The sequence below is a fragment of the Platalea leucorodia genome, assembly GCF_965183815.1.
Source record: "Platalea leucorodia genome assembly, chromosome: W".
NCBI classification, from domain to species: domain Eukaryota; kingdom Metazoa; phylum Chordata; class Aves; order Pelecaniformes; family Threskiornithidae; genus Platalea; species Platalea leucorodia.
This window is the reverse complement of record NC_138859.1, coordinates 5,557,212-5,618,159: the sequence shown is the minus strand read 5'-3', so window position 1 is coordinate 5,618,159 and position 60,948 is coordinate 5,557,212. Positions and strand designations below refer to the sequence as shown.

The 60,948-nt window shown below is 40.6% G+C and overlaps 1 protein-coding gene across 1 annotated transcript; it reads left to right on the top strand.

Annotated features, from left to right (window-relative positions):
• Window positions 1-14,834: 14,834 nt before the first annotated feature.
• LOC309601651 (protein fem-1 homolog C-like) lies at window positions 14,835-28,405 on the top strand (the record flags this gene model as incomplete). The annotated part of the gene is made up of 2 exons (XM_082334809.1): window positions 14,835-15,378; window positions 27,015-28,405. The coding sequence occupies 2 exons, from the start codon at window positions 14,835-14,837 to the stop codon at window positions 28,322-28,324; spliced, it is 1,854 nt and encodes a 617-aa protein (XP_082190935.1). The 3' UTR covers window positions 28,325-28,405.
• Window positions 28,406-60,948: the final 32,543 nt, after the last annotated feature.

Sequence of the window (60,948 nt, the reverse complement as noted above, 5' to 3'; positions counted from 1 at the left end):
TGGAGTTACCACCTAGCACCCATCTCCGCGCAGACGTGAAATAAATCGATATCTCGACTCTGTGTGTTATTCGGCTTTTTTGCACACCGGGTAAAAGAACCCTGCTTTTTTGGGACAACACTGGTAACAACTTTGGTATCACTAACTACATGGGCTCTTCAACTATCTGAGTAATGTGACCTGAGAGTATCTGAGGTGACTTTAGCTTTGCTCATTGCAGCCACAAGAACAGTCACTTGAGCACCACAGTGGTGAGGGATGACACAGAAATACACGGAGAAAAAAAAATATATGGGTATACACAGAACAAAACCAAACCAAAACAACAAAACAAAAACTATTAACTTGGAAGATGCAATGTCAGCAATCAAAGCATTGATCATAGCCACTTTTCAGCAGTTCCCATTTTCCTGAAATCCTTAAAGCAAAATAAAGAAAAAGGACTGAACAGTAACATTATATTCCCATCCATGAGATCCCTGAGGAAACCACCTGTCTTATCAGGAGGCATCATCATCCACTGGATGTGGATCCCCAGAAAAAAGACTTCCCTATGCATATATTTCTCTCCAGGTGAACTCAGCGTGAGGTGTTTGTTGGTGCCTCACCTCTGGGTCCTCAACAAGAATCCCTTAAGGCAGTTGTAAAGCAGCAAGCAGAAAAGGCAGCCAGTGTTAGAGAAGCAAACTGGAAGTACTTTAAAAGAGAAAGAGTACATTAACAGACAGAAGGAATGAAAGTCTTTAGCCCTATAGGTTTAACTAATCACAAGTGAAAGCATACATAAAATTGCCTAGGTATCCCTGGACTATAAAGGCACCTGGTTGTTGCTAACAACATGGGCTTTCCTCGTATTTTTCTTTCTAAAAACAACATCTCCATTCCAGTCTAGTGTGATAGCATAGCCTCTTATACACAGATCAGAATATACCAACTTGGGACATCAACCATAATATGAAAAAAAATGTAAACAGGTAAAAAAATGCTATTACAGTTAAACTGATGATATGTACTTACTCTATCTGATAAAGCACTCCGGGAGGGGATAAGCAGAGTAGTGAGGGCACCTTATAAGTACAACAGCAGTAAGTGAAGTAGTACAGCTGTAACCGAGGATGGTATAGTTCAGCTTTCAGCTGAATTCAACACCCATCACTAGGAAAACACTGGGTCACTTTGCAGCACTCTTGAGGGAAAGGAATATGAGAAAAAGTGGATACTGTGCGAATGAAATTAATCATTATTGAGTCTTGGATATGATCCCCTGCATCTGGGCCCAGCCCAACAGGATGACCATGCGGTATCACTGAGACAGACATCAGGTTTTGCATGCTGCTGCAAGATACAGCAAACACTGTCTGCAAAAATGGAACACCGGAATAAAATGCCAACTTCAGAAGAACATGTGAGTGGGGACAATAAGGAAAAGATCCTAAGGGGATCCTAAAAAAGACCACGTGAACCAGAAGAACTGGCCAATGGGCCCATGAACTGCAAACTGGATTTTGAGGTAAGTGTCACGCAGAGCGGGCAGGTGGTGGTGGAGGAGCTCCCTTTCCCCGTGGTTGTGGGGGATCTTACAGCTACCTGTAAGACCATTATGGGGTGCAGGCTGGTGCTATATGTGTCTCCTTGTCCTTAGGTTGATGCTGCAAATAAGACTGAGCATGCAAACAAGACTGTCCTGTTAGACTGTCCTGATTACTGCAAAAGCAGCCAGACCCAGGCTTTGGGGGACAGACTGCAGCCCCATGCTCTTGGAGACCACAGCTACTGCAGAAATAGCAAGCAGATCAGTAAGAGCAATGGGAACAATGCAGAGCTGAAAGACCATGATTGTTATGTGGTACAGAGGAGTAGCCAGCAGGATGCTGGTGAGAAAAGGGCAGGCAGTGGTGCTATGACAGAGGCTGTCAGAATTCAGGGGGGTGGTCATACAAGTGCTAGCTGTGCTGATAAGGCTGTGGCTACTGTTCACAGGACATCGAAGCAAAATGCACAGTTCCAAACAAGGCCATTAATTAGTACAGCTAAGCCAGTTTTTGGCAGGGTGCAACAGTAAGCAAATGATTTTAGCACTCAAAGACCATGATGATTTTCGAGCACAGAGGAGTAGCAGGCAGGATGGTGGTAATAAAAGTGCTGGTGGGGCTGTTAGTTCTGAGGCCTTGACTTAGGTTTCTTTTTTTTTTTTTTCTTTTTTTTTCTGACATCACTTTCTAGACACTGAAATATATATACACATATTAAAAATATGCACACTAGTTTTCTGTCTGTTATCAGACATTTCAAAAAGACTTTTAACAACGTCAGCCATGCAAGGCTCAATTAGATGAGACAATAAGAGAGTCAATCTACTGGTACAAACTGACACAGTTCTGTTGAAATCAATGGAGCTATTTTAATTTACACTTGCTGAGTCTTTCTTTGAAAATTGACCCTCTCATTTAACACATCCAAAAACCCCGTTGGTGCATTCTGCAAATTAAAGCAGATCGGGTTTTTCTGGCCTGCCATGTGAGACTCTGGAAGCAGAGACACATAAAAGCGATTTCTCCAATTGGTAACTATTAACCACCAAATTCATATCTTTTTTGAATGACAGTATGTATCTGCCTGTTTGTCCAATGCCCTTGTGCACTGGGAACCCTAAAGTTGTTTGTCCTGAAGGGTACATGCAGCTTAATGACTTCATATTTGTATTTTTTGTAGCAGTAACAAACCTTACGCCAGGAGGGCCCATTCCCCTGATACAAAAATTCACGGATGCTTCTCCTCACAGTCCGAATCTCCCCAAGGGAGAAACGGAGTATTCAGAGAGTCCCTGAAATGAAGCTCAATAGCAACGAAGTTACTATTAAGCAGGTATCCTTTATTGCAGCGCTGGGCAGCACTGGGGATTCTCTGCCATGAGTGCTCCACCGATTTGGTAGACTTTCAGAGATTATATACTATAAAGTCATACATATTCACAGGATTTCTGAGAAATCATTTACATAAACATGAGATTTCCTGGAACTTATTAACATATGCAAATGTCCGATCCGCATGCGCAGTTGTCTCCCGTGGTGGTCTTCAGGTGGTCTTTGGGGGTCTTCAGATGAAGGCTCGTAGTCTCCTTCACTGTGTTCGCTGATTGACCTTTGCTTCTGCGCAAACTCAGTCCTAGGATCACGTAGACGGTGTCCTTCAAGGCTGTTGTTATCATTCTTTTGTGACCTCCTATCTTCCGTGCATTTGTTCTCCCAAGGCCCAGTTGTCTGAGATGGGATTATCCCGGAGCCCCCTTATCTTACAGCCATTCTAACTACTCCCTAAATCACAAAGGCCTTTCTTTTGTTTAGTTAAGTGACTAAGATATTTAAATATCCTCCTTGCCCCTAGGCTTTCAGGAGGCATTTTGATGCAGTGGCTTTGTCTATCTTGGCTTTAACCCTTTCGTTCCCCCCTTTTCTTTAAACTTTGTAAATTTCTTTACAAAGGTCTTAAGTTTTCAAGGCCCAAACTCTCATAGCCAATTTCTTCAGCTTATACCACAAAAGGCAATTGACAACTGTTAGTATAATAACGAACACCAATAATATCAGGAGTGGGTGGACTAGAACATTCAAAGTTTTCTCTGCAGAGGGTGAGTATCCCAAAAGATATCCCACCAATGATGGGCAGTATCATCTTTAATTTGACTAGACAGTCCAATAAGTTTGTCCTTAGTTATCATTGGTAGATAAGTTTGCACGACTTATATTTAAGCCAAAACATTGCCACTTGTTCTTCTGTATATGCGAACACATAAAGGGAGTGATTAGGTGATATTCTTCAACTACCGATCAGTTATTAGTCACTAAACACACGTCTGGCCTACAAACATTTCAAACACATCAGGAGACAGGATCATCCATTTGCAATTGTTAACAGAATGTTCTAATAAGCATGGTTCATACAACTGAGATTGTTGTCCACATAAGATACTGTCAGAGGTGGTTTCACAAAGATCTGAATCATATGTTTGTCTCAGGTAGTGGCAAAGATTTTTCAGGAATTATACTTGTTCCGCAGCTCTTCTTGCCTCATAATCAGCCAATTTATTTCCCACTTCCCTGTCAGTGTTACCTCTCTGATGCCCTTTGCAGTGCATAATCGCCACTGCTGACAGAAGTTGTACAGCATCTAAAAGTCGTAAAATTATATCAGCATGTTTTATACCTTTTCCTTGAGTGGTCAAGAGTCCTCGTTCCTTCCAAATTGCTCCATGGGCACGGACTACACCAAAGGCATATTTTGAATCTGTCCAAATATTTACTCACAGCCCAAATATTTACTCGCAGCCCTTCAGCCAGCTCCAGCGCTCTCACTAGAGCAATTATTTCAGCTCGTTGTGCAGATGTGCCCTTAGGGAGTGACTTTGCTTCCACCAGTGGGTCTGTGGTGGTTCCAGCATATCCTGCCATTTGAACTCCATTCTTTACGAAACTGCTCCCATCAGTATACCACCTTCGGTCGGCTTCCTCCAGCGGCTCCTCCTTCAAGTCTGGTCTGCTTGCATATACAGTTTCAATGGTTTCTATACAATCATGCACGACAGTCTCCATTTCCTGATTATCGCTTATGATTTCTATATCATCTAAAACGGAGGTTACAGTGTGGGAAGTGTGCACAATCATCTTTTGTCCCAAAGTAAATTTTCGAGCCTCTTGGATAATCAAAACAACGGCAGCCACTGCCCGAAGGCATCCCGGCCATCCTTTGCTTACTTCATCCAATTGTTTAGAGAAGTATGCTACAGCTCGTTTATGAGGACCCAGCTTCTGGGCCAGAATTCCCAGAGCCACTCCTTGCCTTTCATAAGAGAACAGCCAGAAAGGTTTTGTTACATCTGGTAGGCCCAAAGCTGGAGCCTTCATTAGCTCCAATTTCAGTTCCTTGAATGCCCTCTTAGCTTCATCAGTCCATATTAATTGTGTCTGGCTATTTTCAACAGTTCATATAGAGGGTTAACCAAAAGTCCATAATTATAGATCCATAATCGGCACCAACCTGTCATTTCCCAAAAGGTTCGAAGCTCTTTTACCGTGGTCGGTTCTGGAGTTCTGCAGATAGCTTCCTTTCGGTCATTCCCGAGCTGTCTTTGTCCCTTAGAAATCACGAATCCCAGGTATATTACTTCCTTCTTCAAGATTTGGGCTTTCTGTAATGAGACTCGGTAACCACTTAATCCCAGAAAATTCAACAAGCTCACAGTCCATTCCTTACACTCTTCATCCTTTTCTGTGGCTATTAAGATATCATCCACATATTGCAAAAGAATCCCATTTCCTGGGGGCCTCTCCCAGGTCTCTAATTCCTTAGCTAATTGATTTCCAAAAATGGTAGGACTATTCTTAAATCCTTGGGGTAACACTGTCCAGGTCAGTTGGGTTTTTCGTCCTGTATCGGGGTTTTCCCATTCAAAGGCAAATAAATTGCAGTTTTCTGGAGCCAAGGTAAGGCAAAAGAATGCATCCTTTAAATCTAACACAGTAAACCAGTCAGCAGAGTATATGGGTTTGCCACTACTGGATACAAATCTTCAACTATTTATTACCTGCAAATCTTGCACCAATTGATAAGTTTTGCCACCAGGCTTTTTGACGGGCAAAATGGGAGTGTTATATTCTGAAGAACATTCAATTAATAGTCTAAATTTTATAAACTCTTCTAAAATACTTTTTACCCCTCGCCTATCTTCCAATTTCAAGGGGTATTGCTTTATCTTAACAGGTCGTGCCCCTTCTTTGAGTTTAACAACAACTAATTCAGCATTTTTAGCCTTTCCAGGTATTCCTGAGGCCCACGCTCCTGGGTATACCTGGTCTTTTATTTCTTGTATAATTTCTTCTTCTCTAATTTGGGGTTCAGTAAGAACCAAGCTTAAAATTCCAATGTGATTTTTGTCTGGTATTTTAAATTCAATTTCCCCATTTCTAAATTTTATTTCGGGATTTAGTTGTTCTAATAGGTCCCTTCCCAGTAATGGTCTAGGAGCCTCAGGCAGGTAGAGAAATTTGTGAATCCCCACACTCTTCCCAATTCTAAATTTTAATGGTTTCAAGAAAAAGCTTTTTCAACCTGCCCAGTTGCTCCCACAACATTAACATTTTGTCTACTTATAGGTAACAAGGTTTGATTCAATACAGAGAATGTGGCTAACGCAGCCACTATCTCCTCTCCCAGTTTCCTTCTGTCCTCCCCCTCCCCATTCCGATATACTCTCCACGCTTCCTCCAGCAACTTTTCTAAATTCCTTATATCTGGTTCCCTAAGTTTCTGAAGTTTCTTTCTGATATCGTTAGCGGATTGTCCCAGAAACAGAGATACCAGCTGCTGTGCAGCAGCTTCTGACTCTGGTTCCATAGTAGTAAATCTTCTCACGGCAGCCCGTAAGTGATCTAAAAACTCCGTGGGCGTTTCAGTCTGCCCCTGCTTGATAGCATACAGAGCAGACCAGTTAACTGCCTTTGGGATCGCAAGTTCTATTCCAAATTTGATCCAGGTTCAGTATCGTTGCAACAAACGGTACTGAGCTGGATCATTAGGGTCCCAACCTGGGTCCCTGGAGGGCACAGGATCTTCGGCTGTGCCCTGTAAAACTCGTCCCTCAATCTGTGTTTCTACATGAGCTCGGGCTGCCTTTAATACAAGCTGCTTCTCAGTTTCAGTCATTGCGTCTAGCATAAGATCCACATCTTTCCAATCCGGGTCCAAATTCTTAGTAATCCACTCAAACCTTTTCACAACCCCACTTGGGTCCTCCCTGTACCCCTTAATTGCATCCTTCCACTTATCCACATCATCCATCTGGAAAGGCACTTTTCTTCCGCCTTTCTGGGTTTCTCTGTCACCTTCAAACACCTCTGTCCAACACTACATGCTGAACAACATCGCTTCAACTTCCCTAACTCTTTCTGATTTTCCTTTTCCAAAGCCAACACCATGGGATCTTGGGGATCAAAATTAAAACCACAATCTTTCTGCCACTCAGGGTGATTTCGGAGGGTGAAAAACATATCCGCATACATAGCTTCGTCCCATTTTCCCCTCCCTCCTTAAAAATAACAGGAGTTGCAGCAAGGCATTATACTTCAGAGTCCCATTCACAGGCCACTTCTCTTCATCATCTAATTTATACAATGGCCATCACTGATTACAATACTTAATTAGAGTTTTCTTGCTCACATTTCCTCCAGGAGGACCCCCTGTGTCCTTCCAGTGATATAAAATGCAACCTAATGGAGATTTCTTTGGTATCTCTTTACTTTGCTGTGACCCTCCCATTTTATTGGTCCCAGTTCTTTCCTGTATTCCCGCAGTATCTTAACTCTTAGTTCCACGGTTCACGCTTTACCACTTAGAGGGTTACAGAATTACTGTTTTACATCCTTACAACCTTTTTCTTTCGCTTCGTCCGTCTCCGGATGTTTCCCTCACGGGACAACGAAACCGCAGATCAGGACTCCGCACTCGCTTCGTACTAAGAGTACGTCTCATTCACACACGCACAGGACAGTATAGACACTTTTGACAACAAAAATGCTCACATACCAATACAATGAACAAAAATCCTAAAAGCAAACACAGAGCAACTACTTGTCCTTATAACATGCCAAACGCAATCCCAAAATCAAATAACCGAGTTCCAAAGCCAAGATCCAATATACCCAAATGCAAGCATTCCCAAATAACCACCAAATGAGCACCGAAGTGCCCCCAGCGTATACCTTTAAGGCGCTAGCAGCCCGGTATACTCTACCCAGCGTGAACCACTCACGGCTTACAGGGGTTTCCGACAGATGACTAGTCCCAAACCAAATTTAAGAAAGAATACCTTTTTCCGAAGACAGTCCTTGTCTGCTCCCGCAGCGATCCGATTGAGGCAAGGAATCCCTCCGGAAATTTTCCGGGGGTACCCTAGGGAATCCCGTTCTCAACGGGTCCTGCAGCCGAGCAGAGAGGGTCCCATCTGGATCGCCAAAACTGATACAAAAATTCACGGATGCTTCTCCTCACAGTCCGAATCTCCCCAAGGGAGAAACGGAGTATTCAGAGAGTCCCTGAAATGAAACTCAATAGCAATGAAGTTACTATTAAGCAGGTATCCTTTATTGCAGCGCTGGGCAGCACTGGGGATTCTCCACCATGAGTGCTCCACCGATTTGGTAGACTTTCAGAGATTATATACTATAAAATCCTACATATTCACAGGATTTCTGAGAAATCATTTACATAAACATGAGATTTCCTGGAACTTATTAACATATGCAAATGTCCGATCCGCATGCGCAGTTGTCTCCCGTGGTGGTCTTCAGGTGGTCTTTGGGGGTCTTCAGATGAAGGCTCGTAGTCTCCTTCACTGTGTTCGCTGATTGACCTTTGCTTCTGCGCAAACTCAGTCCTAGGATCACCTAAACGGTGTCCTTCAAGGTCGGTTTGTTCTGGTCTAATGGTCATCTTGCAACTTTCTTATCCTCGTGGCTCCGCATATCTGCTCTCCCAAGGCCTAGCTGTCTAAAGGGGAGTATTCAGGAGCTTCTTATCTTACAAGTGGCTTAACTATTCACAAAGATTTGCTTTTTGTTTGGTAAAGGGGAGTACTCAGGAGCTTCTATCTATATTCGCAGGTATCATAGGAATAGAGTTGTTTCCTTGTAAGGAAATTATATAATAGCTCGAATGACCAAAAGGGAGAGCTTCTCTCCACAGACAGGATCTGATCTGCACAGTGCACCATGGAAAAATCCATCTGGGCTCTGATGCTGCACGAACGTGGGGTGCCCAGCATCTGAAGGGATGTAAGATTTACTTGTATCTATATTCCTCTTCTTATTCTGTCTTATTAAAGCAGTTACCTTATTAAACCATTTGTTGTTGGGCCTTTCTTATTGAGATCCACAAAGAACCCTGCACCATCTCTCTCTCTCTCTCACCTGAAACGCTCCCCCACCCACCCATCCCACCAGTGCAGAACAATTGGGAAACTGAGAAGGAATTGTCTGAATGCCTCATGGCAGCTAAAGTATTATGTTGTCTTTGAAAACAGGGGCTAAGGAAAGGAAAAGTCAAGGAAAATTTGTGCTGTCTTAGATTGTTACTAATGGGCTTGAAACAGACATGGGGGTGTTTAGAGTTGATGCAAAAAGAACTGCAGGACCTGCAGATGCAGCTCCGCATGTCAGCCCCTGGGCAGCAAGTGGCAGTGCAGGCACCCATGGTGCAGGAGGTGCTCATGGAGCAGCCTGGGAAGGGCACTGCTGAGCTACAAGCTATTTGCCATAAGGGTGAATGGTGGGACAAAGACCCCTGATCCTCTGGTGAGGACGAGTGGACAAAGGGGTTGGAGCATGAGTGCAGCAACAGCATTTCCATTGGGCCATTAGTGACTCACAAAGCAAAGGGGCCCCCAGGGGCACCCCAGCACACAGTCTGGGTGCGCAATTTTACACAGCTTGAATTTCAAGATTTAGCAAAAACATACTGGCAAAAGCTAGGAGAAAGGCTGGCACACTGGCTGTTGCGAGTATGGGCCTTTGGAGGTGATTGATAGTGTACATTTATCCTAAAGAATTAAAGTGTTTAGGTGTCATCTCGCAAAACCCTATGATTACCCAGCGGCTGAGAGGACTACAGGGTAATGTATCGCACTCCCTGTGGGTATGGCTCTGGGAAGCTTTAAAAGTAGAGTATCCCTCACCTACAATAAAGCAGCATCCTGGAAAAGTATAGCTGGTCTGTATTTACAGGAACTGGCCACACGGCCATTCACATAACTTTTTAGGTCCTTATATGTAAACTTTTACATCTGACACAAAACCCCGCATATTAGAAGGTGCCCCACTTGCCTTGAAAGAACCAATAATTTCCTCGCTAGGAGCTGCCGTGGGAAAACCAGTGATGGAGGGATGTTATTCTATGACTAGGACAGCTTGGCGATTATCAGACTGAAAAAGAGGAGACGGAGCCTGAAGCATTTCAAATGCAACAGCCAAAGGGAAAGGTTACTTAGAAAGAGGTGTTTCTGGCACTAATACAGGCAGGAGTGCCTAGGGAGCAGAGAGAGGGCAAGCCAACTCCTTATTTGTGGAGTCTGTATAAGAAAGCAAAAGCAAAGGGGAAGGTGCGAAAGGAAGTGCAAAGCACCGGGGCATCAGTCCCACCCACATCATCATCTGTCAGCAGTGAAGTTGCATCTTCTTTAACTGCCCCTAAATACCCTGACCTTTCTCCCTGGAAACAAGAACAGGGAATGTGCAGTCCCCCTCCAATATGGCTGATAAAGGGAGCTAGCTGGGGGGACCGCTGTCCACGCATTCCACTTGTAATACCCTGGAGCCAGCATAATAAACAACAGGTGATGGCCCTGCTAGACACCAGAGCATAAATAACCCTAATTCATGGAAATCTGTCCCATTGCCCCAAGAATAAACTGATAATATTAATGCGTTCAGGAGAAGGAAAGAGCCAGATCAAGAAGTTCCTCTAATCTTGCAACTAGAAGGATACCCACTGTTTTCGGATCAAGTATGGATTACGAGAGTGCCTGAATATGTCATAGAGCACAATCTGTTAGCAGACAAGACTTTTTATACCACTGGGAGAAAATAATTCCTTTGGTATCCAATCAGCTCGGATATGGGAGGTTATGGTAGGGAGGACTGTGGCTCCTCCTCACCAAGCCTATAGCCTTAAAACAATACCGGCTGCCTGGGGAGGGGGGCATACAAACTATTGAGACCTACTCTCAACTACTCAAACTTGTTAGAAGCAGGGGTTATCCAACGGACACATTCTCCTTTTAATAGCTCTATTTGGCCTGTGAAGAAGCCAGATGGGTCCTGGCCTATGACTGTGGATTACCAGCTTTTGAACAAAGCTGCCCCTCCCATGGCTGCGGTCCTGCCAGACATTGTCACCCTGTTAGAGCAACTGGAAACCGAGGCAAGCGCCTGACACGTTGTAACTGACTTGGCAAATGCCTTCTTCAGTATTCCTGTTTTTGGAGTCTGCCTCTGGGCTCACCATAGCGTGGGACTATCCTTTAAATTTAAAATAGACATTATTGAGCCTAGTACAACAACATCCGCCCCGATTGTAAAGGATAAGAAAACCCTATCCCCACAAATTTCTGAAATTGGACCATATGTGATCAAAAATATAGGCCAACAACGAGTGTTATTTAACCCATCATGGTCTCTCAAACGAGTAGAACTGTCAACGCAGGTTAATATCTCTGCAATTGAACCTACCTGCTCACCATTCCTGGATACATCTTATACAGGATGGCTAGCACGGCTGCATGGACGAACGCTCACCTCTCCAAAACGATCAAGGAGAGATGTGACTGGTGTCTTAGGAACAGGATTAGGCATACCAAACAGCATAGACGCTGAAGTTTTAGCAAACAAAATAATCTCAGCAACAAGTAATTTATACAAATTAGACCAACCATTACAATCTTCTCTATTGGCACTGGGAACTAATCAGTGGCTCCTATCTGATATATTACCCCAATGGGAAAGAATCAGTGAGAAAGACCATCAATTAATTGTGAATGCACTAGGTCCAACCCAAATTAATGTCTCTCTCACTCTTAGCTGTATTCAAGCTCAACTGTGGATACAATCTACTGTGGCAGCAATTATAAGAGAAGGTGAAGAAGGCACCTTACCCACTGAAATTCGAAAAGTAATTTGGGATAATACAACTAAATTTGAAAGGGAATTCCAGTCCTGGTGGCAATTAGTTAATTTCACCTACAATCCCACTACCAGTAAAACTACAGCTTTTGTTTTGACAATATGCGATGCTTCGGTATATACCATATACCCAATCATTGCGCTGGGGTTAAATCACCATGGAACTGTTAGAACAGAGAGTATGGGCCCAGCAAAATAAGAACAAATGGCAAACTATTGATGTTGATGCATGTGTTGTGCGGGAACAACAGGGATTTATTTGTGAAGGTAATACCATTAAGGCCCAAGACATTTGTCTTGACACTGAACAAAATATTTGTCACTTTGAGATACATCCTAACAAAACACCTGAAACTATACTCATATATGTTGGAAATGGATGTGTTTGCATGAGAACACTCTGTGATTCTCTATCTATAGACAACACCACTATAGATATATATAATTACTCAAATACCTGTGTTTGTAATTTTACCAAAATCATAGGATGTGACTTTAACTATTCAGCTCCTGTCACAACTTACCAACTGTTACAATCTAACTATACATCATACCAGGGTCTATTGCCTACCCCTATCAGAATGAATCTTACACTGGTGAAGAAACTACTACAACACAACTGCAAGAACGCATCTGAAACAATGGACACAAAACTCTAATTACTGTCCATCATGATGCAGAGGAGATACACCATGTCTTGGAAAGAGTGAAGAAAGATGGAGAGCATCACTGGTGGGATACCTTATTCAGATGGTCCCCAACAGCGACCGGGATACTGAACAAGATGTTACACCCTATTGTGATTTTGTTAACTCTTGATATACTATGTTTGTTATTGAACATTTTCCTATACTTTAGGATGTGGGGAATAGCTAGACAAATAGCATTATTACAAAAACCTCCTTGTACATATAAAATTGCTTAGCTACACTTAACTAAATCCTAATAATCAAGAAAACCAACCAAAACTTCCCCTCAAAACTTACAATTGGAATATAATATTACTGTTTATAGGCACAGAGGCAAGAGGTGACCACACCACCACTCTGTGAGAGAGATGGATTGACTTTAGTCATGGGGTGGATTGTGGTGGTGCACACCCCACACCCCCCCGAACTGTTTTACAATCTCAGTAACTCCCATCAAAACTTGGCCTTTGTGTAACAAGTTTGGCGGTTAAGCATCCCTCGACCGTATCAGAAACTCTTACATGGCTAAGGTGGGAGCAGCACTGTCTGTATCAGGGAGCCAGTCATCCCCTGACAACCTTGGAACATATTTTACGTCTGTACCAGGAATAATCGGCCGCCTCCGACAGCCTTGGGGCCTATCTTATCTGGGTTGTAACTCAGGAGGATCTCTACCAGCGTCACTGGAATTTTTGAGAACTTTAGTAATTTCCAACCTGGATTGTGACAATAGGATGGAAATTTACTGATGCCTAAAGTCAATCATCTCATGACCCTATAAACAGTGGTGCCAAGTGACCTAACTACTCATCCGTGACACCCTCCCCCAGTACCGTGCGCCCCCGCTGTCCCCTCACCCCTGCGACATCCCTCCCCGTCGGTGCACGCTCCGCTGTAGCGCTGCTCCGCCCTTTGTTTTATTCTAGAGAAAGGAAAATAAGGCACGGGTTGGGGAAAAGGAAAACCCCTACCTGGTCCCCACACACCACAGCTAACCAAAACCTACCTCCCTGCTGCGTTCTGCCAGCCCACCCGCGCTATAGTGGAGGACGGTGCGGGGGGACTCGCCCACCCCCCTAGCGGACAGCTACCGCATCGGCACTGCCCGCCAGCACCGCCCCGCTCTCAGCGTAGCTTGAGCGGCGGCGTAGTCCCACCCCCCGCCCTGTTCCGAGTGGCTGGTGGCGTTCAGGCGTGTTTCTCATTGGGCCTGGCAGCGGCCGGGATATGCTTGGTAGGTTCCGCTGTGCCTGGGTGCAGGGTTGGTGGTGAAGGCTAGTTGTCGTGGGGACTGGTCTGTCATGGAGGAGTTGGACGGAGTGCGGGAGGCGGCGGGCGCTTCCGTGTGAGGGTGGCTTTGGCGGGAGAGAGCCCGTGGCATTCTGGGAAGGTAGCCCGCACCCTTGGGTCCTTCCTCACCGATATGTTCTCTGTGGGAGGTGGCAGTGGTGGTGCCTTTCCGGCTCCCGGTAGGCGGTGGAGGCCGCCGTGTCGCAGCGGTCGTGTGGGGAGCGGCTCTGAGAGAGCTGGGAAGGGATTTTGGGGACCCTGGGGTGGTATGAGGGGGTTGCCCAGAGGTGGGGGGCGGGTGGTTGTTGGACTAGGGATGGAAAAGAGGGGGGTGATCTGAAGGGAGGCATCGGGGGTAATACTGGGGAGGTAGACGGTTTTGGGGTGGGAGGCAAATATAGCGTGGTCTTGAAAGAGGAGATTTGTAGGTCCTGCCTTTGGGCAGGCTGAGGGTGGTTGTGGTGGAAGGGCAAGTTCAGGGCTTCGGCGGTGTCTGATACTAAATCAAACGACTGTGGCAAGGACGTTTTGTCTTTCCGGTCAGGCTCTGAATTTGCTCCCTTGCCAGTAGGGTGGCGGTAGCATGGGGGCGCATGTCTGTGAGCATGGGGCTCCGCAGAGGACCTGAGGGGATGAGGGGGGCGTAATGGTTCTTTGCTTGGGCTGCGCTTAAAAGCAGAAGTTGATACAAGTGTACGGTTTGTTATGTTGTGAGGGGAAAGTGTTTCCCTGCAAGTGGTATGGATAACGCACTGCTAGGATCAGGCTTCCTGCCCAACACCTTTCCTTAAGGGGCACTGTGCAGTCCAGGGAAGTCCCATGGAAGGCAGCTGGATGTTGGTGTACCACAACCAGTGGTTTGTTTGAGTATAGCTGTAGAAAAATGTAATTGTATATACTTATTTGAGAAGTAGAAGGTAAAAACATTCAGAATTCTTTTCTTTTGCAGAGTTATCGAGTGCAGCCTGTGCTTTGTCAGGACCTTGTTCAGAGTCTCTATGTTGTCCCATTTGCCTGATCTGAGAAAAAGTTGGGGATGCTCTGTTTGGGCTGTGTGTTTCTAATAAGCTTTTGTTTGTGACTGAAAAAGGCAGCTGTGTATCCTTCAAGAAATAGAGGTACAGACTAAATGGATCTAAAGACAGCAGTGTTCAATGCAGCTCGTGATGGCAAGCTGCGTCTCCTTTCCAAGTTACTGGCAAGCAAAACCAGAGAAGAGGTGGCCTTACTAATGTCAGAAAAAACCAATGGTGCCACACCACTTTTGATGGCAGCCCGTTATGGGCATGTTGACATGGTGGGATACTTGTTGGACTATTGCTCTGCTTCTATAGAAATTGGTGGTTCGGTTAATTTTGATGGTGAGACTATTGAGGGAGCTCCACCATTATGGGCAGCATCAGCTGCTGGCCACTTGAAGGTGGTTCAGTGTCTGTTAGATCATGGTGCATCTGTCAACAACACAACTCTAACAAATTCAACTCCGCTTAGAGCTGCCTGTTTTGATGGTCACCTGGAAATAGTAAAATATCTTGTGGAACACAAAGCAGACTTGGAAGTATCAAACCGTCATGGGCATACATGCTTGATGATCTCCTGTTACAAAGGCCACAAAGAAATTGCTCAGTATTTACTTGAAAAAGGAGCTGATGTTAACAGAAAAAGTGTTAAAGGTAAGTTCATTGTTTCATTTTTCCTTCTAGTAAAGTTACTCATGTTTAGTAAGTTACTCATGTTCTTTAGGAGATTGTCATCCAAAAATATTCCTCTAGTCTCATAATGTGAATGTTTTTTCCAGTAAGAGATGAAGTGTATTTAGCGATGTTTTTACAAGTTTTTTCAGCATACTCATTTAATACTGGCTATAAAATGTAATTCTAAATTGATACGTTTTAATCTAAAGACTGCATTTATGCATGTGCAAAAAGCTAATTGACTTTTGCTGAGAACTCCTATTTGTAGCAGGTTTGTGTAGTAATAAATATATGAGCGTATATTGTGTAAAATCTAGGATGTTTTTCATACTGTTTCTTAACAAACCAAATATGCTGTACCTAAAATTCGCCTGTGCCACTAAGGCTAGAATAGGGAAAGATGCATAAAGGAGAAGAATTCTTTTCTACACTGGAAATGGATAATCACTTGCTCTTTACTCCTCCTCTCCCTCAAATTCTTGAATCCTTTTGGACCTTTTTTTTCAATGTTAGTAAACAAAAATGTATTTTAGAATTAAGGAAATGAAGCTTCATGTGACTGTGATCACAACAGAAAGACTTCCAGTGGTGCACAGATCATGTAAAGAGAGGCAAACAGATGTTCTTCAATTATCCTGACACATTGTTCAAAGCAAAGACTTATGTCCTTTTTGCTGTGATCATAATTATGTGGACCTCTTATTCTAATTGCTGGCTTTTGTTACATCTCAGACTTGTATGTGAATATGATATTGGCCTAAAAAGTATATTGATTATTGCAGATTGTGGTTAACTTTTTAGCTCATTGAGCCAGGATTGTGTCAGCAGTATTATGTTTATTAATAATAAATCTGCTAATAAATCTTTCTGTATCATAATACTTCAGTTGCCCTTTTCTGGCTAATTTAAAATTTTAACAGTATAATATACTTCAGGTATATTTTGACAGAAAAACCTGTACTGCCTAATATTGTTAAATGCCAAATATGAGAGTAATCTATTTGAAAAAGCTGTTCAGTTAAATATGCCTTTTTTCTGCAAGTCATGGAGTTACATGGGTTTAATATAAAGAAAGCTAAACTAAAAATTTGTCATAGAGGTGGGCAGAGCAAAATAAATCTTTCTTTGTAAGGATTTAAGGTTGCCTATGACTCATGGACTTGTGATAGGATAAAAATGTCATGTTTCTAGACTGGGTTCTTGGAATAACAAGCTAAATATAAAATATACATTATTTTTAGTTTAAAAGTTATCCCTTTATATGGTAAGTATGAACAGAGCAGAGCTGCTAAATATCTGATATAACAGGAAGAAAATACATCTGTGGATCTCTTATTCCTCATTTTTGTGTCAGTGGAGTAGGCTTTAATGATTGGATATGCTTTAGCTCATAAAAATTCGTTTTATCTTTTGGACTACAGTGCGTACAAATGCATGTGTGTACATATATCTGTTGGTCAAGTATGGACTGCCTTTTTGTATTTGGAAACAAATGCTTCTCTCTGATATGACATGAGCATACTTTTTTGGCATCATGAAGAAGTCTGGTCTCTGAAGTTATTAAATAAGCAGTGACAAACTAAAGGAAGAGAGAAAGAGAGTGCTATAAACCCTGAAAGTCAGCTGTGGAAAGGCAGAACAACTGAGCAAAACTGGTAGCCTTAAATATTACAACAGTATGGGTGTTGCAATGGCTGAGGCTCAACAACTAACCTTCTGAACTTTGTTTTGCAAGAATGCTCACTAGCTATTAATTTCAAAATGAATGTTTCCAATAGGATTCATTCTACATTGTCATATCCCACCTCAAAGTCTCTATTACTTTCAGTTTCTACTCCTCCCTGTTGTCTAACAACTCTCTTGACAGAGAGTAGGGGTGCTTGTGGTAGGGAGATGAAGAGAACTTACTTCTGCTCAAGTAGTTAAAGTTGTTGCTATCCTTGTATCTAAACTAGACCCCTTTCTGGGCCATTCATGGAGAACTACTGCTTTGTGAAAGATGCAAAAGCTTTAGCTACTGTCAATTTTGCTGCATTTTAAAATATAAAGCTTCTTATAAGAACAAAACTAATGTAATTTAGTGTTTAGAAAAATGCTGTTATGGGAGATTACTAGAGGTTCTCTTCCAGGTATTCTTGAAACCAGGGAAAGAGTGAGAGGGTAAAATTACTTGAACTATCCCTTAGGCTTTTCCAATAGATTTTCTTATTGTAAGATAGAACTTTATTCACATTTTAAAAATGGGGAGTATTCTAGAGCTGGGAAAAATGTGACAATATGTTTTCAAGTGTTGATAGTTCCAGGGAAAAATCCAAATACTTGGAGATGACAAAATAGGTAAGTTCATAGAGATCGATCTAAAAGCCAGGATGACAATTGAGGCACAGGTATAAAAGTAGTTTAAAAATGTGCAATTAAGTCCTGCTTCTAAAATACAGACATAATCCAGCAACTGTGTTTTGGACTACTAAAATTCAGAATGCAGATGTTTTGGAAGGAGAATTGTGGAAGTGCAAAAGTACAGCTAGGATATGATTTCTGAGTCTGATTCAGGTAGGATACTACGCTGAGGTAAAGCATAGGTCTAGCACCATCTAACAGGAGAAGGAGGTAACAAGATGTTTGGGGTTAGACAAGTGCTATACTGCAAAAGATGATCAATAGTTTTTAATTTAAATTATGAGCATTTAGTTGTCTTTGTTCTTGCCACTGTTTTACGGATCTGACTTTTACAGTTTCACCAAACTTTTATGAAGAGCATGAGAGACACAGAAATGGAAAGAAAGGATTTTCTTAATACTTTGTCACATGAACAATGCAAGCGAGGAAAAAACAGGATAAGAAAACTCTTCTTTTTTTCTTTTAGAATTGTGGAAAATAGCAAAGATACCTGTAGAATTAAAGACTTTTTTAGAAAAGCAGAAAGTAGCTAAAGCAATGCTTCCAATGTGAGTTAATTTGGCATTGTCTTCCTAATTCAGAGGCTTTTCCAGTACATTACTCTTGGCTTGAGAAGCTGCAGGTTAAAACTAACAGGCCTTGATATATTTCATTGGTATGAAACAGAGGTCTCAAACAGCAAATTAGTTTGTTTTGTTTTGTTTTTTAAATTAAAAAAATTTTTAAATTAAAAAAAAAAGCTTTTTTATTTTGCTCTTAAAATAAGGAATAGTATGGATAATACTGTAGTAGCAGAAACCTGAGTTTTTTCATGGGAAGAACCCTAGAACTAAACTCTGAATGAGGTACAGACCACCTACTCATGTGCTTGGATCAGAAGGAACATTCTGCATTTTGGCTGCATGCAGTTTTCTATTCTGCTGCATTGTGAAGCCTGCCAATGATCTGTAGTTAAAGGATAGTGCTCCCTTACAGTGTTAATAGACTTCTGGAGTCTTGATCGGTGTTTTGCTGATGTGTTTCTGTGCAGTCTTCTTTTGGCTAGTCAGTGTTTGGGTGGGGGTGGGGGAGACGCTTGCTCTTGTAATTCAAGTGATAGAAGTCTTTGCTGGCCTCAAAATTATGGATTTGGGCTTTGTTGGTGATCTACCTGGGGCTGTTTGTTGGAATTGGATTTTCTATTTAAAATTCATTTAATATCCACAACAGAGATATTTTGCATGCAAACCATTTTAAAGGTGATTATACCTCTAGTCTGACTCCAGACAGAATACTTGGATCTTGCACTTTGAGAAATTGCAATGCATGTTTTGATACTTTGCATTATGCTTTATCCCTTCTCCATCAGACCTGCTCTAATAATAGAGGTTCATTACCTTACTTTCTGCAATTAAGAAGTTGAACTATAGATAAAGTACACAAGCTCTGATAGCCAGGGTGGTGTGTACATAATGGCACAGGGAATGAGGACTCTTTTTCCAAAAATAATTACTTGAAAGGCAGATTTTTTTCTGAATGTGGCTTGTAACTCTTTCCATTGCTGAGTTGCTTGAAACGTGGTCTGTTTCTCATCAGGATGATGATTCCTGGGTTTCATTGATGGTCTTTACTACCTCTGTCTCCCTTCAGTTGTTAACAGACACATCTGCTAGCCAAAAGACTAATTTTTTCCCCCTTGTAAGTATTAGAAATTTTAAGAACTGCTGGATTAGGCATTCATTTAGGTATCTCTTGAGATCTGCACAGGAACGTTTGGTTGGAAACCCTATTTTTTGTTGTCTATCATACTCCATACTACCTTAAAAGTTAGAGGGAATCATGTATTTTGAAAATGCAAAATAATGCTATGATTTGAAGTCTTGTTGTTCTTAAGTACCATTAGCTATGGTGCAGTATTTGATTATAATGGCTTTGTAAAATAATGTGAAGGATGAGGCTTGTTCAGTTTACTTGCTCATTTTGGAAAGTTTATAAGTATACAGACCTCGGTCTCTATGAGCTCCTTATCAAGGTTATACATATAGTAGTACTATATCAAGGATTATCACTATTTCAGTGTTATCATTTATGTGGGAGACTGAAAAGCATAATACTCAGACCTGCGGGGGGGGGTGGGGGGGGTGGGATTTTTTTTTTACAGACTTGGCAGACCCAGAAGTAGGGGGAGTATATGGATGCACACTCTTTGCTATATGACCAGTGTGGTTTAGTATACATGAAAAATAATTAATCTTCCCTGCAGTAAACATCAAGGAATCTGACAGATTTGTTATCTTCTGAGTTTTTTGTCTTGTCTGCTTGCCAAGATTCGTTTTGGAAAAAACAAGAAAAAAAAAAAATTAAAAATTCCATACACACTTTTTTCCCTTGTGAATAAAGGCCTTGTTCTAAAAGTGTCCTGTGTCTGTTTTGTTTGGTTTGGTTTTTTTTTTCCTTTTTTGGATGATATTACATAATGCTCTGCACTGCAATTTGTAGATATTTTGTGTGTGATGCTATGTGAAACTGAACTTCAGTACAAATGTCTATAAATAAAATAACGAAAGAAGGTACGGTTTAAAGGAATAATTTATTGAATTTCAGATGCAAAAAATAGTTCCTGTTGAAATTAAATGATTCACAACATTTTCTACATTATTGCCATTTGTATTATTAATCTTGATAATATGTGTTATCATTAAGTACTTTTGTGACCAAGGGAACAATTATTCCGTTACAGAACATAGAACAACTTGTTGAGCTTAACAGTTCTTTGCAATTTTTACTTAATTTATTTTTAAAAGGAAGGCATACCTTTAATTTTCCTTTGTCATGTATACTAAGTGTAGAGATGTAAAACAGTTTTCTTTTGCACTGCCTATATTTGTATGTATGTATCAATAAATTTTTTTCAAAAATCAGTAAAGCTGCTAGAGGACTTATTTCCTTCAAGTGCTCTGCTTAAAAAAAAAAAAAAATTTTTAAAATTCAGTGTTTTATGAACAACTTCACTTTATGAAGGTGATTAATCTGTGAGGCTGCAAAAATATATATGTGGTTTATTTTAAACATATGAAGAAAAAATGATTTAATTTGAAGGATTGACCAGTGTGTAAAGTTCAGCAGCTGAGTGTGTATTTTCAGGAAGAGATCTTTGGTATGATATCACACTGCTATCATATTTTAAAAATCTAATTTTAAATTTAAAAAGTGTTGCTATCCAGAAATTTGATTAAGCATTTTGCAAATTTTAGGAAACGGATATATTGGTTGCAAATCAAGCCAAATCACTTCTTGTCACCGCTTTACTTTCTTTCTTCCCCATGTCACAAGCTACCAGCCTATTTTGAGAATAATTTGCTTCTGACATAGAAAGACACAACCTCATTATAAATTTGAATCTCCCTAGATGAGCTGCTTTTTTTTTTTTTTTTTTTTTTTTTAAGTCTGGATAGTTAGGGAATTAGTTCTGTGATACATGAAGCATTTGTGTAATGCTCATATACTTCTGTTAAAGTAGGACTATAATGAAGGAATGAAACATGAAACTATGACATCAGTTTAACATATTTTTTTCCCTAATGTGTCTGAGATTTGGATTATTCCATTTTGTTCTCATTTTTAATTAGAGAACACTATTAGGTAGTACGAATAGTAGAGTTTTATACAGATAGAAAACTATTAACAATGCAATATACTGCAATATAACAGTACTTACTTCTCTAGCAGAGAAGTGCTATGACCAGCATAATATTTCCAGTCCAATTTTGTTCTTGTGCAAGAATGAGAAGTTTCTCATGCTGTTGTAATATTAGCTAGCTTCTACATGTGATCAAATTCCAGTAGATCACTCTAAGAATTAGAAATGGATTAAGAAAATTTAATGAAGTCTGCTTTGAAATAATCATGTTTAACTTAAAGAATGCTTAAAAAATTTGACCAACATCTCTGTAATGTTTCTCTTAGCTGCTTATCAAAGAGAATGACTTTCAAAGGACATTTGCTTCTTTTCAGCCTATTTCCTCTTTAATACAGCAGTAGATATAATGTTGATTTTAATTTCTTTACTAAAGAAATAATTTGTTCCAAAAATTGGATTGACTTAACTGCAGAACTGCATAGATAGTGTTCAGGCACTGTTTATTCCTGTCGCTATAGACAATACAGTATTTTTGAAGTGGATAATAGTTGATTTGCCATCCTTATATTTGAATGGTTGAATTCATGGGTAACATGTGGAACATAGACCTTGAGTTAGATATCAAGGATAACTGCCATGTCCTCTTAAATTCTTCCTCAAATTTAACACTTGATAATTGCTAGGTAGATGGCTGGAATTCTTGTTATTTCTTAAGGTTGGGTTTTATGTGTGTGCATGTTTTGTTGGGTGGTGGGGGGTTTTTTTGTTTGTTTTAAGTTGGCAGCTCTATATCCATCTATCTGCCCATGTCTACTTTTAGTTTATGGAAGCTTGTGTTCTTATAATCTTTCCTTCCTGCTGCTGTTCCATCCAGTCAAACTGAAGTGAGGTGCAGCCACTAAAAATTAGTGGTGATTGCTTTCCTTTATTAGTTTGTGCATTGCTTGAAATAATTGTGGTCTCCAAGGCCTACTACAATATAAGTAGCTAAAAAATTGCCCTATTTCTGATATGCTGTTAGTAACCACTGTTTGAGTAAATAATTATAATGCTAATAAAGCAAATCTCTTCATGAAGGAGATCCAGGTGTAGAGAGTACTGAAAATCCTCGGTGGTTTAGGAATATTTCCGTGTGTTCTGCATAGCTGCATTGTAAATTAATGACACAAACTGTTGGTTTGTACCTGAATTTATGCAGACAATGGCTAAGCTTAATTTGTGTGAATTTTTGCACAATGTGTCATGGCATACATGTCTGGCAACTGATAAAACAGTGTAAAGGGCAACATGTGGTGATGGATCTACAGTGTGTAATATGAATAGCTGCCATTGATCCTACTGTCAAAGCTAGCAAGATGTATATCAATAGTTGTGAAGCAATTGTAAGAAGTTTGGTGTTACTAGTGCATTTTGATTTGTGTGTCTTTAATATGCTTTTATGTTATGACTTTTTTAATATCTTGAAAATATTGACTTGAAGGTAGAAAATAGAGGATTGTTAATGATAATATGTAAAGATGAAATAGTTGTGACCTAAGGATGACTCTAGTATTTTAACAAGTACAGTATGGTCTGTAATAAAACATTTTTGAGAGGTTATTTTATTTTTTAAATCAACTAACACCTCAAATAAACTATGTACACTAATATTTTGAAATTTAAATGTTAAAGTTAAATTTGCCCAGCTAACACAAGATTCTGACATACATTGGTGCAAACACTTGTAGTTCTGAATCTTTTTCATCCCAGGCCATGTCTAGATTGGCACTGGAATTTGCACCCTCCAAAAGACCTTTCTAGTGTTTCAGAGCTCTGCTGTGAGTGAGGTAGTATGGACTTGTAGCCAGTTTAGGGTGTATTCATTAACTGGTGGCTCAGCCTACACCCAGATGGATCTGGTTTTGGCTTCATCACTGAGTGTTCCAGAAGTGCAGATGGCCCAAGGAGCCAGTCAGTATTTACTTCTGGTTTGACAGCTATAGTTAAGTTTTAACTAGATTTTCTCCAGCACAGCAAGATGACTTTTATAATGTGTCTGTGTATTGGCAAGCTGGTTTTGTGTATTTGTCTGCTTTTGATCTCTTTCTATCTTAGGAATTTAAAGGTTTCATGCTTGTCAATCTGGAGGTATGAACAGTTTTCCATAATAAAGAAGGAATTATAGTTAATAAACTACAGTTGACAAACCAAACTCTTAATCCAGCTAAATTTGGAAAAATATCTATTCCCGTGATTGGAAATTTTGTTGGTCTTGGTAGAAACTGTAGTGTGACCAGACCAGCTTATAGGTGAAGTTCCTGTCACTGACTTAACGCTTCATTAGTGACAAAGATTGCCTAGGTTATTTGAGACTGAAAATCACTTCCTATTAAAGACCTGGGTTTAGTTTCATGAGTCTTGATCTAACAGATAATTTTGGGTGCCGCTTTCTGTGGGGTGTCTTCCTCAGCTTACTTTTTTTGTAAGTGATAGTAAAATAGTTGGCCACTATTCAGAAATGTATTGGAAAAAGAACATTTAGCAAGTTAAGCTCATTGTATGTTAATAAACAATCTAATGTTGGCGGTTTTTTTTGTGGGTTTGGTTTTTTTTTTTTTGTGGGTTTGGGGTTTTTTTGTGGGTTGGGTGGTGGGTTTTTTTTTTTTTAGTGTTTGGAACTTGCGCTCAAAAAATTGTTTGAGCGGACAAAATGTGATCACAGCTCCTGTTCTACTATAATTGTAAAAACCTGTTAGCCTGTAGTCATAATCTTTTGAAAATAGCTTTTTGCACACCTTTGGTATGAATTTGATTAGTGTGGTAGCTAAATTTTTATTATCCAGTGTGTTTGGATTGAGACTCGGTTTGTCTTGAATAACTACTGTTCTTCCTCACCACTGTCTTTCTGGTTACTGGAATTGAGAGCGATAAGCAAGTCTTGGAATGTGCTGTCAATTCTTCCTCTGATGGTCCACAAGCAAGTTTGAGAAAGAAGCAGCAGATTAATTTACATGTAAAGTTTCAGGAAGTGAAAGATTAGAAGAGAGAGTGAGGAGGGGATGGTTGGAATACTAGCAGGGGAACAGAGGCAAAATATTCTGTACCCATTAGAAAGCTTTCATCTAAATAAACCTTGAGTTTCTACATCCTTCTGCTGTATACTAAAACTTGCAAAACTCTTGGATACGCTTGTTGTCATCCTAGTGGTTTATCTACAGAAGATAAAAGCAAGCTACTACTTGATAATCTAACTCAAAAGATAGGATAGAGGTTTGCATGGTGGATTTAAAGCATCTGGTTCTGCTGGTGACAAGTAGGTCACATTTAGAGGACAATCATCATGGTTTCGCCAGATATTTCTGAATTTTGCTTTTTTTTTTCTTCAAACTTTGACTTCATATCCCCTTACCAAGTTTCTCATTAAAAAGGAAATAAGAATGCTGTGAAGTCAAAAGCTAGAAGATACCAATATTATTTACATAAACTTAATTCAGATTCTTATAATTGGAATGAGAACGAGGAACAAAATTTTCTATTTCTGAAATGTATTTGACAAATGCAAGGGGTTTTTGTTGTTGTTGTTGTTGTTGTTTTTTTCTTGTAGATAGATATATACATGTACCAACTTCAAATATTTTTGCATTTGAATTTAACCTTTTTAAGACAGCATGAACAATACATTCTGGGCAGAAAGAATTTGTTAATGGAAAGCCTTTACCTCCATCTTATTTTCAGTTTATTTCAGTGCAGTGTTCAGCTTTTAAGTCAAATCTCAGGCATGCTTTAGGGACTGATTTGAGTTTTACTGGCTAAACACTCTAATATAGAGTGAACTGCACATTCTAGAGATCAGAGCCTGGGGGAGGGGGGGGGAAGTACATTAAGGAAATATACGAAGGTAAATTTAAGCTGTTGAGATCAGGAGGCTGTGTACCTACAAAAATGCACTTTTCCCAAACATTGGCTGAAGATTTCAAGACTACTGCTTTGTTTCCCTACCTACTTCAGTTCTGTTATAGATCTAGAAATACAACAGCAAAGCCCACTGCAAATCGGTGTCTTGTTGGCATAGAAAAAAAGCCTGCCAAAAGTGCAAATGAGGAAGTTTTAGGAAACTTTCTCTCTGAACTTTTAAAAAGCCAAATCATATGACTATCAATGTACAGAATCCTTGGAAAAGGAGGTCTCACTTGAGAATGTGGAAACTTGATGATGGTGTAACAGATACTGATGATCTGATGGCCAGTAAACCAGAATTTGCAAGGCTAGTGGTATAAGACATTTTAATTGGGGGGTTGGAATTCTTACATGGGTGTGCTATTAATTATTTTCATGTTAATGTAGTGGGAAGCTGAAAAGTTGGTATGCCTGAATCTGTAGTATATATGAAAAAGAAGCTAGGTTTAAATTGTGTAGTTTTAAAAGCAATCAACCACACAAGAGACTTTATTATGTGGGGGGGTGGGGGTGGGAGGTGTGTTATTGGTCATCCATCTTCCTGTCTCCCTCAGTGAAATACTCATATATGATCTTAAGCAAAACTTTTTTCTACTTGAAGCATAGTAGTTAAATATTTAACTGTGGTGTCCAATGTTTTCTTTTTTAATTTGCTGCAAATATGTTTTTCAGTCAGGTGGCACTAGTGCTTGCTGGAAATTTTACCATGTAGTGTGAGTGCCACCTGAATGCCTTTAGCACGACATTGCACATTCTCTTAATGAGAAATAATCTTAATGTAAATGATAAGACACATAAGACAAATGGCTACATGTTGTGTGTTGAAGGAATTGTTTGTTTGTTTTGGACTTTTTGTGGGTTTTTGTTTTGGTTTTTGTTTTGGTTTGGTTTTTTTGGGTTTTTTGGGGTTGTTTTTGTTTTTTTTTTTTTTTGCTTTTGGGAATCCTGAGCAGAGGGGTTAATGTGGGACTTCAGGATAAAGACCTAATAAAGTACTAAGAATAGTTTTTCTGTGTGTATATTTAGGCTTGACAAAATAAGCAGGTCCCTCAGAATATTCTGGCAGTCTCTAAGGCCCCAGCTGAGATGAAGGGTCTATTGTGATGAGTTGTATTTGCCTTTGTGTATAATTATTGCCTTGGAACACTTTAATCAAAGGCTTTGGATGAAAGAGAGAGGAAGAGGTATAGCATAGAGGTGAGCAAGGCCAATGTTGAGTTAGCACAGCTTTAATTTTTATACAGATCTTATTATTTTTTTATCGTGGATGGAGATAGGGAGGAAGGAAATAAATTTGACAAGGGAAGAAGGGAAAATATAACCACTTAAGATGGCAAGCTTAGGTTTCTGTTTTATACTTGAAAGCAGATACAAAATTGTTCATGTAGAGAATTCTGGTTTAAGTTTTGAATAATGAGACATAAGTGTTTAATTAATCTGTTTAATTCTTTTGGGTAATGTCAAGCATTTTGATTTGTATAACTGCCTGGTAGCCTTGATGTTTTAATCAGGTCTTGAATGTTTTAACTTGTCATTTAAGCCTTTCATAGTCTGTAGATGTCAAAACATATTTTATTTTTATTTTTTTAACTATTAGTGTGGTGATATTTGGACTATAATTTGATTATGATTTATGTAATTGTTTTTCTTCTTTTGCTAGGAAACACTGCATTACATGACTGTGCAGAATCTGGAAGTTTAGAGATCATGAAGATGCTTCTCAAGTATTGTGCTAAGATGGAAAAGGATGGCTATGGAATGACTCCCCTTCTGTCAGCCAGTGTGACAGGCCACACAAATATTGTGGATTTTCTGACCCAACATGAACAGACCAGTAAGATAGAATGTATAAATGCTCTGGAACTTCTAGGAGCAACATTCGTGGACAAAAAGAGAGATCTGCTTGGCGCTTTGAAATACTGGAAACGAGCTATAGAAATGAGATACAGTGATAGGACTAGTATCCTGAACAAACCTGTGCCACAAACACTAATTATGGCCTATGATTATGCTAAAGAGGTAAACAGCCCAGAAGAGCTAGAAAACCTTATTGCAGACCCTGATGAGATGAGAATGCAAGCACTATTAATTAGAGAACGTATTCTTGGTCCTTCTCACCCAGATACGTCCTACTATATTAGATATAGAGGTGCTGTCTATGCAGACTCTGGAAACTTTAAGCGATGCATCAGCTTATGGAAATATGCTTTGGACATGCAGCAGAGCAATCTAGATCCACTGAGCCCTATGACAGCCAGCAGTTTACTATCATTTGCTGAACTCTTCTCCTTCATGCTGCAGGACAGGACAAAAGGCCTGCTAGGTACTACTGTTACGTTTGATGATCTCATGGGTATACTGTGCAAAAGTGTTCTCGAAATAGAGCGGGCCATGAAACAAATCCAGTGCCCTCCTGATCCAGTACAGCTGAACAAAGCCCTTTCTATTATTTTGCATTTAATTTGCTTGTTGGAAAAAGTACCTTGCAGCTCAGAACAGGAGCATTTTAAGAAACAGACTATTTACAAGTTTCTTAAGCTTCAGCCTAGAGGGAAGAATAACTTCAGTCCACTTCACCTTGCTGTTGACAAGAACACTACATGTGTGGGTCGCTACCCAGTTTGTAAATTCCCCTCTCTACAAGTTACTGCTATCCTGGTGGAATGTGGTGCTAATATAAATGTCAGAGACTCTGATAACAACAGTCCCTTACATATTGCTGCACTGAACAACCATCCAGGCATCATGAATTTTCTTATCAAGTCAGGTTCACACTTTGATGCCACAAACTCGCATAAACAAACTGCTAGTGATTTGCTGGATGAGAAGAAAATAGCAAAAAACTTAATCCAGCCTGTAAATCATACTACGTTGCAGTGTCTTGCTGCTCGTGTTATAGTGAATCATAACATATGCTATGCAGGGCACATCCCTAAAAAACTAGAGAAATTTGTTTTGCTCCATAGATAATAGTGTGCAGTCCCAGAGTGCTGCTGTTGAAGCATGACTTGGTGACAATGTTTTTCTTGAGCACTGTTGTGATATACCAGTACTCCCTTAGTTTGCTCCATCTTGCTCTCATTGACTAAAGTGTTGTTAGCATTGCATTTGCAGAGTTGGTTAACCAATATTTGAATATGCCATATATTATATTTTGTGGATTATTTAGAAATGTAGTGCCGTATTTAGACTCTTAAAATTATTTGCCAAAGGCTTGTCTATTCTGGTCTTATTTGCCTGTTGGGTGTTTAGGACTGAGTTGAATATTTTCCACTGATGTCTTCTTACTACAACTGTTGTGTGGATTTTATACAGTTGGAGGGCCATCTTTTTTGGTTTTGCTTGAGCATTTCTACTCTTACTCTATTCTTTTTCTATGGACTTGTTAAACTGTGCAAGTTGTATAGACTTGTTAACATTTGCAACTACCATAAGTGCTTTTTATCTTCTCTATGCACTGACTTAAATGTGACTGTTGTGTGTGAGCATATTTCTATGCAGCAGTTGGCCAATTTCAACTTAAATGCCCATTTTGATTTGCAGTTTTGTTTGGAGCTCTTCTTGGGAATGCTGCCTTCATAGCATGACAAGTTTTGGAGCTATGTATCACCTTTCTGAACTGGGGTTTAACTTTTTTTATTCTAGCTGTAACTGAGGTTGCTTTCCTCTTGATCCTCTGGAAATCTGTGCTAAATTTGGGAGATGAAAATCTCTCTTGTTCTCATGGTAATCCACTTGAATTTTTAATCTGATAATCGTTCTCTCACATTATGCAGTTAGGGGAAGAGTCCTCATCATGTATAACTGACAGCTTCCCTTTTGCACTAATGTCTTGCTTGCGTTGGTTATGTGACTTAGATGTAAAGTTTGTTCAAAGTTGAACCTCAAACTTAATGATACACTCTAATGAGAAATAGATGAAATGTATGCCATAGTTTAAATTTACAAATCAACTTCTTTAGCTACAAAAGGAACTAAAGCATGTTGGTGGTGTGATGCTTATCAGTCTAGAAATATAGGCATCATCTAGTATCATTAACATAGTAAATGGCTGTATGCCAGAGTAATAGAAATTCTATAGCAGTGTCTCCTCTTCTTCATTTTTAATATCTTTATAAATGCATGTTTTTTTCCATCTCTATTATCTGTCAGCTATACTTAAAGAAAAAGCAGAAGTTCTGTTGTGTATAGCTCCTAATTAAACTTACCTATTTTTATATTTGCATAATAGCTTAACTTTTACAACAGAAAGGGCTCTTTTGACTTGATAAGAAATCTATAAAAGAATTTCATAAAGGAGAGTGAGATTCAGGTATTTATTATAATTCAGCACTTTACTGTTGATTAATAGTAGAATTTATTATGGCACATTAGCCCTGCAAATGTCTAAGTGAAATTAATTTGTGTCAAGTAGAATACAGTTTACCTGCAAATTTAGTATTCTAGCACATCGGATATTGTTGACTTGATGTTTCATTTCGGTAATGGGCAGTAAATGGGTTTCTTGCTCCAGAAATTCAACAAGTTGATTTAGGCTTTTGTTGATATTTAAAAGCCAAATTAAGTAGATAAAGGAAAAAAATTATTTAGGAGGTGTTTTGTTTTTGTTTTAAATTTGATGTTGGAGTATTTTTCTTTTATGAATTAAGCTGATGAAGAATGTCTTAAGAGTATAAAAGAGTATACATACATACATATATATATATATATAAAAAAAAAAAGTTCGTCCTTGCTTCTTGGCTGTTTCAGGTTTTCTCTTAGTATACAGTGTGGAGCCGACAAGCTTAGCCATTCTTCGGGAAAATATTGGGATACTTTTAAACAAAGATATGTTGAAAGTAGTGCTGTTTGTATATTGCCACTTTCAAACTCTTATTTTGAAACAACTTTCACCTGTTTGTCCCATGACAAACCTATATTGTATGAAATTCTGAGTATAAGGAAATCCTATTTGTTTCTCTTGCAAATGTGCAGCAGTAAACTTCTATTAAATTGGCTGGGTTTTTTTTCTGATTTGTAATGATTAAACTATATGCCACCCAAGTTGTCAGTTGTGAGAACAAATAGTTTGATTTTGTATTTCTTATTTTTATATGCTTCTCTACTACTCTGTAAGTTGGTATAATCAACAAATCATACCACGCTAAAAACGATTCACACTATACTTCAAGTAATAAAAAAAGTCGTCTTTAGGTCAGAGAAAGGGATTTTTAGATCACTGTTTTATACTCTGTAATCCGTACTGCTCTTTAGTGTTTGCAATTTGAATTTGTCTTTAACTGTATAATATCCCATTTAAAATTAGTTACTTAGAGATTATTAGTCCAGAAATAGAACTAAAAAATTATGGTAGTATGTGCTGCCATTGTTAGCAAAGTTTTGAATGGAAAACACCCCAGAAGAGAAAGCATATCACTATCTGATATGTGTAAATCTAGTGAAAATTGCCAGACCTTACAGGGTTTATTGTTAGCTACTTGGTTTTTGGGGTTTTCTGTTTAACTTAAGTACTGATTTACTGTATGTAATTCTGTCTAAATATCTACCAATACACATCAATCCTAAAGATTATCACCTATATTCAGAATTTAATTTTGCAAGGTCATGAGGCTATCTCCTGAATTCTTAACTGTGATGATGTCAGATATTCAAGGTTAGGTGACCAGATGGATAAGTTAATGCATTTAATTCCACTTTCTATTTAACCCTGTATGTGTACATTACCCCCATTTAATTTTTGCTTCATTTTAAAAGAAATTGGTACAGAGCCTATGTTGGGTAATGTGTTAGGGATTAGTTAAGGATTTACTGATTGGGAAGGAGGGTAAGGACAGTAAGCCCTGTCTGAGATGTCTGTGCTACTATGGTAGGTGCTAATGGGTAGTAGCAGTTTTGCCCCCTCAGCCCCTAATTCAAACCAGGAATGTTTCCACTTAAGTATAGATACCAACTTTCTGGACCAGTTTGGGGTTTTTTTTGTTTTGGTTTTGGGTTTTTTGTTTGTTTGTTTTAATTCTTAGTCTTATTACCCATTCAGAGATGGGAATAAGATTATTTTACTGAAACATGTTGATGATAAATGCAGTAGTGTTGCTAGCTGAACACAAACTATAGTAAGGACAAGGAACTAAAGAGCATTCAGAACGCACAGAACTGTTATCCTTTTTTTGTCATATTATTAACTCATTCTTTTTCTGTTCTTCCCATTTGTTTTTTTTTCTGATTAAAAGTACTTTTTCAGAGCTGCCAACCCATAAAGATATTGAGAACGTTGAGGAAAAAATTGTACGCCCTGTGGGGGTGAAATAGATTTAAAAATTGATGAAATAATTTGCAGGTATTTATTTTTAAAGACAAGGATACTGATACCCCCTTGGTTGTTGAGACCTCTGAAGTTGGATTTATTTTTTTTAATAAATACTCAAAGCACTCTTTCTTCTGATCTTCTTGGTCTTCCACTGAAATACTTCAGCCAGGAAGATGAAAAGTATTGTGGTTTTTTTTAAAAAAAAAAAAAAAAAAAAAAGCTGTTCTTGCCAAATTTTAAAATCAGATTCCTATTTTTATATTGCTTATGTCAGTAACAAGATTCCAGCTGTCTGGTGTCTCTGAGGTTCTGATTGTTAAGCACACGGTATAAAGGCATTTTTTAAAATGCAAGGCAGCATTGTGGTTATTTTTTTCCATGTATACTCTGCAACAGTCCTTGGATAGGAACCTAATTATTACCTAAATATTACCTAATATTACCTAAATACCAAAAGTTCTCTTTTAACAACTGTTTTGAAACTGGTTGAAATTAAACTCTTTCCACTTTTATAAAACACTATGTTATAGAAGGAATGGAATGCTATAGCAAACTTTTTACTAAAGGATTAAAAACGGATAAAAACCTTAACAGGAAAGACATGTGCCTCTTCTTAGTCTTACATCAACTGCAAGTTAATAGTGGCGGGATATGACTACTCTGGAAATAGCTTCCTCGTGCTTTGAATTATAGAGTGGAATGCCTGCTATGCTCTAAAATATTGACAAATGTGAGTACAAAGACTTAACACGAATTTCTGTGTTCTGTGACTACAATGAAGTGAAGTGGTATTTAATGCTTCAAAGTAACTTTGAGGAATATGATGGAGACATACTAGACTTAAATATAGTTAGATTTGAAGAATGTAAAACAATTTGCTTTGGGTGTGAAACTAACTGTTGAACCCTCAGTGAGCAGAATGAAAAGTTATTGTTCATTTGGTTTTAACTAACTCTGTATTTGTGTTCCATTCTATCACAAAGACTTCCTGTGCAGGGAAATTCCATGTAACTGAAATATTTCAATTATAAATTCAAATATATAAATTCCATGTATTGAAATACTGCATTTTCTTTTTTAATTTAGCTTCAATGATAATGTAAAAAAAGGAATAACAAATATATTTCTCTGCTCTTACTCTCTTTAGGCTCCAAACATAGATTACATTAAAAATATGTTTTGGATAACACCTGTCTGAGTCTATATATCTGTTTTCTTTAGGGTTACTCTAATACCGGTTGCTAAACCTTTTTTCAGTTGAGTATGAATAGTTAAATGTGAATGCTGCAGCTTTAGACTTTGATCTTCTTGTTAATTATTATACCTTAAACAGATTATCATGTTTCATTCTCTTACTATGAAATGGTGGTCCAGCCAAACCTTTGAATTCTGGTGATGGTCAGTAGTAAGGAAAAGGCTTAAACTGGAGGATACAGGAGACACTTTCACAGTTTGTTGTTTTTGGGTTTTTTTGTTTTTTTTGGTTTTTTTTTCTAGAAAATGCAGTTGGTCATGCTATTAACTCTGTTAAAACATAGTAGTGTTTGTTTATAGCATAAACAAAAGTAACTAGCAAGATCTTGTAATAAATAAGCAAGACACTTTTCCAATAAAGTTGTGCAAATTAATTTTTTTTTATAGCTTTTGAATTCTCTTCCCTATTGCTTCCATAATTTAAAAAGAGAAAAAAAATACTCCAAGGATGAGAGAATTATGGCAAGATCCTTATTAAAGTGGTCTTCAAAAGTCTTCTGTAGAACATTACCATCAGAATTTTGATATCTTTATAGTTATGCACAGTAGTCATACTTAAAAGGCAGTGTACACTTCATTTCAGAGTTTATTTAGATTTATTCTTAATTGGTAACAAACAGCATCAAGAAGATGAGGCACTGGATGAGGAAAATTGGTCCAGAGCTTTGGTCCAGAGCTTTCACAGTAAGATAATTGTTACATAGATGACTTACTGAATCAAGTATAGATTCTCTTAATTAGGAAACAAAGAACTGGAAAGAATCACATCATTATTCATCTCTCTGCAGTTGCAGATGATGATAGATGTTTAGTCCAGAAGTGTCTGCTGGCTATCTAAACTATGCCTATGCAAAACCTGTCATCTCTGTCCATGCCTGGGATTAATTTTTCCAACTCTCTCTGATTCTCTGTGCAGAAGTGTTTCTCCAGCTGTGATGACTTGCCTTCACCCCCACTGAACTCAGCTGTCTGCTCTGCCTCTCCCATCTGCCCTTGTGTTGCACTGCTAGTTGCAATCAGCTGCCAAACAAGTCAGCCCCTTTCTGCCAGTGATGTGCAGTTCTTTGTGAAAGTCTGGTGTAGAGGATGAGGAATGGTGGCTATTCAAACATAAAAATCTATAAGTTCAATTTTCCCTCCACCTCTGATGACCCTTCTCTAGCCATTCCATTGTTGTTTCACATTGTGTTCTCTGTCTCTTTACTGTTCTAAATTGCTCTCAGGTGTTTCCTGTTTCCCAATCTTCCTCTGCCACAGCTGTGGCTGACTCCAAGCCCATGTTGAAATGGGAAGCACTTGGGAAGATTTGGCCCTTGCCATGCCTTAAAAATTTGTACTGTTTCTAAATGATATTAGTTAGGAAGTGAGAAGATTAGAAGAAATGCAGGGTTCAGCTTGCTTGTCTATTTATCTGCCTGGTTCTTCAGACAAGGTGAGGGTGTTTATGTTGTTGCTTAGTCTCCTTGTTAATGTGAAACTTAGGCTTTCCTATTCTTTCCTTAAAAAAACCAAAAACTTTCCTAGAATTTGTAGTCTCTGTGTCCTTCCCAAGCACTTAAACAGTGCAGACTACTGAAAGGTATCCTCTTGGACTTAGCAGCTAATGTTGAACGTGTGTTGGGTACCAAACAAGAGGCTTAAGACATTCCATTGCAGTTAACAAGGTAGGGCCTAGCAAGTGTGCCTGTATTTAAATCAAAATATGTGTATATACAGTTCATTGCATAAATATATGTGTATATGCATACACATACTTACAGGGAAATAACACTATTTGCTGTAAGAGCTGTGAACCATCTGTAGTAATTAACTATGCTCTCAAAGTCTGTTCTTTTTTTCCTTTGCCTCAAGTAGCAGAGGCAAAGCAGAGTGACTGAAAGTCACAAAGAAGCAACTTCAGAGATATCAAGGCACTAAGAGAAGCAGAAGTATTAAACATCATTGTTTTATTATTTGCCTGGCTATTAGATACTGGCTGCAGGGGAAAAAGAAATCTGTGCACTTGGACAGAGATATTAACTAAGCAGAAAACTTCATAAAGATTATTGGGTTTTGTATATTTAATAGCATGTGGTGCAACTGCATATCTGGGTAAGTAGACACTATTTTTTTTTGGTCTGGCATAATTATATAAATGTGTGACAACCTAATATAGCAGGGAAAAGAAATCTAAACCTACCTTTGTTTCCTTTTCTGCTGGGAGTGTTTTACAATCTGATTGCAAGTCACCTCGTGTACTTTGCCCCTGCAGTTCTCTCTTGGATGAAATCTGATAGGTATGTACAGAACACTGCCATTGAGGCCGCTCATTAAGCAGAAAGATAAAGAAGAGTGTGTTCTAATATTGATAAAAATGTGACCTTTTGAAGAGGAACACCTAGAGACTTAAGTTCTGTAGACCATGGGGTTTTTAAACGATTTTTCTATTTTTTTTTTTTATAAACTCATTTGGTTTTGGAATAACTGCATGTAAAAGATAACTGTAACAATATTACTTTCTTTTATCTGAAAATGATCATACTACCTGTAAAGTAGGAGTGTGGTTTGATTAAATAGCTCACTGGCAAAGCAACTTAACTGAGAACTTTGCTAATCTTTGTTTATCTGAAAAAATAGGAATCTTTTTGGTTTATCTCCAGTGTCTGAGAAAGTTTATAGTAATTCTCCATCATGCCCCAGTGAAAAGTGTAGTTTAGTTAGTGGGCACCTCAGTATGTGATTACTGTTACTAAAGTGTGTCATTAGGTATGGTTTATGCTGGAGAACATGTACTGGTAAGAGACACCTCTGAAGTAGGGGAAAATATAGGTGTGAGTATTAACAATAGGAAGGAACAGAGACAGCAGCTTGCAGAACATCTTTCCTTTTGACTGTACCCTAATTTTAGACTTCTGTTTTATAAAAGGAAATGAAGATTCTAATGTTTATGGCTATAATGTTAACATTCAGAAGTGAACCAGTGGTAAACTAGAGATCTCATGTTTGCTGACAGCCTGAAGCTTTGGCATTCACAAGTGAGTTGTTTTCCAATCATCCATTCATTAAGGATAATGGTGAAAGCTCACAACGCTATGACAACATTGTTAACTATTTAAATGCCATCTAAAGCTTCTACGAAGGGCAAAGAAATGTCAGGGTTACTAATATTGTTATATTGGCTTCCAGGATTGGGTGAAATTTAGGAGAGTGCAACTGCATTTGTTTGTTTTTCCTTATTCCCAGCCACAGTTAATCCAGAATGTTGTCTCCTGCTTATGCTGTGCATGTATCCAAATGCAGTTCCACTAAGAATCTACGTTTAGCTTATGTACTCCCTCTACAGCACTCCTGTGGGCTTCTTTTAGCTGCACCACTAAAGATGAACTGTGTGCGGAAATCTTCCTTTGGCAAAGTACCTGTGCTGCTTTCTTCTTCCCACTTACATAAATCACTGATTCATTGTTGGCAATGTGCTCTGCCAGCTAAAATAGTGATTTAACTGTCCTCTGAGGTCGTGACTTTTCTCTGGAAGGAAGTCTGTGTTATGTAAGGACTTGCCAACACAGGAAAGTTCAGTGGCAGGCTACTTAAGATTTCCTCTGTCCTCCAGGAATTCAAGATATTTCTTAATGTTTCAGAGTACTCTGGAGTCAAGTTCACTAGATTTTTTTCCCAGCTACAGCACAGATAACATACAAAACTGTAAGAACATATTCAAATTAGTGAAGGACACAGGGAGGAAAGAGATGCAGTGGCTCAGCTGTAGGTTATGCTTCTGCCTTCCATCAATGGAATTAAGGCTTCATAAACTGGGGAGGGAACATTACACCAGCAGTTTGGTGGAGCTCCCCTGGAAAGATGAAAAATATCTGAAGTTGAGAGGTGGAAGCAGATGAATTGCTACTCTATTTTTTTTTTTTTTTCTCTCTTCAATTTATCCCCCCCCCTGCCCCCCAAATATAGCTTTGGCAACTCTTGTACAAGGAAGGTGCACAGCAGAAAGGGAGAGCCAGTAACAGCATCACTGTGGACATGGAAAATGGGGGAAATATTTCTGAGGAGGGCCTCTTCCTGTAGTGGCTCGCATGTTCCCCAGTCCTGAAGGATCTTCTTGTGAAGTGTGCAGGGGTGAGGCTGTGGGATTTTTGGGTATACTGATGGATGAAAAACTGGACATGAGGCAGCAATGTGCACTTGCAGCCCAGAAAGCCAACCGTATCCTGGGCTGCATCAAAAGCAGCGTGGCCAGCAGGTCGAGGGAGGTGATTCTCCCCCTCTACTCTGCTCTGGTGAGACCCCACCTGGAGTACTGCGTCCAGCTCTGGGGTCCCCAGCACAAGACAAACATGGACCTGTTGGAGCGGGTCTAGAGGAGGGCCGCAAAAATGATCAGAGGGATGGAACACCTCTGCTATGAAGAAAGGCTGAGCGAGTTGGGGTTGTTCAGCCTGGAGAAGAGAAGGCTCTGGGGGGACCTTATTGTGGCCTTTCAATGTATAAAGGGGGCTTATAAGAAAGATGGAGAGAGACTTTTTACCAGGGCCTGTAGTGACAGGACAAGGGGTAATGGTTTAAACTGAGAGAGGGTAGATTTAGATAGGACATGAGGAAGAATATATATATATATTTTTATTTATTTTTTTTTTTTTTAACAATGAGGGTGGTGGGATACTGGAACAGGTTGCCCAGAGAAGTTGTGGATGCCTCATCATTGGAAGTGGTGGATGGTGGTCAGGCTGGATGGGGCTTTGAACAACCTGATCTAGTGAAAGATGTCCCTTCCCATGGTAAGGGGGTTGGACTAGATTACCTTTAAAGGTCCCTTCCAACCCAAGCTATTCTATGATTATCTTGCTTCTTTTGTTATCTTGGGGGTATTTTGGTACTGAAAGTGAGGTTCTGAATTGTTGGTGTGCTCACTTTTTATCAAGCCACAATATGTTAAAATAGGATTAAATCATTCATATGGAGATAAGAATGCACTGTGTGCAGTGATGTGAAGTGGAATTTTGTCAGGTGTGGACATGTTAAGCCATTTAATAGTATAAGATCTAGGCTGTCACAGATTACAGGGAACTTGTGATTAAACTGACTGTAGTTGTGTTTTCAAAAGCCTTTCAAAATGTATTTGCAATATGACTGTTCTAAATTTGCCTTGGCAGATTCCTGGTTTTGATGGTCTCGGGCTTTTCGGATTGCTTTAATGCCTGCTGTTAAGGGAGACTGGAAATGTATGTTGTGTGCAAGTGTTGCAGGATCTGACTATTAGCCAATTAAAAAGTGAGACACTGCATGTTTTCTAGTTGTTGGTTCTATTAGACCTTAATAGTATAATTCAGGTTGGAAGGGACCTCAAGAGGTCTTTAGTCCAACCTCCAGCTATGAACTCAGATCAGGTTGCCTCAAGGCTTTATCCAGTTAGGTCTTGAAAATCTTGGTGGTACATGTTTCTTACAGAATTGTCTAAACTCTTTGTTGAATAATTGGAAAGAAAAATTTCTCATTTCTGCTCTTCAGTGTTTGTGTGTTTTACTAGAGTAAGACTGTGGTTATGTGACACTTGCTTTTTGTTTTGCCTTGCTCGTGCATCAACTGTTAGAGGAAAATATATCATGCTGGATCCAACAGCCTGAGAGAGGTGGGGCTACTGTTGCTCTATGTCTCCAGATCCACCCAGTAGTGAGACTGAAGATGTATTCCCAGCAGGTATGCACACACATATATACTGCATATGTACATGGCTGGCCATACAGATCACAGAATGGTTGATGTTGGAAAGGACCTCTAGAGGTCGTCTTGTCCAGCTCCCCTGCTCAAGCAGGGCCACCTAGAGCTGGTTGCCCAGGACCATGTCCAGATGGCTTTTGAATATCTTTAAGGAGGGAGACTCCACAACTCTTCTGGGCAACCCCTTCCAGTGCAGAACTCCACTGGAGTAAAACAGCTGCCAGGTTCAGTAGCCTGACACTTAGGAATGAGACCCTCACAGGAAAGAAGTGTTTCCTGATGTTCAGATGGAACCTCCTGTGTTTCAGTTTGTGCCTATTATTCTTGTCCTATCACTGGGCGCTGCTGAAGAGAGCCTGGCTCCATCTTCTTTACAGTCTCCCTTCAGGTATTTATATACATTAAGATGCCTCTTGAGCCTTCTCTTCTCTAGGCTAAACAGTCCCAGGTGTCTGTCTTTCCTCATAGGAGAGATGTTCCAGTCCCTGAATCATCTTTGTGGCCCTTTGTTGGGCTCTCTCCAGTATGTTCATGTCCCTCTTGTACTGAGGAGCTCAGAACTGGACACAGGACTGCAGGTGTGGCCTCACCAGTGCTGAGTAGAGGGGAAGGCTCACATCACCTGTGATCTGTCTGATCACCGACAATCACAGCACTCACACAAACATAGACAGCACTCTGGCTGAGCAGGTTGGAGGTCTGCAAGTGAGAAAACTCATGCTCCTTCAAGGTAGATTCCTCCAGCAGCTAGGCTCAGGCACTCAGTCTGCCCAGTAGCTGGCCCTGGATCTCTGTCTCCCCCATTGCTGGCACCTGGCTGTATGAGCTCCTGAGGTCCCAGCCTTGCTCCACATACACCTGGCCAGGACTTCTCTGGTCCCATAGCTGACTCTGTGCCTGCCCCCCATGCTCTTACCCTTAGAAGACACACAGGTGCTCTCACACCTAGAGCTGGCCCTTAGAGATCCACTTACCCACTTGCTCCCAGGCTGCTTTGCTTATTCATCAGCTAGTCTGGCTTGATCTTTATTGGTGATCATGCTTGCTCACACACCCACACTTGTTCCAGATGCCAGCACCAGGGATGTGTGGGCCCTCCGACCTGTGGCCTGACTCCAGTTGGTGGCACTCAGACCTTTGAAAGCTTAAATTTGGATGTTTTGTAGGTGTGTAGTCCCTGGTAAGAGCTGCTGTAAAGAAATGAGTTTGACCTTAAGTAAATGATATCTTAAGGCACTGAGAGCTTTGCAGATGAGGACCTTGATTCATTTTATGAAGTGAATAGGTAGGCAATGGGAGCCTGCAGTGCAGTGGTGATTTATAGTGATAGGAGGGTCGGCTAGCGTGGAACCTGGAATATAGAGAGTCCTGAAGCTACTAGGTTGGTTGCTATAAAAACATTCTTGCTACAAAATGGAAGTGTAGCAACTGGGCAGTAACAGGGTGACATGGATCATCATGAAGGGTTTTTAAGTAGCATATCTGATCAACTCACTTTTCTCCAAGTTAATTTAAAGAGGGGGGGCAGGGGGAAAAGAAATTGCTATTAATATCTTCATTTCCAAGTTTGAGATCAACAGCTTTTGGGGTGGGTAGAGCCTATCTTTCAGTAGAGGAAGCTCTTGGCCTTGAACAGGTTCTTGCATCCTAGGAGCAGTAGTACACACCTCACAGGGCACTGATAAATCTTTGGCCTGCTGTAATTATATAGGATTTACAAAACAAACAAAAAAGCCCAACCCCCAAACTAAAGAGCATCATCAAAATAAATGAATCGTTAATAGACAGGGAGTGACATATACTCAAAGCTTTGTGTGTGCCCTAGCAGTCTATTTCTAGTCTCTTGGTTGCCATCTATAAAACTTTAGGTTAACTAGAAAGAACTAAAACTGATACATGGCTGTCTTCTGGCTATGTGTCTTTGCTTCTCTTCAAAGACATTTTTTCCTGAGAAAATAAACAACTGTTCTTTTTATGTAAGCCAGTACTTGGTAGGACTGTCTTTGGTAGTCAATACAGGGAATTTTGGTCATTCCTTCCTAATCTCAAACATCATCAACTTTAAATGGAAGACATATCAAGAACAGCATTCAGTATTCACATGACAATTACTCATAGCGATGCAAGTTGTATAACCTGTCTGTTGGTACTGGGGGAACAACTTTTGATCTCAACTTTTTGTTTATTTTTCAGCTATAGATCTACACATGCAATGGTGAACCTGATAAATGTCAGATGAGTCATTGTACCCATGTATTTACTGTGGGCCAAAAGCAGCTTTAGGCATCCTTACCCCCACATTAGTACCAGCCAGCGTGGCATGTATATTCTATGTCACTGCATGTGGGGGCACTGCTTTGCTTTGCACTAGACCAAAGCTATGCTACCAAGGTTTATCAAGTTACAATTCTACAGCAACTCATATAAAACAGCACATTTAGAAGAACATATATGACACTGGGTACAGAGCTATTCATGATGTTTACTTAAATGCTTCCAACTTGGATGCAATAAATTCTCCCTCCTGTCCCTGTGATACGCACTTCTCTCCATGCCTGGATCGCATTTTAAGGGAGAGGGTGTAAATACTTCCTTCGATGTGATTTGTGCTGAATAACATGCTAATGGTGAAGTCTATCCCAGGGTAAATGTTGGTGGATATTTTCTTTCTGTCAATATCTATATTGTATAAGGCTGAAGAAAATGATTCATGCAGCTTATAAGATAAATACTGCTGGTCTGGTTTTCTTTCCAACAGGGGATGCATGAAGAGGAAAACTTCCCAGCAGCACAAAATCATGCAAAGTTATGGATGGGGAAATTTCAAAAGGAGTGCAAAGAACATCTGGCAAGGTCACTGCACAGTTCCTTCTGCTCTGTTTAATGGTATCCTGCAGTTATAACCACTGTCAACATATTGCCAACTCCAAGTTCTGGAGTGCACAACTTGCCATCCCAAATACAGTTACCCATAAATAAATAAAGGCATGTTGACCCTTCTGAATACTAAAATTTTGCATTTTCCCTGTCCCTTTCATGGAAGCATGTTAAAACTACTAATCCATATAGATTGCAAAATATTCTTGGGCATGGATTTGCATCTGTTGTTGAAGCTAATGTATCGTTTAATGACTAGCATGAGTATACTCGCACATAGGTGGTCATGTATAGTTAATACTCCAATATAGAAGGGCTGTTCCAGCAGGTACTGCAAGGACTTGTTATACGCTTTTGACCAACTTAGTTCTCCTCTGTCCACCAGTCCCTCTCTAAGGAGCCTATAGAAATTCATAAAATATTGTGTTTAAACCCTAACAAACCAGAGATTAATAAAACAACCAAAACCAGCTGGAGAAATGTCATTAATTTCTCCTTCAAACTGCTATACTTCTGTGTATTTGCTGTGATACCCAGACTCCTTAGCAATAGGCAAGACCCCTCCCATGGGATATTATCCCTGGGCTACTTATGGTTGAGGAGGTTGTGTGGTTGAAGTAATAGGGAGCACCGACTCACTTCTATGACAATGCCGTTGACCCTGAGATCACTGGTGCCTGGTGCACTGACAGTGGCAGTTTTACCCCTCTGGTAGAGGAGGGGGCCCAGGCCCTCTGTAAGAGTAAAAACTTTCTTCAGCTGCAGCAGATGATGTTGCCATGGCAGCCTATGTCCAAGAAAGCCTTTTAAAAAAGTCCTTTTGCCCCTCTTAAACTCCAGCTTTAAAATCAAAGTCTCAAAGTATGCCTTCATTTCTCCCCCCCCCCCCCCCCCCCCAAGAACTTGGGTGTGTTTCTCTAGCTGTTGTTATTTTATGGTTGACTTTTTGCTCTGGTTTCTTATCATCTGAAGCTAATATAGAGTTTCATGTCTTTCAGTAGTTTTCCTGGGAGAGGGATTCATGGTTAGAAGACAGCTGATGTGATCAACAAGTAAAGTCTTTTGTGTAGGTGACTAACAGGATACACAGTGGTGGGTGTGTGCATTTTTTTTTTCTATTTAGGGTCTGAACAAACTGATAATCTCAAACATATGCAATGGGAAATCTGGGCCATAGTATATTTGTATTTGTATGTGAATATAACAAGACAGATATACATGCATGTATATGTACATGCAATACTTTATATGAAAGAAAAAAATCTTGAGCTTTACTGAAGTAATTGAAATTACAAAAAGTGAACCTCCTTTTTGTATGTAATATCAGTTGTATTAGGAACTCCATCTTAAAAAGGTTGTTTACACTGCTGTGAAACTGTTATACAAAGAGCATTTTACCTCAAGGAAGAGATTTCCTACAAGGGGGTTTGTAGGCAATGAGACAAAAAATAATAGCACTAGAAAGTTGGGTATTTTGTTCTGTAGTTTCATATAATAGCATGATAAGAGGTTTTTCACGGCAAGCAATGGTAAAGGACTTCAAGAAATCAGTCATAGTGGGTTCATTTTATTGAATAATAAATAATATTCTTTTGAATAATTGAATAATAATGCTCTTTTTATTGAACATTTTTGTTCACAAATTAATTCCTCCCAAATAAAAGAACTGCACGTGTGTTGGAGAGGAAAAAGTAATGGAATAATAGGTGGATGGAGAAAATGGATTGGTATTGTTAAGCTAGCATCAAATGTGCTTCTTTTTTTTCATTAATTAGCTGATCCAGTGTCAAAAACCTAAGCAATCAAAACTTAGAACAATTTCAGTAATAGACTTAATATTTGAAGCAGCACAACTTGTACTGCAGCTGTTCCAGGGTTACTTAATATATCTTAATGAACAGATATTAAAGAGCAATTATAAAGAGCATGAACATGAAATAGCACTATTGCTTGTGGAGCACATGGGAGTAGTGGAAGTTCCAGCAGCTGGAATTTGGGTTCCAAGACTTTCACCTCTATGTCACTACCTTAATCCTTCTATGATTAATATTAATGAGTGCTTTATCCCTTTCAAAGGACAGTTAGAGACTTCTGTGAAATTATTCAGTTGATAATGAGAGAGATGATTTAATGATGAGTCAATTTAAGCTCCAACACAGTACTTGCCATTTCATGTCATAAGCTGCTGTAACTGGCACTCTGGCTTGTTGCTTCAGCAAAAAAGGTTGCATGCTGAGTAGAGGAGAAGGCTGAACAACATTTTAAACCCTTCTCTATCAGCCCTGCACAGCACAGAGCTAGGAGGAATATGGAGTTGACTATATTGCATTATTGTTGTCATTTGTCTCCTCTAGAACAGAGTAGGAAGTTTTGTCTGGAAGTTTCAGAGTTTCATCTGACAAGCTTTACACTTTAGGCAGCTTTTGGGAGCCATTTCTGAGTGTTCACCTCTTCTGCAGTGGCTGGCCAAGGAGGCTAGCTCCTTCAGGTACAGAAGTGGCAAGGCAGCAACGACCAGTCCCGCAAAGCTGGCATCCACCAAAGCCCATCAGTGATGGGTGAAGGGGAAATTCAAAGTGTAACTGCTCAGCAGTGGTAATTCCTGACCAAGGAATGATCTGGCATGGAGGGCAAGAAGGCCCAACTGCAGAAGTGATTAAACTGGCTGGAAGCAGGAATGCCAGAGACTGTAAGGGAGTGAAGTTTCTCTTGGTGATGAGATAAGAAGAAACAGCCTCAGTGTTGTCTTGTAGCCATCCTGGAATGCAAGTGCTAGGGGCCACGTTTGGGCAGCAGAGCTGGTGCTGGGGGATGGACCCAAGGCCAGGCTGAGGTGCTCCTTGCAACTGCACACAGGATTGGTGCTGGTGCAAGCGTATATAAGGAATCAGCTTGTGACGCATCTTTGTAGACTTGTTGTAGAACCACTTATGGTGGTAAGACTCTGCTCTGAATGCATTGTTCGTTATTTTTTTTTTATATTTAAGCACAAGCGTGTGTTTAATTTGCCTCGAGGGGTACCATAAAAATTCCCCAACATGGGTGAGGGGAGACAGTGCTTGCTCTGTTCCCTTCTTGGGAGCCTGCCATGCTCTGTGCAGAGCTGCTGTTGTCCCTAAATCAGGGTTCTTCACACGGTATGCAAAACGCCAATTAACACACTGAGTCGAGATATTTGTCTTTGTTGCCAGTCTGCAGAGTGAGGTGCCCAGCACACCTCTTAGAAACACATAAGGTCTTTTTTATACCAAACAATAACAAAGAAAAAAATTACATTTAAGTAGCTGATTGGTCACTTATACAAAAGTTCATCTGCGCATGCCCTAATTTTAGTTCAGCTCATTATACTAGGGTGGGCCTACATTTACACACACAGTCTCCTCCTAGGGGTGTGGTTTTTAGTATTATAATTACCTAAGGTAACTAAAGGTTATACCTTCATCCTATCAGCTGCCACTAAGTTACTGTTTAACTTTTTACATCCTGTTGCGGTTCCTGCTTAAACGATGGCTAGCCTCGAGGCAGATATTTGCAGATCTTTGTTTTAGGGACTTTCTATTCTCATTGTCATGGTTTCAAAACAGACCCGTCAAGGTTGCCTTAACTCTCCGATATCAAATTCCCCCTTTTGAGACTTATAGATATGTTTAACACTTTCCGTAAGTATCACCTTATAATTTTCTTAAAGAATTCTTCCCTGACTCCTGTTCTTCTATTTTCTTCATGAAAGGGTTGTCTTCCGATTTAGTCATCATTATTTGCTGGGGTTTTCTATTGTTCAGTGCCTGTTTGCATACATTCAAGCACATAGGTAAACACTGAATTGCACAACAGCTCAACAACAGAATAATCACTATGAGCACAACTATTAGAAATAGTTGCTTTAGGCAATTTAAGTTAGGTAGCCAGGATGTCAGCCAGGAAAGATCCAGTCCCTCCCGCTCTTTAAAATTTGAGGCTAAATCTTTTAATTTCTGTATTTTTTTCCTCCACTAACTGAGAATTATCTGTTAAATTGAAGCAACCCATTCCCTTAAACTCCTTGCATCCGTGATTATGCCTCAAAAGTAAATAGTCAATTGCTGCCCTATTTTCCAGGGTTGCTTCTCTTATTTGAACCATTTCTTCACCTAGGGCTGCTAGAGCTTGGGAGGTATAATTTATATTTTTCACTAATGCACATACAGTTCTTTTTATAGTGTGATAATTCATGGCCATCCCTACTCCTGGAGTTAAAACTGCTGCAGCTGTCATCTCACTTGTGCTCCAAAGAGTTAGTTGTGAATTACAATCTTGTGGTGGAGCGTGAATTCATCTTCTCTATCTTTTGTTTCTTGTTTGCAAATCCTCTTTACCAGGGAGCAATGCTGCTAATCTTCCCATAGAACAAGGCCCTCCGGTGATGTTGGCAGGGATGTAGGTATAAGCCCTTTTCCCACATAGGAGAAACCATCCTAAGGGGAGCTTAGTATGTGCCCAGGCATAGCTCACAAATTCTGTCTTATTACACTTTAGAGCAGGTTCAAAGCGAGATAAATTTTTGCATTTTATGGATGGGGTACAATTTACAAACTGCACACATCTCTCTGCAGGGAACATCCCTTTCACCTTAACTTTTCCAACTGATCCCATTTTGGAAAAACATAGTTTATTCCATAACCTGGAAAAGAATAAAAAGTATATAATCCTTCATTTTATGACAAGATTGCATGACAATATAGTCTTTAACAGTCCTGCCAAGATGGCTCTCCGCTTGTCCTTAGCTTCTGGTGGAGGGGCTGGCTTGACCTGCATGTAGTGGATCCAAGAGCTGATTCCTTCCACCTTCACGGCCGTATAGGTGGTCAACAGAATGAAGTAGGGTCCCTTCCACTTTTCTTTCAGTGGCTCATCTTTCCAGGAGTGAATATAGACTAAGTCTTCAGGTTGAAAGTTGTGCACTGGCGTATCCAGGGGCAAAGGGGCTCGTTGATTGAGATACCTGTGTAAGGATGATAAAATGCACAAAAGAGACAGCATATAAGTTCTTAGCATTCCCTCTATCTTGATATGCATTTGATCGCTTTGAGTTTCTACACTTTTAGCTGTATATGGCTTCCCATACAATATTTTAAAAGGACTCACTCCTCCTTTGACTCGTGGAGTGATTCTAACTCTTATCAAGGCAATTGATAAAACATCTACCCATTTGAGTTGAGTTTCCTGGCATAACTTTGTAATTTGTCTCTTAAGAGTCTGGTTCATTCTTTCTACCTTCCCACTGGACTGTGGTCTCCAGGGGGTATGTAAATCCCATTTAAACTGGAGAAATTTTGATACTCCCTGGACCATTTCAGAAATAAAATGAGGCCCGTTGTCTGAGGATATTCCTTTGGGAATTCCAAATCTAGGAATTATTTCTTTTAATAGTACTTTAATGACTTCCCTCACCCGATTGGTGTGGCAAGGGAAGGCTTCTGGCCATCCTGAAAAGGTATCTGCTAGAACAAGTAAATATTTATACTGTTTATATTTTGGCGGTTCAGAGAAATCTATTTGCCGGGGCTCCCTGGGAGCTATTCCTCTTTTTACATCACCTGCTGGCGGCTGGCTTTGTATTTTGGGGTTAATTACACAACAAGTTCGGCATCTTCTTACTAGTACTTCTGCACTTGATTGCATTTTTGGCCCTATAGCATATCTCTTAATACTGCTTATCATAGCATTGGCTCCCATGTGAGTTTCTTCATGTAGTTTCTTGAGGAGAGCTTCCATCATTTTGGCTGTAGTAAGAACTTGTTGATTCGAGGTTACCCACCATCCTTCCGTATCTTTTGAACATCTCAGTATCTCTGTTAATCGATTCTCCTTCTCTGAATAGAGGGGGTTCCATGTCAATTTTTCTGCCAGGTATCAGGGCTCCAATTACACATTCATGTGAGGCAACTCTTTTTGCAGCCAAATCAGCCCTCTTATTTCCTTGAATTATTTCTCCCCATCCTCTCTGATGGGCTTTGCAGTGAATTATTGCTACTTCCTTTGGTTCCAATACTGCATGGAGTAATTTTAGGATTTCTTGTCCATACTTTATACCACTCCCCTAGGAGTTTAGTAGTCCTCATTCTTTCCAAATAGCTCCATGAGCATGTACAACTCCAAAGGCATATCTGGAGTCGGTATAAATATTAACTTTTTTTCCCTTCCCAATTTCGAGGGCTCTTGTAAGAACAATAATTTCTGCCTTCTGTGCTGAGGTGTTTTGAGGTAAGGGCTTAGCTTCCATTAGTTTCTTCTTTATTTTGTCAAAGCTCCTTCAGCATTCTGGAGTCCATTCCAATGGGTCTCCTGGTCCCTTAACAGCATCATATAGCGGTTTAGCTATCAGTCCAAAATTTGGAATCCATAAATGACAAAATCCAGCTATTCCCAAAAATCCCTGCAGATGTCTCTTAGTTTTTGGCACTGCAATTCTGCATATGGCTTCTTTTCTTTCTGTTCCAAATTCTCTTTGTCCTTTTGATACTTCAAAACCCAGATATCTAACTTTTTCCTTTGCCACCTGGGCCTTTTTTCTGGGACACTCTGTATCCCGCTAACCCCAGATAATTCAGCAGACTGATTGTGGCTTCCAGACAGCTTGCTTCAGTATCAGTGCCTATCAATTTATCATCTACATATTGCAACAGAGTTATGCCATTATTCTCACCCCGCTGTTGTTCTAAGTCTTTTGCCAATGTGTTACCAAACAGAGTAGGACTATTTTTGAATCCTTGGGGGATCACAGTCCAACACAGCTGCACCTTTCTTCCCATCATGGAGTTCTCCCATTCGAAGGCAAAGATTGTTTGGCTTTGTTTGTCCACTGGGATACAAAAGAAAGCATCTTTTAAGTCCAAAACAGTAAAATAGGCATTTGTTTCAGGTACCAAAGCTAGTAGGGTGTAAGGGTTCGGTACAGTGGGGTGTATGTCCGTGGTTATTTGATTTATCGCTCTTAAATCCTGTACTAGTTTATACTTTTCAGAACAGGGCTTCTTTACTGGTAGAACAGGAGTATTAAATCCAGACTGATATTCTCTAAGCAGTCTGTATTTCCTAAAAGTATTTATCAAAGGCTCCAATCCTTTTCGTGCCCCCAGTCTAACAGGGTATTGATTTACCCTTATTGGTTTTACCCCTGGTTTGAGTTTTATTCTAACTGTGGTCACGTTCTTCGCTTTACCTGCTTTCTTTGAGGCCCATACCAAAGGAATTGCTGCATTCAATATCATGTCCAGGTTGTTGTTTTCAGGCTCTTCTGAAGTCTTATCCATCAGTAAGCAGATTTGAGCCCTCCAGGCTGTTTCTTATGGTATGTACAGCTGTACAGAGTTTTTGGAAAAAGTTATTTGTGCATTCAATTTACATAGCAGATCTTGTCCTAGTAATGGGAGGGGGCACTCTGGCATATAGAGAAACTCATGAATCAATTTAGTACCTCCAATTGTACATTCCATAGGTTGTAGGAAAGGCCACAAAGTTCTCTTTCCCGTTGTCCGAACAATCGGTATTGTAGTTCTGTTCAGGGGCCCTTTACAACTAGTCACCACTGAACGAGTGGTGCCACTGTCTATCAAAAAATCTGTTGTCTCATTCCCCAGCTTTATTGGAACCAGGGGATCTCCTGGGGATACTTTACTGTTTTCCTCCAGTCCCCTTCATTCGTTTTCTGAATCCTCCAACATCATAACATTGATGTCCTCTGGCTGGCTCTTCTTTCTCCTATTAGGGCATTCATTTTTCCAATGTCCTTCCTGTCTGCAGATAGCACATTGATTGGGACCGAAAGGAGGGGCTCTGTGCTCCAGATCCTCTGCTTCTTTCTCCACAATTTCCCTTTCCCTTTCCTCTTACCCTACCTCTTCTATCTACAATTGCTGTGGCTAAGAGAGGCCTGCAATTTCATTCTCGCTTGTTCCTTATTCTCTTTTTCTTCTCTATTACTGTATATGTTATAAGCAATTTCAATCAGATGAGAAATAGATATTCCCCCTCTCCATCCACTTTTTGCAACTTTTTCCATATAACCTGAGATGATTGGCCAATAAACAGCATATTAAACATTTTCTGATTTGCCTCCTCTTCTGGATTTAAGTCAGTCTGCTTTTTTGCTACCTTACATAACCTCTCCGTCGTGGTTTAATCCCAGCCGTCAACTAAGCACCACCCAGCCGCTCGCTCACTCCCCCGCAGTGGGATAGGGGAGAGAATCAGAAGAGTAAAAGTGAGAAAACTCATGGGTTGAGATAAAGACAGTTTAATAATTGAAATAAAGTAAAAGAGTAGTAGAAGCAAGTGATGCATGATGCAATTGCTCACCACCCTCTGACCAATGCCCAGCCAGTTCCCAAGCAGCGATCACTGTCCCCCGGCCAACTCCCCCCAGTTTATATACTGGCCATGACGCCATACGGTATGGCATAGCCCCTTGGCCAGTCTGGGTCAGCTGTCCTGGCTGTGCCCCCTCCCAGCTTCTTGTGCACCGGGCAGAGCAGGGGAAGCTGAGAAGTCCTTGACTGGTATAAGCACTGCTTAGCAACAACTAAAACATCAGTGTGTTATCAACATTATTCTCATCCTAAATCCCAAACACAGCACTATGCCAGCTACTAGGAAGAAAATTAACTCTATCCCAGCTGAAACCAGGACAGTATCCACCCCTTATTCCATACCATATATGTCATGCCCAGGTCTTACACTTTCCAATACATGCCAGTTAATCACCACTGCTTTTCCTGTCTTTTGATATATACACACAGATATCATTCCCTTAGTCTATCGGCCATCCCTCTAAAATGTCTATTGAGTTAATTTAGTCCATGACTTTGGGCTCCATCTGTCATGACAGTCTTTCAGGGCAGGAGAGATGGTGTGTGGTGTTGGACTGTTGCATGCTGAAGCCAGTTCTGGTTCCATCACCGCGGCACTTTGCTCGGTTTCCTCAAAGTTCATTCTTCATTAATCTGGGCGATTCTTACTGTAATACCGTTGATATGGCACATAGTAATCATTGAAGTGATGACATCCCGTATTATATAGCCACTAACATTATACCATTCAGTTCATTGGCTATTTTCACCCAAAATCAAATCCCCTTGAGGTACACATTGGACTTCCTCATCCTCCTGCATCACCCACCAAGTGCACCCAGGTCCTTGAGCAAAAGCAATCCCACGAATGGGTTTGCCTTTGCCTGAGGCAGGAGTAACCCAGACTGTCTTTCCCAGCATATTTTTTAGGTGCACTACAGGGACTTTATCCCCTTCTACAGTATGTAAAAGTTTTGACTGGGCAGGGCCAGCTCGATTGGCAGATCCCCTAGTGTTGACTAACCAGGTGGCCTTTGTTGAATGTGTATCCCAGTGTTTGAATGTCCCACCGCCCATTGCCCTCAGTGTAGTCTTTAACAGTCCATTGTATTGTTCGATTTTCCCGGAGGCTGGTGCGTGATAGGGGATGTGATGTACCCACTCAATGCCATGCTCTTTGGCCCAGGTGTCTATGCGGCTGTTTTGGAAATGAGTCATTGATATCCTGCAGAAAGTGAAAATTTTCCACTGAGCAAAACTGTGAAGAACCTGTGCTCTAGGAAAGGAATTTGGGAGGGAGCTAAAAGACATGAGTATTTGTTTAATTAACGAACTGTGGAAAACTAACGGCTATACCCTTGAAGAAGAGCTACTGGACTGATAAAAAAGAACATCTTGGCACCAAAGACTGGATGGTGGCCAGAGAAGCATGAAGTTTGATAAAACTGCAGAAACTGGGTGAAAGGTAAATGCGGCGAGGGGAGATCGTGACCAGCAACTCAATTCAGGACCAAAAAGACTTGCCCCCCCCCCACCTGAAAGGAGCATGTGTGCTAATTTACATAGCAAGCAAGGCTAATTTTAATACAGTAAACCAATAGTGTACGAAATGTTAATCACTAACCTATAAGTGTAAAATTAGGCGGGATTATACTAATCATGTAGTAAAATAAATATTCTGTAGTTTTGTAGGAAGGTGTGCTAGCTTTGTGGATTTACCACCTAGCACCCATCTCTGTGCAGACATGAAATAAAATACCTCTGCTCTGTGTGTTAATTGGCATCTGCATACCGGGCGAACGACCCCACTTTTGGGACAACACCTTGCTTTTCAAGACCCAGGATAGTGTTCTGGGTGGTGGCATGGGGCACGGGATATGTTTCCAGCCATCCGGTGGTTGCTTCCACCATTGTAAGCACATGGCGCTTGCCTTGGCGGGTTTGTGGGAGCGTGATATAATCAATCTGCCAGGCCTCCCCATATTGATATTTCAGCCATCGTCCTCCATACCAGAGAGGCTTGAACCGCTTGGCTCGCTTGATTGCAGCGCATGTTTCGCATTCATGGATAACCTGTGCAATAGCGTCCATGGTCAGGTCCACCCCTCGATCACGAGCCCATCTATATGTTGCATCTCTTCCTTGATGGCCTGAGGTGTCATGGGCCCACCAAGCTAGAAATAATCCATCCTTATGGTGCCAGTCCAGATCCACCTGAGCCACTTCAATCTTAGCAGCCTGGTCCACCTGCTGGTTGGTTTGATGTTCTTCAGTGGCCTGACTCTTGGGTACGTGAGCATCTACGTGACGTACTTTTACAACCAGGTTCTCTACCCGGGCAGTGATATCTTGCCACAATGCGGCAGCCCAGATGGGTTTGCCTCTGTGCTGCCAGTTGCTCTGCTTCCATTGCTGCAACCACCCCCACAGGGCATTTGCCACCATCCGTGAGTCAGGATAGAGATAGAGCACTGGCCACTTTTCTTGTTCAGCAATATCCAAAGCCAGCTGGATGGCTTTCACCTCTGCCAACTGACTTGATTCACCTTCTCCTTCAGCAGTTTCTGCAACTTGTCGTACAGGACTCCATACAGCAGCTTTCCACCTCCGATGCTTCCCCACAAGACGACAGGACCCATCAGTGAACAGGGCATATTGCTTCTCATTTTCTGGTAGTTTATTATACAGTGGGGCCTCCTCAGCACGCGTCACCTCCTCCTCTGGCGATATTCCGAAATCTTTGCCTTCTGGCCAGTCCATGATCACTTCCAAGATTCCTGGGCGACTGGGGTTTCCTATTCGAGCCCATTGTGTGATCAGTGTGACCCACTTACTCCACGTAGCATCAGTTGCATGATGTGTACAGGGGACCCTCCCTTTGAACATCCAGCCCAGCACTGGCAGTCGGGGTGCCAGGAGGAGCTGTGCTTCAGTACCAACCACTTCCGAAGCAGCTCAAACCCCTTCATATGCTGCCAGTATCACTTTTTCAGTTGGAGTATAGCCAGCCTCGGATCCTCTGTATCCCCGACTCCAAAACCCTAGGGGTCGACCTCGAGTCTCCCCTGGTGCTTTCTGCCAGAGGCTCCAGGTAGGACCATTCTCCCCGGCTGCAGTGTAGAGCACATTTTTAATATCTTGTCCTGCCCGGACTGGCCCAAGGGCTACTGCACGGACTCTCTCCTGTTTAATTTGTTCAAAGGCTTGTCGTTGCTCAGGGCCCCATTTGAAATCGTTCTTCTTCCGGGTCACTTGATAGAGAGGGCTTAGGATGAGACTGTAATTTGGAATATGCCTTCTCCAAAAACCCACAGTGCCCAAGAAAGCTTGTGTTTCCTTTTTGCTGGTTGGTGGGGACACGGCTGTTATTTTGTTGACCACATCCATTGGGATCTGACGACGCCCATCTTGCCATTTTATTCCTAAGAACTGGATCTCCTGTGCAGGTCCCTTGACCTTACTTGGTTTTATGGCAAAGCCGGCCTCCAGAAGGATTTGGACTATTTGCTTCCCTTTCTCAAAAACCTCTTCTGCTGTGTTGCCCCACACGATGACGTCATCAATGTATTGCAGGTGTTCCGGAGCCCCACCCTGTTCCAGTGCAGCCTGGATCAGTCCATGGCAAATGGTGGGGCTGTGTTTCCGCCCCTGGGGCAGTCGATTCCAGGTGTACTGGACGCCCCTCCAAGTGAAAGCAAACTGTGGCCTGCACTCTGCTGCCAAAGGGATTGAGAAAAACGCATTAGCGATGTCAATGGTGGCACACCACTTGGCTGCCTTTGACTCCAGTTCGTATTGAAGTTCTAGCATGTCCGGCATGGCAGCACTCAGCGGCGGCGTGACTTCGTTCAGTCCGGGATAGTCTACTGTTAGTCTCCACTCTCCATTAGACTTTCGCACTGGCCATATGGGACTGTTAAAAGGTGAGGGAGTCTTGCTGATCACTCCTTGGCTCTCCAGTCGACGAATCAGCTTATGGACGGGAATCAGGGAGTCTCGGTTGGTGCGATATTGCCGCCGGTGCACTGTTGTGGTAGCGATTGGAACCTGTTGTTCTTCGGCCCTCAGCAACCCCACAATAGACGGGTCCTCTGAGAGACCAACCAGGGTAGACAGCTGTTTAATTTCCTCCAAGGCAGCTATACCAAAAGCCCACCGGTACCCTCTTGGGTCCTTGAAATACCCTCTCCTGAGGTAGTCTATGCCAAGGATGCACGGAGCCTCTGGGCCACTCACAATGGGGTGCTTCTGCCACTCCTTCCTGGTTAAGCTCACTTCAGCCTCCAATACAGTCAGCTGTTGGGATCCCCCTGTCACTCCAGAAATACAGATAGGTTCTGCCCCTTCATAGCTTGATGGCATGAGGGTACTCTGTGCACCGGTGTCTACTAAAGCCTTACATTCCTGTGGGGCTGATGTGCCAGGCCATCGAATCCACACAGTCCAGTACACCCGGTTGTCCCTTTCCTCCACCTGGCTGGAGGCAGGGCCCCTCTAGTCCTGGTCGTAGCATTCGTTACTCACTTCTTGTAAATGCAAATCAAAAATCCCTTTATTAAGATCGGAAGCAAAATCAGCCCTTCTACTCTGTCTGGGGAACTGCTCACTGGAAACTGGAGCAGCAGTTTTCCCAGAAGAACCACCTTTTGCAGGGAAAAACAATTGCAACTCACGTACCCATGCCTCTAGGGTCGAAGTAGATTTTCCATCCCACTTCCTCATGTCCTCTCCATGGTCATGCAGGAAAAAAACATAGGGTGTCTCATTGCGCGTACCCTCTATATCCTCTCTCTTGAGCAGAGGAACGCTGACTCCTAATAGCTGAGATACTGGTCTATACAGGTGGAGAGTAGGACCTATCATCTTTGAGTTGCTGGACCTCCCGGGACAGCTTCTCCACAGCCGAGACAAGGGAGGAAGAGAGACTTTCTTCGTATTGCTGGAGCTGGCTAGCCGCTTGATCCACTATTGGTCCCTCTTCATCTTTCCGGGTCAGTATCGCCAACGAGTTGGCATATGACAGTGGTGCGCTCTGTACCAACTTCTGCCACATGGGTCGTGTGCACTTCATCTGGATCTTTGGATAACTGCTCATTGTCCAGGTCACCATAAATCACCTCCAGCACGGCTAATTCCCTCAGGTACTGCATAAACGATGGTCCATTTGCCTGGGTGATATATAACATCTTCCTTTAAGGGATATCTTTCCTTCATACCTGACAGTAATCGCCTCCAGAGGCTGAGGGCTTTTGCCCCTTTTCCAATTGCTTTGTCAATGCCCCCTTCCCTAGAAAGGGATCGCAGCTGCTTGGCTTCCCTACCCTCTAATTCCAGGCTACTGGCCCCATTATCCCAGCATCGGAGCAGCCAGGTGACAATGTGCTCACCTGGACAACAGCTGAAATCTTTTCACATATCTCACAGCTCACTCAAGGATAGGGATCAGGTGGTTTCTATCTTGATTATGAGTTCTTCCTCTTCCTCCTCCTCTCCTTGTGAAGGCCCTGTTTTTTCATCATCCCTTTCTGAACAAGTTGACTTTTGCTTCCAAGATTTCTTCTTGTGTATAGGGGCGACCGATACCAGCACAGGTTGGTTCTCTGGTTCAGCTGCAGTGCCTGTTGCCAGGGTTTGAGTAGCCACAGTCCCTATCGCAGGGGTTTGAGTAGCCGCAGTATTCTTAAATAGTTGTTTAACCCTAAGCAAGACCTGACACACATTCAAGAGACATAGCAATAGGAACATGCTCGTTTGAACATCCCAAGGATATTCAAAATTCTCAAGAGCTATTATAAAGAGCCTGGAGAAGAAGGGGAAGATGGAGGAAGGCGTCTCCCCAATAGGCTGCCTCTCCAAGGAGAAAAAGTAAAAAGAGTAATTACTAATAGCTTCCGATAGATGGCCCCCGAAGTACAGAGGTGACAGCAATGCTGAGTACAAATACAAGATTGATCTCATGACCAATAATTTTATCATACCATAAGCCAGTGTTACACAGTACAGCGAAGCAACCACCTTAATCCATATCCCAGAGGTGATAAATGGCACATAAATACTGAGAAACAGTATATATGGCAAGTAAGGTATTACATAACACAACTCTGAGAGCAAATGCCACAACTCTGAGAACAAGTAAATCAACATTGTGACCAGCGATTACTAAACTAATATAAAGAATGCTTATAACAAATTTGATTTAACACACTCTGGTCAGATCTGTCGTTATCTCAACCCTTCGAGCCCCACATTGGGCACCAAAAAGGACTGTTGTGGTTTAACCCCAGTCAGCAACTAAGCACCACACAGCAACTTGCTCACCCTCCCCCCTTCCCTGGTGGGACGGGGAAGAGAATCGGGGGGGGAAAAAAAAAAAAAAAAAAAAAGTAAAACCCGTGGGTTGTGATAAAGACAGTTTAATAGGACAGCAGAGAAAGAGGAAATAATAATAATAATGATGGTAAAAGAATATACAAAACAAGTGATACACAATGCAATTGCTCACCACCCTCTGACCAATGCCCAGCTAGTTCCCGAGCAGCGATCGCTGCCCCCCGGCCAACTCCCCCCAGCTTATATACTGGGCATGACGCCATACGGTATGGCATAGCCCTGTGGCCAGTCTGGGCCAGCTGTCCTGGCTGTGCCCCCTCCCAGCTTCTTGTGCACTGGGCAGAGCAGGGGAAGCTGAAAAGTCCTTGACCAGTGTGAGCACTGCTCAGCAACAACTAAAACATCAGTGTGTTATCAACATTATTCTCATCCTAAATCCAAAACACAGCACTATGCCAGCTACTAGGAAGAAAATTAACTCTATCCCAGCCAAAACCAGGACAAACACTATATCCATACTAATCTTCATAACTGAAGAAACACATGGTTTTTTCCAGGTGTCTGTACTTTGAACTGAAGGATAGCTTCACTTAACAGGAGGACTTGATCAAAGTCATTGAGCATTCTTCACAGTATGTACGACTTCCAAGAAATTACAAAGTGGAAAAAATGTGATGATTTTATTGGTTGAATAAAATATTAAAACCTGTACACATCTCCAAATTTTTATTAAATGCACAAGATGATAGTCAATAATTTAACTGTCAAGTTGCATCAGAAATAACTTATTAGCTTACATGAAGGCATTAAGAATCTGAAATAAATGCATTCTGAATCCATTACATGGACAAGTGTCCCTCTACTTTAAAGTAAGGGGCATATTTCACTATTACCAGTAACATGTTTTAATGCTTGTACTAGCTAATGAAGATATAAACAATTTGTGTTACATAATGGTATTCTGCATGCTGACTTTGAACTACAGACGACTTAAGTCATTTATTTTAAAATAGGCTTTCAGGGTGGATTAAAAGAATGAAGTACAGGACTAAAGATAGATTAGAATGATTAAAAAGTGGGTTTTTTTCCTCATGCATATCAGGGAGTTTAACTGAACACAGACCAAACTTGTACATAAATTTACATTTCTGTGAACTATCTGATAGTGGGGAGTTTTCTAGAGAAGGCGTTCATTTTGATCACCGCTGCGCCGGCTGTTAAGACTGCCGACACAGTAAGATCCTGTATCCTGCCCACAGGTGCTTCGCCAGTGCTACCACCTCGAGGGAAGCCGAGGCGGGCGGGCGAACAGCTCTCCAGGAATAATTTCCCGTCAAACGCAACCGCCCCTGGGAGAGGAAAGACTCCCCCCAACTCTCTGAGGCTAGCGGAGTACACCAGGAAAAAGGAAACAGGGTCTGTCCCGCCTTTCCACCGTGGGGCCCGAGGGCGACGGGAACACGCCAAAGCTCCATTAGCCCGCCGAGCATACCTGCTGGTCTCCAGGAACGAGTACCGCTCGGGCAGGATCTGGAGACAACGCTGGAAAAAACACACATGCCGTTCTTTCAGGAAGTCCAACCGCTCCATATCCCCCAAATTCAGCGCCAGCCGCGCCACCGCCATCTTACTCCCGCCTACAGCCGGCGCGCACAACCTGCGTCATATGTGGCTGCCGCGGGACACAACCAGCCGCCGGTCCCGCCCGCTGGGCGTCAAGTTCTCTTGTGGACTGCCCCAGTATCATCTGCCAGCTCTCCCCACAGACCTGGGCTGGACAGCCTCCTTCAGTGGCTCAGCTCCCCCGCGGGGATGGGGAGGGAGTAACTGCTTACTTCGTAACGGCACTCTGTCAGCCTGCAAGAGCTGCCAGTCAGCTCAATATGTGCCCGAAATACTATTAGGTAAAATGACTACACATTGTTTTATTATAGCTGGTGATATCCTGCAGGTAAATCCAGTAACTTGAACTAATTATTCGTGTCTCAGGAAATAAGTTACTGTGTAGCAAATTGCATACAAGACTTCAGTCGACATTCATAAGCGTTAATAGGAGCAAATAAAATCAGGGTTACTATTTCTCGTATACCAATCTGAAATTCAAGGAGGAGTATAAAAAAAGCTGATCACAGCGAAGAACTTTTAATACAAACTGAAATATATGTCATGATGAAAACTAATAATGTAACAAAAAACAGTTCAAATACAACACTCACAAAATACAAAGGTAATACATGTCATTGGATAGAGAAAATTTTGTGAAAACTCCTGAGGACAGTTAGCTACTTCATATGCAAGGAAATCATCATCCTGTAAAAATGATAGGCAGATGCCTATAAAAAAAAGTGTTTATAAATAACTATCTTTATAATGGTATGTGTCCATTGTTCTCCTTAACTATAAGGAATATGTAAAAGTGTTTCTGAACGTGTTGGTCCAATCTCTTTTCTGCATTCCTCCCAGCTCTTGATAGGCCTGCAAAACCTGGACAGGTCTCTGGCTACATGAATTTCAACCTTACAGTGAAACAGACAAAAGAAATCTGTTCTTTTTGATCAATCACATAATTAATTACATATGCTCATTAGATCTTTATTTAGATTAAGTGCAAAGTAAACAAATCTACCTAGTGAGAAGGAGACTTTTGCCCACACTACCACAGGAAACATAGCAGAAGCTTTTATTCCATGGAATTAAGAGGGGCAGCAACTGCTTGCTTTCATTACTTACATATCTGCATACAGCAATCAGGTCTCTTAACTTTTTCTTTAGCATGAAGAATAATACATCCTAAGGTATTTTTCCCAAGCTGTTTTCACACTGAAGTAAACAAAATCACCTCTATATTTAGAAGGAAATATGGGCTTGAATAAACCCACAGAATTTAGATAAGGAAGAAAAGCAACATCTTTGTCTAGAATAAAGTTTCATACACTTTCTTGGACATAGATAGTGTTATTCATAGTGAATCCAAAATAGATTTAAGTGAGTAAAACTAGGATATTAAGGATTTAAAAAATATTCATAAGATTATATTACAGGAGGAAGCAGATAAATTTAACACAAATACATGCATGAATTAAGAGGTAATTATGCACTTGCTCTTGAAACTTAATACTTTCCTCCTTTTCAGCATCCTCTCTCTTCTCCTTTTCAAGCTTTTCAATTTTCTCCTTTTCTTTCTTCTGCAAGGTATACCCTTCCAACACTAACATCACATGGCATTGGTGCTGGCATTTCTGTTGCTTTTTCTCCTTCTCTGCTACTTGTCCTGTCACTACAGGCTCTGGTAAAAAGTCTTTCGCCATCTTTCTTATAAGCCCCCTTTAAGTATTGAAAGGCCGCAATAAGGTCTTTTCCTTTCTTCTGCTTTTTGCTTCTGAGCTTCTTCATGACAAGGACATTTTCTTGAGCATTTTTTCTGAATTCTCTTTCTCCTTCAAGATTTCTTCTTTTTCTTGATGCTCTGGGGACCCCCAGAGCTGGATGCAGTACTCCAGGTGGGGTCTCACGGGAGCAGAGTAGATATAGTGAAACAGTTCAATTTTTATTTTGAAAATTCTATTTCCAAAGGAAGATTATATTTACTAAGCAAATGACAATTACGCTAAGGAAATTCAGGCTTGAGTTTTTAAAACCATGGTTACAGAAATTCTGTCCAAATGTCTTAACTACTACAAAGGTGCTTGGATATTCAATACATTTTCTAAGGCATCTGTAAATCTCAGAAGAATATTCCCCTTTAAGTGGCAATTTTTCACACCGTGTCAACACAAAGTAACTGAAAATTCCTGCTTTCTCTAAATTGCACTTTTCTATATACACACACATCCATATTGTCTGCAAAGCTTTGGTAGCCTACAAACATATTAAAATAACTGGGTCTTTCTTTTTTGTGTGAATGCAGGTATTTCTTTTACACTATCATTCGCTGCAATGTGTTATAAGCACATATACTGTATGCTCATGATACAAAATAACAGCCCCCCCAACAAACAGTATCAATCACTACAGTATCTAGACAACGTACAGATTTTATCGCCTCTTCCTTTTCCATGCAAACATTTCAACATGTGTGGGTAGCATACTGTTTTTCCAAATACAGAATTTCAGCAACCCCAGAGGTGTGTAAAACTTTGCGCTCTACCCTACTACCAAACTATGAAATATTTCAATAAAATTAAATTAAACAGAGAAGATTCAGAATCAAGTATGAGATCATATAAACAAATTATTACAAGGCATACTCACAAAGGCCAAGATGAAGTTTCACATGGGAGTTTTTGAGGGCCTAACAGATCTTTGTTCACCATACATGCTTTTTTAAATAATATAATTAAAATTATAATACAATATATTTATATATTATATATAATATATAAATATATAAAATATATAAATATATTTATATTTTATATATTGTGTATAATATATTTTTATAAATTATATATAATATAATATAATATAATATAATATAATATAATATAATTGGCTCAAATTTTAAGTGCACTAGAATTCACTTTATCTCCTAGTCTGCTCTAGGATCCATGGAATTATTTCAAGCCTGTCATGATACAACTCATCACATATTATGTTTTACCTACACATAACAATATATACTTCACACGCTAATTCAATTAACACACCTGGGCCCGAATAACAGGGTTTCTTTGAGGGGACATCATTTAGAAGAACTAGACATTCCAGACAAAAAAAGAAAAAAATTACCTTTTTTTGCATATAAAGAGGTAAAAAATTAAATGGGAAGTCATTAAATTTGTAGAAACTGGTCC